The sequence below is a fragment of the Fulmarus glacialis genome, unplaced genomic scaffold, assembly GCF_000690835.1.
Source record: "Fulmarus glacialis isolate BGI_N327 unplaced genomic scaffold, ASM69083v1 scaffold2370, whole genome shotgun sequence".
Classification (NCBI taxonomy): Eukaryota; Metazoa; Chordata; class Aves; order Procellariiformes; family Procellariidae; genus Fulmarus; species Fulmarus glacialis.
In genome coordinates, this window is record NW_009185663.1 from 3189 (window position 1) to 75277 (window position 72089).

The 72089-nt window shown below is 35.6% G+C and overlaps 1 protein-coding gene across 1 annotated transcript; it reads left to right on the forward strand.

Annotated features, from left to right (window-relative positions):
- Positions 1–8227: 8227 nt before the first annotated feature.
- On the forward strand, positions 8228–51513 carry RBM26 (RNA binding motif protein 26). The gene is made up of 22 exons (XM_009572659.1): positions 8228–8274; positions 9674–9792; positions 10324–10460; positions 11343–11431; positions 12037–12248; positions 14084–14344; positions 16913–17152; positions 18592–18732; positions 19113–19253; positions 20266–20377; positions 21179–21338; positions 22758–22922; positions 26467–26598; positions 27620–27691; positions 30841–30969; positions 33193–33267; positions 33922–34092; positions 39031–39135; positions 41668–41877; positions 44003–44089; positions 46044–46157; positions 50805–51513. Exons 1-22 carry the CDS (start codon positions 8228–8230, stop codon positions 50892–50894), a joined length of 3009 nt encoding a protein of 1002 aa, XP_009570954.1. The 3' UTR covers positions 50895–51513.
- Positions 51514–72089: the final 20576 nt, after the last annotated feature.

Genomic DNA, 72089 nt, shown 5'->3' on the forward strand with positions numbered 1-72089 from the left:
AGTAACTTTCTACAGCTCTCCAAAGAGAGGCTGCTTTTGTGGTTTTGGAAATACCTCTTTGAGCAGCTCAGTTTGGTATACAGAGAATTGCTAAATATGCACACAGAACTGCTACAGATACATCTATGTGATGTAGTACCAGTGTAAACAAAGTGGCAAGAGCATTTTTTTGAGCTGTGGCTGCTCTGTATTTGACTAGAACTGTCTTGTATGTTCAACTCCAGTCAGCTCTGTAAAGAAGGCATTTGTCAATAGTCATCTTCGTTGCTTGCAGACAGCAGTATGTTTAGTTTCTAGTGTTACACGCTTTTTCTTGTGCGTGGCATGTCGTGTCCAATTGTCCTGTAAAGTGTTTGAAAATTATGTTAAACTTGGAATATAATCTTATGTCTGTCACTTCTAATTTCTGTACTAACAAGGTCTTCATTGAGCCATCTCTATTGTGATGGGTTTCTTTTCTGCAAGTCCATTCCCGATCCTGTATAAACTGTGTATATAATTCTTGTTGGAATATCAGGATCTGGCTTGGCAAAGGTCCAAGTAGTCTTTTTCTTTTTTTCCTTGAATTTGTTTGAATCTCTACCTGTGAAAAATTAGCTGCTTTTATACTAATGCTGCACTCACCGTTTTGCCTTGTAAGACATTGTAATGTTCTCCCCCTTGCCCTAATTCTTTACAGTGGAAAATTTTCTTGTTTTTAATTACTTTGTGTAAAATAAATTTAATTAAAATATTCCACTGGCCCACTGAATTTTACTTACAGCTTGAGTAAGGCTCCCATATCTGATTTTTTCCACTTTGCTGTATTTACATTTTTATGAAGGTTTGTTCATGTACTAAATCAGACTTGCAAGGAAGATGAAAAAAATATCTAAAACAATGTTTATGCGGTATTTAGGCATACCTCATTAAAATGGAAAGGTTTTTTGCAGTGGTTGATTCTGTAAGTGATCATGGTGGTGTAACTACTTATGTCAGAGGGAATAAAATCCAAATGGTTTAAAGAATATTTTGAGTGTCTTTATCGTTGGAATATTCTATGGCAAACAGTCAGTATGCTCTGGCGTTCAGTTATGCCTTTGCTGTCCTATTTTTTGTTTGTCATGCTTTTCAACCTTTCTTTGTTAAATCTCATCGTATTTTTTGGCTGTTTCTATCTTTGCTTAATTGTTAATAGGTTATTGGTTAGTTATCTTCACCCAGTTACTTAAGAAAGGTAGTGAATAAAAAAGGTTTAAATGGTGTAAGGAATATGCTAATAAGCCAAGATACTGAAAGAATAGAAATAAGTTTAAATGAAAAACTTTGGCATTCCTTTCCACACATACATGGCACACCATCCTACAAATAACACTCGTCGGCCCACCAGGAGCTTTCACTCTTGTTTCCCATGAAACTTCCTAAGAAGTTCAAAAGCAATAGATGTTTCTTTTAATTTCACTTACTCTGTTAACACTTTACATTAAGCTGTTTATAACTAAGATAAATAAAGCACAAATACACATCATTGGTATGTCGCTCTCTTAACACTAGCAAAGTTACTCTTCTACATCTATTATGAAACTTGATAGTTTGTTCACCTGACTCATGGAGAGCTGCTGTATTTGAGAAATCGAGGTTCCTAACTTAGAGTGCTGATGCTGCTATGCTTCTGTGTAAAAATACTATGATAGAATTAAAATACCAATATTATAAGGTGTAGTTGAAAGCGGAAAATAAAGAGAAGGAAATAATTCCTGTTACAGGAAACCTTTCTTGTTCTTACACTGAACATCAGCAGCAAAATGGAACCCCTTGGCTGCATGGCAAGTCATAGAGATTTTTGCTTTCTGCATTGAATGTGTGCTGGACAGCCAGCAAGCTGACAGCTGTTCTGCCTCGTGAGAGCTGTCTTGAATCTAGAAGTGGCATTTTAAGCTGCTGGTTACTGATTGCAGCTGTATGAACATGTCAGAGCTGGCTATCATGATAATTTAAAACTTAATGACATCAGTTAACTTCTGTAACAGCATTGGAGGCTGTTGCATTCCTCAATGTATTTCTATTACTTTAAGTACTGTTAAAGAGTTAATGAAAAAGTGAGCAATACAGGAGTGATCCTTTTCATCTACAGTAGTGTCTCAAGATTAAAATTGGCTTTTGCTGAATGAGTCTGTCATTCATTTTACGTATTGAACACTAGCTTTTTATAGATCTTTTTTAGTACTAACACAACAGAATGGTACAACTGCCTAAATTAGACTTGCTGCTCTGCCCAATATGCAATGTACGTTTTTCTGCACCCACTCAGCCCTGCAAATATGAAGCATGTCTCTCAGCCTTCAAACATAACCATGTCCACCTTGGTTAATGTCAAGAACTGAGCAGTATTCTGGAGAAGTATAAATATTAATCTTTAGGCAGCAAAACTAGACTCTGAAATTTAGGTTGTAATTCTCAGGATCAGAGTACGACAAATAACATGCACCTACATGTTATTTCGTTTACAGAAAGACCGTTCACTGCCTGGAGGACTGCAGACGTGCTTTTGCGGTTTCAATGCATTGTGGTAGTTTAGATTTGTCAAGGAACTAGTTTCAGGTCTTGCAGGACCTTTTTGGTCTGTACATTGATTTCAAAAAATGAAGGAAAAAATCCCCCCTCGTGTAGTTTCTTTTACCATTTTAAAGAAGTAGTGTGTGTGCTCTAGCTGTGTCCAAAATGAAGTCTAGATTGAGGGTATTGGCATTAGCCTGAAATAAAGGCAATGAAATATGTCTGAAATGAACATGTAGTGTTTTTATTACAAGGAAACTTTATGGAAGTCTCTTTTCTGTCCTCACTCCTCTCCCTTCCCCAAGCACACTTTTTCCCCTAAGTGAGTAACGGTGTTCATTTTGTGCAAACTGTCAGATTACAGTTTGACAGCTTCAGCATGGGAATTTTTCTCCCCGCCCCCCCCCCCAAGGTTATGTACCCTATAATTAAACACTACTTATGTATATCTCCCTTTGGGAATTTGCATAGATTTGCCAAACATTTTCACCAGAGGGTAGACTTCAGAATACTAGATGTTTTTTCCTCGAAAAGACGTGTAGAAAAGTGTGAATTAAGTTATATTGCCAAAAACCTTAAAAAATCAAATTCATTTTCTATGTAATGGTTGAGTTGTTGTCTAATAACTGTAAAATTTAAGCAGCAGTTTGTTTTGCCAAGCCAGTGAGATTTTTAGCAAAAGATTATCCTTTTGTTAAACAGATTTCTGTAGTGTTTACTACAGCACCATAGTACCACATCTGCACCAAATTCTGTGGATGCTACTTTTAAAAAATGACCAGAAATTATTATTTTTTTTAAGGCTCCAGTTCAAAGTGGCTACTTCGCTTATTAAGAACTGACTTAAATGATGAATTGCAGCATGAGGAACCTCATAGCACTGGAGATGTGGGTTTTTCTGAGAGGAAAACACCTGGGTTTGGATATTTCAAACCTTTCCTCAAGCTAATTAGTTAATACTTTAAAAGGCTTCAGCTTGGTGTATATGTAGTATACCAAGAATATGTATCTTTACTCATTTTGAGCTTTGTCATGTTGGAAAATGTTCAAGGAAGTCAGACTGGAGTAGAATAGGCAGAGTTAACAAGCTATTTAAATATGTGAATTTTTTGGGTATATTCTTATCAACCTCATAACTATCATTCCTGAGCCTGCTTGCCATTTTTTAATTCCTTGCATTTCTTCCTCTAAGCATTCATCAGGTGTGTGTCCCCCCCACCGCCACCCCCCTACCCCCCCCTGTTGGTGTGAGCATTGTAACAGGAGTCCTAGTGGCCTTATATTCAGTATTTACTTGGTGGAGAGTTCAGGGGCCTGTCTGGGAGACATGCCCAAAGTTGTCAGTTGGTAGTGGAATATTTAGTCCAGCAGAGGCTTTCGGATCTGCCTTCCCTTTTGATTCCTGTTACATTAAAAATACTCAAATAAACAGCATGTTTTGTCTTCCATTTTAATATGTATTTTTGTACTGATGCTTAAACACATTCATAGGCACTAATCTGGCAAAATATGTCCTCAGCGTACTGTATTCAAAGTTTGTGTTTATTCTCTCTTAAGGCCTGAGAGAGATTTACTGTATGCTTCTATTCAATATCTTTTAAAATGGTTCTTATGCCGTATTTATGTACAAAGATATTTTGCTGGTTTAGCTTATATGCCTTGTTGAATTACTTTTAGCTATTTTGGCAAAGTCTGTCTAAGTCAGTATAAGCTCTGTTGTTAATAAGGGGTTTTGTATGTACAGCTACACCAGTAACATTTTTTTGCAAACAACTTTAGTATGTATTCCACATCCACTGAATTTGTAAGTTAAGGCTGATGCCTGTAATTGCATGGTGATTATAAAAATCAAAGTGGATTCTCAGAACATATTTAGTATTTCGTATTTTAAAATATGTAAATCTGAGTATTGGAAATGGATAGATTGAGTGGTGTTTAATGAATTGCAAAGTATTCAATTAAAAAAAAAAGACTGTACAGAGAAGTGAGTCTTCTTCAGCCAAATTACTTTCCCCTTCTCAAACATTCATTATTAAAAAAAAAAAAAAAAAAAAAAATTAAGGCTTAAATTTACTCGTAACAACTTCAGCTTTTCTCTTCTGCTTTATTTTCTTTATTTGAAATGGTAATTTGCCTTTCTCTGGTGGTTAGCAGCTGGAGGTACCCAGATCATTCTCTGAAGAACACGTAGAGCTCTAGCAAGAGAATTCTTCCTCTATGCCTGTATATTAAATACTGTTTATTAAAGCAGGATTACCAGAGCAATCTTCCTTGTTTAATATAGAGCAGTAGACACTGCATATTTTCTGACTGATAGAGTACAGACTCTGCAAAAAAAGCATTACTAGAGGTAAAAAACGTTTAGCATTACTAGTTAGGATCATATATTCAGAAAGTGGGTGTAAGAAGACATGCTGTGGTGTTTAATTGTAGCAGACACTGGGATGTATTTGCTGCAGTGGAAATGAGTTCAGATTACTTGTGCCAACTGGTTTTTTATTTGTTTGTTAAATAAAACATGAAAGAAAACACTAGGAGAAATTTATGTGGTTGCTGATGCTTATTACTGCTTGTAGCACACGCCTACAAAAAGTTGAGGGGACGTAGATAAGGGACTCAAAGTTGAGAAATGTTGTTTTACATGTTTAAATGCATGTGAACATTTTTCTAGTAGCCAAATTTTAGCATAAGAATGAAGCTATGTCTAAACTTCTGTCACACTTTTAATGCACAGATTCCATTTATGCTCAGGTCTGTGATGTACTGCACCATATTCAAGTTAAGCTAAGTATTCAAACCTGTATCTAACTGAAAATGTGTATCATCCAGTGAACGCTAGAATTGAAATATAAATTTATTTTTAATTTTGAATGCAACTTAGACTATTTGAAATGTGTAGGTGGTGTTGTGATTTTTCTTATTTTTCTGAATTGTCAATTAAGGATCTTTCTCTGTTAATCTTATAATCTGCAAGAATGTAGCATGATATGTACTGTATAAGTCCTTGTGTTACACAGTATATTTTGCTGCCATCAGTATGGGTGCCTTTTTCTGTTTTCTTTGAAGTGAAAATAATAATACTCACTTAATAAAATAATGTTGACTATAAGAGCATAAAATACAAGACAGGTTTAGAAAAACTGATAAAGCTAGCTCAAAATGGGTGAAAAAAATCCATGTGGGCACAATAAAGATAGAGCAAGCATATTGCATGTTATTCACACACAAAGACTGCTATTCTATAAGAAAATACTGTCAAACTAGAGAACATAAGAACTTGTTTATCAGAAAAAGTCAAGGCCCCTATAATCCAAACGAGCAATTTTGACTAAACAAAAGGATGGAGAACTTACAGACATTTCAGAATTCAGTTTGAATGAAAAAGTAGAAAGGAATTGCTTTAAAAAAAGCAGCTCTCCCCCAAACAAAACCATTAACGATAATATCCAGAACTATAGTAGCTATAAAGACCAGAAATCTTCAGGCAGACCTCCTGTGTTCACAGTTCTGTAAAGTTTAAATTTCTTTTTTACTTCATGAGACCAGTTACTCCTCTCTTCCACCACTTCAGATTGCTAGCAATTTAATTTTAGCATCGGGGGGGGAAGACAAAGCATTTTAAAAGAGTCTGAACTGCAGTAAAAGATCAGAGTATAACCTTGTTAAATCTATCTAAAATACTAGCTACAGAAACAAGCATCGTCTTCACAATAGTGTGGAGAAAACAGATCAGTTGTTTGTGGGTTTTTTCAAGCTTTGAACAACAGATACGGAAGAGGAGACTTCTGTTTCTAGACAGTACATGAAAAAGAAAGTCAGCCTTTGGCTGAGTAAAGATCATTAGCAGTTTAATTTTAAAAAGTGAAAAGAAATCACACAAAATCATACTGTCAATTTACAAAAACATTTTCTCCATCTCACTCTACCACAAAATACATTGTATTCATTATTGCTTAATTAGGATCAATTTGAAGTAATTTGTCTGTTAGTATTTCTTAAAAAATAGTATTTGTTGAATAGCCAAAGTAAATACAGAGTTTTAGCTTGAAAGCATGTAAGTTCTTCCTGTTGTGTACAGGGGAATTTCTACACTGACATATTGAATAATAATAATAATAGAGTTCAGGAGGATTGTTTTGCATTGTTCATATGTGGTTGTATCACATACGGAGTGATAAATGCTAAGATAGTGCCACAGGAGAAAGTGATTCTGTGTTTTGGAAATTAAAAGTACCTTCATGTACATTTTTATTGAGGATATTTTCTTGAGAGTATCTTGGAGTTGGGTGGATGGATTGAAATTCTGAGGTCATTCTGGGATGGACAATATTGCTAAGATTTCAAAAATCATTATTGGGAGGGAAGGAGGGAGGAAAGCACTAATTGTTTGTTATTTTTAAACAAGGTTTTTTATTGGGGGGGCGTTGGGTTTGTTTGTTTTATTTTTTTGTTTCACCTTTTGGAGTCTAGGTGGCTTTTCAGACAAGATTTTCCATTTTCTACCCTGCTCATGAGAGAGGAGTTACTTTAAACTGAATATGAGGTTGTTATATAGTCATTACTGTAGAAGCTGGAGAATGAGAGTATGTTGCAGTAGCTAGCAGCAGTGTATTTTTACCTTATAGACTGACGTTTTTTTTCTTTTTTTCACTAAATAATTTTGAGTGCATGCGTCATCATTTCTATCAGTTGTAGCAAATTTTGAACAGTGACAGCTGACTGTATTATCAGATGAGAACCAGATTTGTGGAAATTGAAATAAAGCAATTCAGCTTGTAATGTTTTATCTGATTTTTTTGTGGAGAATAGAAAGGAGAAGAAAAGAATTGAGGATTATCATGTGAAAAATGTCCCCTCCCCCCAAAATTGTTTTCCTGTTATGACTGTAGATAGATAATATGAAAATAGCACACTAATTTTCTGAGGCATGATTCAGCTTGAAACTGGGAGAGGACTGAAAATCTTCTGTAGTGACATTGAAGTTACATTAAGGAACAGGGGGAAAAAAAATTTTTGCAAATTCAAGTGTTGAGAAGTTACAAAATGCTGGTGTTCAGGCCTCCTGGGGGCTGTACTGGACGAGAACCCCCACTGCAGCCTATGACGAATATTCTCTTCAACATCGGGCTTTCAGATAATCTGCTTGGATGATGCACTCAGGTGCTAGAAGCATAAAAGAGACCGTGCAGTCCTACCACTCTTGCTGTAGGAGGTTAGTTATGTGCCTGCTTCCAAGATGACTTGGTGTTTGGACAGCATTTTCTTCTGGATGAAGAATTGTTGAATCTGCACAAGAGCAAACCAGATGTGATAGTTGAAGGAAAACATTTCTGAAGAATTTTTAATTGCTGTGCAGTCTGTTTTTCGATTAACAGTATATATTTGCATTTTGTCAGTTTAGTGTGTGCAGGTTCTTCTAGAATGTAGATTGATTGTGAATTCCCATTGCCTGTATCTATGAATAATGCAGACTAATACAGAATATTGTGGTATGTCCCCTAGCAGCTCAAGTTGCTTTTACAGCATGAAATTCTGCTATTGCCTGCTTTCTAGAGGATGCTGAGTTATGTTTGAAGCTTTGACCTTTAACTTCAGAGCACTCTGTGCTGGGCCCAGGCTATCCAGAGGATCTCCTGAGGATGGATGCCAAGAGAATTGCTTCCTTTGCTTAGTGGATATGTTTGCACGGAGGATGTTGCTTGCAGTGCAGGAGATAGCTTCTTTGGAGAGAGGAATTAGGTAGCGTGATATGGTGAAGGATTTGGTTTCTTCTGCCCAGTGTCTAAAATACATGTCATTTAAGTGATCAACATTCAGATTTATAATTAAGCTTCAGCATTGAAATGTCACTTGTTTTAATGTGGAAGAGATTGGGAACTGCAGTTTTATTCCATCATTGTCACTAGTGGACCTCTGTGCTGGAACAGTATTTGTGTGATATTCATATTCAGTGCAACTGCCTGACAGCAGTTTAATTTTACTTCTCAGTTATTTTTGCTAGAGTTAGGATGCATCAGTGCAATTTTTTTCCTCTTGTAGTTCTTTAAAGCACCGGTATTAACTTTGATCACCACCCAAACAAGCTAGCTGTCTGTATCACATGACTAGTATGCATGTGTGAAATCCTGCCTGGTTTTGTGGGGTCTGAGGTCTTCCTTTGGTTTGTGCTAAATAATGGGATTAAATGGTTTAAGAAAATGCTACTGTTCTACCTGATAAACCAGTGTCTGACCATTTCATTAGTATCTGGTTTTGAATTACGAAGCGTGAAATGGTTTTCTGCAGTATTCTCGCTTGCTTTAGCAGGTTTTACTCTATAACACCACTACAAAGTTCATTGTAGATTACTATTAGTGAAATATTATAATAAAATTATATCAGTTAAATTAAATAATGTTCTACTTATTGTGGATTTTTCTAAGTTCTTTGTGAACGTGCACGAGACCATCAGCTTCTACACTGAAGTGCTCCATACTTAATTTTAGATTGAATTTAGATGTCTAAAACGGATAATGATTCCCTAAATTTCACTTCATTGTCTGTATAGCTCTTACAGAGATACTGTATAAACAGTTTTTCCTCAGGCTTTTGAAATTAAGATTTTTCAGATAATCTGCTTTCTATGGTGTTCTTATGTAGGTAGTAATAAGATTCTTTAAAAACATATTTAAGAGAGTGTCTCTGAGAGTCTCAATTTTTTTTATGGCATAGATCACTTCTGCTGTATCACTGTATTCATTTGTAATTAGTAGACTGACTTTTCCCCGTTAACAGTCACTTAGTATTACATTCAGAATTACTGATTCCATCATCAGGAAATTGTGGAAGTATTTGTTGTATTTGTAATTGTTTTTAAGACTATTAGGCAGTTGGAGCTGTTTCATTCTAAATAGTTCGTTCTTGTTTGCTGTGAGGTGGTCTGTGGAATATTGTTTGGAAATATTTTAGGCAATTGCTTCTCTGGAAAAGAGGTCTTACATATCTGGACTCTGTCTTTAAAAATACCTCTGAGTGTTTTTCAATTACTTTGGTAGGAAAGGTTTTGGTCCTCTATATGTATTGGTCATACCAGTTTCAGACATTAACTTTGTAATTTAATTGCTTCTGTTTTTTTTTATTTTAATTAATCTATTTGCAGATGTGATGCAGATCCATCTGCCCTAGCTAAATATGTTCTGGCTTTGGTAAAGAAGGATAAAAGCGAAAAGGAACTGAAGGCATTGTGTGTTGATCAGCTGGATGTATTTCTTCAGAAAGGTATGGTCTTTGTCATAACAATGAAGCTTGAGAGAAAAGTCTGTCTTGTTCAATTCATTCAAACAATCTTTTACCATAGAATCATGTGTTTATCTCTTTATTAGCTTTGTTACTTTGAAGTATGTAACTCAATTTTCATTAACTAATTTGTTTTAAAAAACAGGTGTATAGCACAATATGCATATATTAGGTATATGTTTTGTGTCTGTTGGTATTCCTGGAAGAAGATTAAGGATGTTAAGAGTTATTGCCAGAATAGAAGCATATATTCCAGATGTTTTATTAAGAGACATTAAATAATTCAATGATCAAAAACCTTTATGAAACATTGTCATCATTGACATGTTTCTTTACTCTGTAAATGTCCTTTTAAAATATAAAATTAGCAGCAGAGTATGGAAAAATAATACTCTTCATTGTTTTAACTTTTTGGTGAATGTTGATTTTTTTTTTTTTTTTTTCAAAATTTATTTAAAGCAAATGTTAATTGAAGTTTTGAATAATGGATGTTTGTATACTCTTTATTTTTAGAAACTCAGATATTTGTGGAAAAACTATTTGATGCTGTGAATACAAAAAGCTATCTACCTCCACCAGAACAGCCATCGTCAGGAAGCCTGAAAGTAGAATTTTTTCAGCACCAAGAAAAAGAGACAAAAAAAGAAGAGGTAGGCATTGATTTTATTTAAAATTTATGTCTTTTTTCCTCATTCCTGTAGTTTGCTTGTGTGGTTCAACTTCATCGTGTTTATTTGTTTATTAATGATAGTTCCCAAACTTATACTACAGCATTAAAATATGTCAGAAGATTTGTGCCTAGCTGAGTACTGGTGCACAATTTTTTTAAACATAAGTGGGTGCTTCAAAGGTAAACCAAAGTGGTTCTGACTAGGCAAATGTAAATAAAGTTATTGAGTAGTGTAGAGGTTGCAGTACAACCTACGTTAGTTCTTTGCTCAGGATTGCTGTTGTAGTTATGCTGCCCTTTAATTCGGCATAAATCCAGGCTGCTCTTCCAAATGGCAGTCCTCATTGCTCCAGCTGCTTGATCCAGATAACATCCTTATTCTGACATAAGTGTTTATGTTGTTCTTTGAGCCAGAAGAGTAAGTTTGTCCTTTTCAACAGCAGCCTAGGTTTGGCTGCATGAGAGCGTTTAACCATGACCTGAACCAGCTAACCTGCTGGTGAAGAAAAGACTTTACTGTGTCAATCATTGAATATTGATGTCTTCCCAGATCTGTCACTGCACCTTAGTTTGGGTTTTTGTCCACCTGTAGCAAAAGCAGATAAATTTTCAGTGCAGCACAGTAAGGATTGCTTATTCTGCTTTATTTTCTCCCAACCTGTGCTTTCAATATTCCTAGAAATAGAAATCTAATACATTTTGAAGATTCTCTAATTGCATTAGATGCAAAAATGTTGTTGCAGTTCAATGTTACTGCTGGCTTTGCTCAGCATTTTGAGTTTTTTTGGATTTATTTGATTGTGCAGAAGTCTTCATGATAGTGTACTCATGTTTTGATCTAATGTATATACTTTAAATTCAGATAGTTAAAGAGGAAGAGCGAGAGAAAAAGTTTTCTAGAAGATTAAATCACAGCCCTCCTCAGTCAAGTTCTCGCTACAGAGATACCAGGTAATAAATTTTGCTGAACCTCTTGTATATCAGTAATTAGGTGGATTTGGATTTTTATGGTGTTACTGAATTAAATATTTTCTTTCTGTATGGTCACCTAATAAGCCTAACAATAAGACTTTTATTGCTTTTATGCATATGTAGTTGAATGGCAAGTATATAAGTGACAGTGTAAACTGTCTCTGAGTTGTGCACAACTATCACATTTGAGTTTTATGATTCACTTTTATGTTGGATTTGTGGTTTATATTACAACAATTACTCTGCTCAATATTGAGATTGACTTGCGATAATTTTAATTTAGAAGCCTTCCCTTCAGTAACTGTTACCTTTTTGGTGTTTCCAGCTTGGGGAAGGTGCAGTATTGGGCAGAAACAGAATTCTACATACATGTTTAAATCTTATGGATGGTAAAAGTAAAATGCATAAACCAAATACAAGAATTTTAAAAGTCTTCTGAGAAGGAAGGAAGGGCCATAGTTAAATTCCATTTGTAGCTTTTCTCTAATTTTCTATTGCCATTTCTTGAGGTTTTTAATGGTAGTTAAGGTTTTAAATTATGGCCTCATAATTTTTGGAATTAACCTAAAAAATTACGTGTTCAGAAGCCGTGATGAAAGGAAAAAAGATGAACGTTCTCGGAAGAGGGATTATGACCGAAATCCTCCCAGAAGAGATTCCTATAGGGATCGATATAACAGAAGAAGAGGGAGGAGTCGGAGCTACAGCAGGAGTCGAAGTAGAAGTTGGAGCAAAGAGCGATTGCGGGACCGGGATCGAGACCGGAGCAGAAGCCGGAGCAGAACACGAAGCAGAGGTACCAACAGTTGGTCTCTAAAATACGGTGAATGTTGCCTACAAAATTTAGAAACTAAACTTAAACACTATGTTCAAGATGTACGAAAATTTCCTCTGTTGTTCTTGTTTCTTTTTCAAATTTAGCTTGGTTTTCTGTGGAAATAAGGCTTATATGATCATGTTTTCAGTGCTTGTGTTCCCCTTTCCCTCCGTTCTTCTCTAATACCTTTGACTGTGTTGGCCACTTTTAAGCCATGTTGTAAGCAAGGCAGAAAAATCTGAGTTAATTGCATTTCATTAAGTTTTAGGAAACTCAGAATCTGATTTGGGAAGATACAGAAATTAATACCCTTCTGTGGAGGTAGAACTGGCAGAAATCACCTGTTTGACAGCAAATGACTTGTCAAGCAGAACAGTACAGCTCTGTTCTTTTTGTCTTGTCCCCTCCTTGGTGTCATAGGGAGGGGCTGAAATTATTACAGTAAATATTTACATTTGCACACATATCTGTAGGACTTAAAGCTTCAGTACAGTAGTTTTTCAAATTAAACTTCTTTAAAAACAAAGCTGTTTATTCAGCTGAAAAGAATGCTTTTTCCCCCGATACTGTTACTGATAAATTGGAAAAGAGCATTGAGAGTCACTTTATATCTTTATTCTGTCTTAAACAATGTAGAGTTAAAAATAGTCAGGTTTTATGTGTCCTGTGTATTATTCTTCTTTCTGTAGAATGGGCCTTGGTAACTGAGCCTTAAAAGTAGGAATGCAGAGTTCCTCAAAATATGCAAGCAACTTACGAATGAGCGAGTTAAATAGCATGCAGAAGTTTAACTATAAGATTACAATGTGATTAAATCTTAATTTAAGGATTATTTTTCATAAACTGCAATGGTAATATCTTACAGACAATATCTTATAGTGAAAGCTTTGTTTCTTGTTCTAAGCACATTAAGAAAAGCCTGTTTTATCCATGCTTATCTGCCATCTTTAAGACATTTTTATTAATGTTCTTTTAATGTGGGGTTATCTGAGCCTACCATCTTACTTCATGACAGAGCTCTTCTGTCTTAATCTGGATACTAGTGTTTATTTGATAGTAATACTAGAAAATTAAGAGAATAGCTTGTATGGGTTCGGAATGAAAGGTCATGTTACTGCTGTACCTGTCCAGGAGTGTTCCACCCCTGTTAAGAACTATTATTTCTCCAGCCATGACAAAGCTTTGCATGCGATAAATATGTGCATTTGAATGCATGTAAAATAAAGATAAACAACACAAAGATACAACAATAACAGGGTCTTGAAACATTAAAGTTGTGTAACTTTTATAGTGTTTTCAAGTGGTGGTTATCTTTTTCTTGCCCATTGCTTCCCATTATTCAGAATAACTTTCCATCTGAAGTTCTTAGAATATATGCATCACTACAGAAGATGTACTCTGCTTGAAGTTAAATAGGGTTTCTGCTTTACTTTGGGTATAGCTGTTATTAAAATACCCCAGTGGCTGACTATGTACTTTTAAGATTATGATTTTTCTGATTAAACCTGTGGAATGTAGAATCATGGAATAGTTGAGGTTGGAAGAGACCTCTGAAGGTCGTGTAATCCAACACTCGTTCTCAAAGCAGATAAACTGGAGCAGGTTGCTCAGGACCCTATCCAGTTGGGCTATAAATCACGCCGAGGGTGGAGACTCTACAGGCACTCTGGGCAACCTGTAGAACATATAAATTATCATTTCTATATTTTGAGTTGAACTGATGTGGAAGAAAGATACTTAAACAGGTTAGTGGCTGCTTCTGGTGAAAATGTGCAGAAGGAATCATCCAATATAACTTTTTTTTTTTAATACAGAAAGGGATTTGGGAAAGCCAAAATACGATATGGATAGAACAGATCCATTAGAGAACAATTATACTCCGGTTTCTTCTGTGACAAATATTTCATCCGGCCACTACCCTGTCCCTACACTGAGCAGCACTATTACTGTTATTGCTCCTGCTCATCATGGAAATAACACTACTGAAAGCTGGTCAGAGTTCCATGAAGAGCAGCTGGACCACAACTCCTATGGAAGACCTCCGCTGCCGAAGAAACGTTGTAGAGATTATGATGGTAAGTCTGTATTTTTTTCGTTGCTTCCTGCAGCTGTGATTGGCCCCTTTCTGAAAAGATTGAGGTAATTTTCCTTTCTTTTCCGGATCTCCTCTAATACTGTGTTTTTTCTATTACACAATTCTTGAATGCAAATTTTATCCCACTTTTTATTAACTTAGCTTTTAGACAGCTTGCTTTATTAGTGTTTGTATAGTTTTTTTAGTTATTAGAATTATTTTATATAGATGAAAAATAGTATGTTTATATAAAAAAGTTATTAAAAAAATCCACTTTTACCCAGGTTTTCTGTCTTATGTCATGTTCAAGCCAAATACTGTATTTGATAATTTTGACCATGATTAGCATCTTACTGACCTCGTCTTTTTTTTTATTCCATTCTATCTAAGAGATTAATTTTTAACTAGAAAGGTCTAGAGCTGCAACTTCCCAGGCTCATGTTAACCCTTTTTTTCCATGTGGGTCTTTCTTAAAAATGGGTGGCTTTTTGTGCTTATCTGTGTCTTAAGCTATCATTTTGCATGTCTTGTGCCAAAATCCACACAAGAGGCTGCTGCAGTTGGCAGTGACTTAGCTAAATTCAGCCAGTCAACCTGTTAGCTCAGAAGAGTTTAAATTTCCCCCTAAAGTTTTTTCTGAGGGTTTTTTTTTTCCTGTTGTATACGAGTTTAAGATCTAAGCCAGTTTACATTCAGAACTCTGATCAGAATAGAATTTATTTTTAAGTAAAGAAAGTGGGAGGCTGAGCTCTCAAGTGTTGGCAGAGAAGTGCTCGTGAAGAATAGCTTTGCCAGTATACGTCACAGCAATACTGTGGAGCAACTACAGTTGTGAAAGTGTAGTTTTGTTTTGAAGTTTACTTCTAATGCAAGCTGAGCTGCAGAACGTTGTGTCATGGTCTCCCAGCTCTACAGTTTTTTTTAGAAAGGAACAAAACATGTAGGCCAGTAACTTTTGAAGTAACGTCTGCAGGCATGACACTGGGACTTTGTACCTTTAACAGTCTGTCTGCTGTAGCAGCTTATTATTTCCAGTTTCTGAGTATGAAGCAAATGTGATGTGTTGGAAAACCGTGATATCGTTGTCCTCAAATTTTTACTTTTTTTTTGTTTTCCCTATGTTTCTGACTGTTACTAAAATCTCTTGGTAGATGTCTCTTCCATTTGCTTTTCTTATGGCTGTTTGTGTCTTCAAAATTTATAAGCTCATCTCTCTCTTCAGTGGCTAGCTGGTTTCAACATACTGCTCTTCCTATCTGCACTTTCATATTTTCTACTTGACCCTCTGCAGAACTTCTATTTTTCCTTAACGTTTCTGTATGTTCTGTAACTCTTCCTGGTAATACAGATGAGGTAATACAGACTGCTTTTCAGCATCATGTTTTGAGGAAGTGGTCACTCAGCTTTCTTCCTATTTTATCGGAAGGTGTTGTGAACTTTTCCCCCATATTGCATTATATTGTATCGTTTTTTTTGTGGGGACTGTTGCTAAACAGATTATTATAGAATAGAATTGTTTGGATTGGAAGGGACCTTTAAAGGTCATCTAATCCAACCCTCCTGCTGTGGGCAGGAACATCTTCAACTAGATCAGGTTGCTCAGAGCCCCAACCAACCTGACCTTGAATGTTTCCAGGGATGGGGCATCTACCACCTCTCTGGGCAACCTGTGCCAGTGTTTCACCACCCTCATTGTAAAAAATTTCTTCCTTATATCTTGTCTGAATCTACCCTCCTTTAGTTTAAAACCATTTTCCCTTGTCCTGTCCCTAGAGGCCCTGCTAAAAAGTCTGTCCCCATCTTTCTTATAAGCCACCTTTAAGTACTGAAAGGCTGCAATAAGGTCTCCCCGAAGCCTTCTCTTCTCCAGGCTGAACAACCCCAACTCTCTCAGCCTTTCTTCATAAGGAGAGGCGTTCCATCTTCCTGATCGTTTTTGTGGCCCTCCTTTGGACCTGCTCCAATGTTTTACTTGCATGTAAAAGAAAAGAAATAAATGTATATTCATTTTTATTTATATGTATGTATATATGCACATATACAATACATATATATGTAAACAAAAAAAAATTTTGCTCTTACATAATCACATTAAACTATGGCAAAATATTCTAATTCTTCCTGAAATAATTGCAAAAGAGAAAAAAGAATTGGAGTCAATTTTCTCATGTTGGAATTTTAGAATATTAACTTCTAACTTTAATAGGGGGTTCTCAGTCCCAGAGTCTGCACTTTTTACTTAGAAACACTGTGGTTTTGTTAATGTGATGACACCTAGATTTCATTCTTTGCTTTCACAGTTTGTTACAATTCAGTGCAGAATTAATTCTTCAAGAAAAATCTAACTCCTGTATTTATTCTGCTAGAATGTTGCTGGAATCTTCCTGTGTGCTGACTGTTAAAATAAAGTTAAACGGCCAATTCAATTTTCTAATATAAATTTCTGCTGGTATGTGAAGCTCTTAATTTACGAACTGTTGCATTACACATAGAACATCTCATATCTATTCTTCATCAAACTACAGCTACTGAATACTAACAACAATTCTTTTTGGTTTTGATGTTTCAGAAAAGGGTTTCTGTATGAGAGGAGACATGTGCCCTTTTGATCATGGAAGCGATCCAGTAGTGGTAGAAGATGTGAATCTTCCTGGCATTCTGCCTTTTCCAGCACAACCCCCTGTTGTCGAAGGACCACCTCCTCCTGGACTTCCTCCCCCTCCACCAATTCTGAGTCCTCCTCCTGTTAACCTTAGACCTCCAGTGCCACCACCAGGCCCCTTACCACCTAGCCTTCCACCTGTAACAGGTAATTAAAGAAGATTAAAACCCATTTTTTTTTAGTAGAAAAGCCTGAATGTTACTTGGGTTGTATGCAGTGCAAAAAGCTGTTTTAAGAATGCCAACTATATTTTAGAAAGCTGTACTGTGCTCTACTATGGCATAGCTTACCCCAAAATTATTCTTTTTTATAGTATTTGTTGCATAGTTGATGTAAAATTTGCGTGTTAAATGTGAATCTTGAATATGGAATAATATTTTAATTGTGTTTAAGCAAAGGCATGGCAAAACTCAATTCCTTGAGTTTTATAGGAGAAGTCTGAAACTGACTACTGTTAGAGAAGAAGGGAAAATCCTGGAAACAACAGATACTTGGCATTTCAGTTGTAATACTAAAATTAAAGAGAATTCATGACCATATCAAATTTACACCTGAAAATGTCATTTGCGATTAATTTTGAAACTAAACTTGTAACTTAGAAAGAAAATTCTCCAGCTTGTTTATTCTTTCATTGGAAAGTTCTTTGGCTCAAGTACTAAAAATTACATGAAGACTTGTGTGCCTGGCTGTCATTTATAAAATAGCAGTTTAGTATTCAGTTCCCCTGTGTGGTTTAAAACCTGTTACATTAGTTTTATGTGATAATTGCTTTCTCTCTTTTTTATTAACTTAGATGTCCCACTTGGTAAAATTATTCAAGAAAATTGATATTTGATATTGCTTGAAAGTTTCTTAAACTGTTTTCATTTCCGATTGATAGTGTATTTAAGTAAGAACTGAATTTATTTATTTCACTTAGTATAGAGAGTAACTGTATTGCTGGGGTGATCAGTTCTGCCTCATACGCTATTTCCAGATCTGTGTGGAAAGTCCAAATATGTGACTATGTATCTTTTTCCAAAACCTGCTTTTGCCAATGATTAAATTGAAGGTCAGGCTTAACTGCTGCACTTTGAAAGTGTCATGTTACTGGTTGTAAAAAAAAAAAGTCCAAACCAAACAAAAAAAACCCTCAGTTTTAAGAAGGTTCCCTTTGACTTTCTACCAGAGTGGTAGGTATCTTGGGTGTTTGGAAAAATAATTTCAATCAAGTTAGTTATTGTCATCATAGAATATTTTTGTTATACATTATTAAAAAACAGAATTTGTTTCTCTGAGGGTTTTTTTTAATAGTTTTAAAGATCTTCTGTTGGTGAAGATAATTACTGGCTTAGCAGTTAAATTTCGCTTATAGAAAGAAGGTGTTTGGAGAATTGTTAAACTATTCAAATACTTTTCTCTGTAATCTAAGTTCTTAGTCATTAGCTGGTGAGGATGGTTTCATATGAATGGTACAGCATCGTGTCTGTGTACATGCCCTCTCACCCCTTTTTTTTTAAATTTGAGATCAATTTCCTTATGAGTTGTGTGTAATGTAAGTCTAGTGGATAATAAATGAATGCAGTGTTTTGCTTTGTTTTTGACAGGACCACCCCCTCCACTTCCCCCATTGCAGCCTGCTGGCATGGATGCTCCCCCAAACTCAGCAACTAGCTCGGTTCCTACTGTTGTTACAACGGGTATTCATCACCAGCCGCCTCCTGCTCCACCCTCTCTTTTTACAGCAGGTGTAGTACTGAGGCTTTGCCCACAAGGTTTGCTAAATAGAATAACATTGATTCATATTATACTGTATTTCTTAGACATTATAATTTCATAGTTTGGGAGAATAAGTTTGTATCGTTTAGACTGTGACAGTAACTTAACACTTTTTTTTCTAACTCAGTTCAGGACAGAAGTAAAAGTTGCGTGTAAAATGTGAATCTTGACTATGGAATAATATTTTCACTGTGTTTAAGCAGAAGACTTGGCATGGCAGTTTTTTAGGATAGTTGTTATACAACTCTTCCATTGTAACTATATCTTGTAATTAAATGAAATACTGTATTTGAAACCTTAGGGGTTTTAACTGCAATATATTTTAATTAGACAATTTCTTTGTTACCAGAAACGTACGACACAGATGGCTATAATCCAGAAGCTCCAAGTATAACAAATACTTCAAGACCTATGTATAGACATAGAGTGCATGCCCAAAGACCAAATTTGATAGGACTCACATCAGGTGATATGGATCTACCACCCAGAGGTATGCTCTCAAAGCTGTACTTATTTAGTTTAGCTGGTTTTCTTACATTAATGCAGATTGAGGCAGTTTTCAGAGAATGGAATACTGGAAAACACTGTGGTTTTTTAAATCTTCTGGAATTAAGAGAAGTCCAATTGCACAGGGAATTATGCTCATAGTTGCTTTGTGTGTGCATTTTTACAGGTAAAATGAAATCTCTTGCTAGAGTATTGCACGGATTACACTTGGCTGTAATAACTAGTCATTTTGTACATCTTTTATACAGAAAAATGTTAATATTTCTGTAGCAGACTTTTAGGATGATTTTTGCTGTGGAGAGGAGGTAATCAGTTTTATCTGGTAGCAGACAGTTACACATGAGTAATCTTGACCTCATAGTTCCTGTGGCCCTCAGAAAAAGCAGCAGCATACAAAATGAGAAAGGAAGAGGGATAAAACCAATTTTTTTAATGTGGGTTTGTTTACATTTGTATCTATTTGCGTTTAATCTTACTGTGTTTCTGTTGCTGTATTTTCAGTGAGGAGTCCCCCAATATGATTCTTCTTCTTCAGCAAGAGCTACTCCTCTCCCACCCCATCCCTAAATCTTGCTCCTAGGTGTTAGTGCTCTGGAGTACTGTATACTTCCTATCACGAGCATTTTTGTGTGTGCCATCTAATAGTAGAACAGACGTGTTAGCAGAAATGGTGTGAGCCTCAGAGTATTGTATGGGACATTGTGAATCAGCGAGTGCAGTCACCTTGTGGCAGACGCCTTCTGTCACACCTCGTTTTCCTTATGTATGATGTTACTGTGACAAAATGAAAGCTATTAGCTATTTTGACCTGTCACGGCATCTGTTTATAGTTAAGAAGAAAAGTCTGTGACCAAGGTTTGATCCAGTTTGAACAAGGAGCGTAGTCATTTCAAAATAAATAGTTGTGCTTTTCAATGCAAATTCAGAATATCTTTTTACAATCAAATACACAGAAAATAAACAAAAAATTGTAAAATCTTTTCGTCTGTTTACAGAAAAACCTCCTAATAAAAGTAGTATGAGAATAGTGGTAGATGCTGAATCCAGGAAAAGAACAATTGGTGCAGGGGATGGTGGAGTTCCTACAAAGAAGACTTGGTTTGACAAGTGAGTGCTCATTAACACAAGGTTGGCTTAATAGTTGGAATTCCGTGGAGCTCTTTTCTGTAATCTGAAACATATATAAATCTGTATAAATTGCAAGCAAGTAAAACTGTGGATAAGCTGACTGTACTGAAATAAATCACACTATAGAGTTATCTGTATTTGACCATCTCCTCTCAAAGGCAGTATAGAGATAGCTGAAGTTGCTTTGGATGATACCAAGATCTACTCCCTGAAAAAATGATCTAAGAGAAGCTGCAGTGTGATGGTTGTTAGGGATGAGTGATTTTAGTTTTGAAATGTGAATTGTATTATTGCTATTTTGGATTGAGTTGCCAGGTATGTTACTGACAGAAAATATAGGGTGCAGTGCTTAGTGTCCAGATATAGCTGGGGTGACAAAAGGTTGGAAGGGATTTTAAGAGATTAGCGCAACTGAGGAGAGCCTTGAAGTAATAGTTATTTGAAACGTTAGCGGGGAGATCCATGGAATAGCTGAGAAATAGTTTTTGGAGAGAAGCAGTGTGAAAGTCAGGACTCACTGACACAGGCAAATTATTGTGAATTATCTCACAGATTTATGCGCTGGGGTATGCTGAGAGTATCGGTGGGGAAAACTGCAGGTATATGGGCCTGTGTGCTGTACTCTTCTACACTTCTCTAAAATTACTTTTTTTTTTTTTTTTTTTTTTAAGTCTGCAGATCTTTGTCTCATACACACATGCTCCTATGCAAGCATATACAATTTAACATTGTGTTTACTAGCTTGCTATGGATTTCTGGCTTGATTTTTATTTGTTGCAGGCAAAATTTTAACAGAACAAATAGTCCAGGTTTCCAGAAGAAGGTGCAGTTTGGAAATGAAAATACAAAACTTGAATTGAGGAAAGTTCCCCCAGAACTTAACAATATCAGCAAACTTAATGAGCACTTCAGTAAGTTTGGAAACTTAGTCAACTTGCAGGTAAGGGTCAACAAAAGAAGGCAGTATGTTTTGACTTAATGATAGATGTAATTGCTAAAAGGAGAATGCCAATTTTTTGTTAACTGGTTCCCTGAAAGTGTTCTCATTATTTTCCTAACTTGTTTCTTAAACATGATCTCATTGTTTTTAATGGAATTGTCATTGAAGAAGCAGAAATTAAATGTTCTAGTCGTCTTCTAGATTTTGAACAAATGTTTTCCTCGCAGATAAGACTTTTAAGATACATTGTTTAAAATGTTGTAAATTGATTGGAAGTGTTTTTCCTTCACCCCTTTTCTCAAGTTTGTGTCTGATACCATAAACTCTGTATTTTTTGGCATAAATCGTAGATACAGAAAACCTGTATTTCTCATCCAGAAAGGAGTCCCTGTGATATAATTGTTTTCTAGTCCCATAGTAGTGGTGGTTTATCCCTTATAATTACTTCGTAGTGTATCTGAGTGACCCATGTTTATAAACAGAAATAAGCAAACAATTGGAGAAAGATACAAAAGAAATGCAAAGAACTAAGGCCTAACTTAGGCTGATGTTACATATTGGAGTCTGTATGTGTAATGTTAGTATTTCATGTGCAGTCTCTAAGCTACTCAGTCTGATCTTTCATCATGTTTCATTATCAACAAGCTTCAGATGCTAGCTAATGTTTTCATGTACGCTTTCTTGTTTGCACTGAGAGGTTGAACGAAGAAGTGTAATAGAATATTTTTGTGTGTACTGATATAGTACAGAATAAACCTCCCGTGCCTGTCTGAACACTGAGGGAATTTAAATCTCTTAATTGCTCTTAAATATTTCTTAAGCCTTTCCACAATTTACCGAAGTATATGTATTGTGTATTATCAGGCAGTATGATTCAGTAAAATTGTGTGTGAATGTGTGTAGAGAGACAGACAGATAGGAAGATAGATATTGCAAGCTATGCTCTGCTTCCAAAAGGTATAATTTTGTCCTTGAAGGTGTCTAAAATATGTTAATGCTCAAAGGAGGAAAACCAAAATGAACTTTGTTGTCTAGCTCTGATACTAGATAGGACATTTATTAATTGATCCCTGTATTTTTTGCAGCTATTTTCTTTGCTTCAGTGATGCTTCCTCTTGTCTTTCAAACAGCTACTCATATTTGCAATTAGAAATACTGTTTGACTGTTTAGGTATTTTATTTCAGTTTGTTTGTTTTGTTTTTTTTAATTATTCTTAAAGTTTATTACCTTAATCTCAAGGTTGCTTCTTCACACCAGGCTTTTCAAACAGAATCATGAACGGGAAGTATTTATCTGCTGACCCATATTGGGTTTAAATTGTAAGCTTCTGAGCCTTGAAGCTAGTGATTTTATGATAATTGAGACACAAATGAAAATCATACATGCAGTAAGTTTTACTCTTCTGTTTTAAATCTTAGGTTGCATATCAAGGTGATCCAGAAGGTGCCCTTATTCAGTTTGCCACACACGAGGAAGCAAAGAAAGCTATATCAAGTACAGAAGCAGTATTAAATAATCGTTTTATTAAAGTTTATTGGCATCGAGAAGGCAGTGCACCGCAAATCCAAACAACCACACAGAAGGTAGAGGATCTAAGACTAATCTATCTAGAATATTATGTAAAATATAAACTTTTAAACAGTTTTAAAAAAATGTTTATAGAAAGTAAACTAAGTACTTTGAAATAATTAATATTTCATGTAATTCTTTTCCAAAAGTTACTCTTTAATTCTAGATTCTTTGACTTCAGATACAAGGTTCAGGAGTTGATTAGCAAGATAAGACTGAAGGTATTTAAAGAAAGGCCTTCTGTGTCTTACGGAGAATTCCACTCTGTCGTCATCTCATGTGAAGCAAGATTTAATGCTACTGTCTGCTGAATAACATCTGTTTTGCTTTAACTAGTATAGGCTTTTTTTTTTTTCCTTCTGGTGAGCATAAGAAAGACAGCAGAGTTATATTTCTTTTCTTGGAAGATAATTTCCATTTTCTTCCAAAAGGTGTGTTTTTTCCAGTCTTTTCCTGTTGAGTGTGCAATCTGCTATAGAAAGTAACAGTAGAATTTGTTTTACACAAAGGTACCTATATGTATATACAGATATACACACATATATATGTAGAGAGAGAGGACATGCAAACAACAGTGTAAAAGGAGAGCTGCATTAGAGAGACTAATTTTGTGGAAATGGATCAGGGACATTTTCCATTTTAAGTGGAGAGGGAGGTGCTGATCTCCCTGATATCCAGTGACAGGATGCGTCGAATGATTCAAAGCTGCACCAGGGGAGGTTCAGACTTGACATTAGGAAGCACCGAGAGCGTGGTCAGACACTCTAGGCTTCCTAGAGAGGTGGTCGATGCCCCAAGCCTGTCAGTGCTTAAGAGACATTTGGACAATACCCTTAATAACGTGCTTTAACTTCTGACTAGCCCTGAAGTGATCAGGCAGTTGGACTAGATGATTACTGTAGGTCCCTTCCAACTGAACTATTCTATTCTATATTTTTGGATTGAATTGCACAATGGAACACCTATTGGTAGTTGTCACTACCATAGTGCATAGTAGCACTGGCAACTTTTTAAGAATATGAAACAGCAATTACTGTTTTGGAGCTTAGATTTGTAATCTGTGGCAAGCCAAATCAGATTTGTTAGCAGGTGTAGTGGTTCTACTCAAGCATAAGGGGAAGCTTGGATTCTCCCAGGTCATGTAGGTTATTGGATAGAGAGTCTTGTCAGTTAGCTCCCGGTGTAGCAAGTCCCTCTAAATACTTGTGTATGCCGCTTCTTGGATTTGCTGTCAGTGTGGAACAACACATTCTACACTTAGAAAATATGAGGCAGGCTCTGTAGAAGAAATGTTCATTTATTTATATATGCTGGTATAATGAACAAATGAGTTGTTAGAGGATTCTTTCAATTGCTGCTCTAAGTTTTGAATTCCTTCTTTCTCTGGATGATGTATGTCATCGTTGTTCAGAATCAATGACCCAGTTTTCCATAGCAATCCTGCTGTAGGGCATTTTAGGTAACAGTTTCCTTTCTCTCCTTCTTTTGTAACAAATGCCACGCTTTTTATCTACAAAATGCAGTTTTAACACCACCTCTCTGACTATCTCCCCAGTTATCATCCTTCAGATTTCAGTTTGGAATCAAATTTGTAAATATCCTTGATGCTTGATCTGAACTAGTGCTACTCAAAATGGTATTTATTTTCTAAGCTTGATTTAAATCTGATCAGCCAGAAGAGGGCAGTGGAGTATGTCATTTGCATTCATACAATTATTACCTCTCTTGAGAAGGATAGCTTGAATAGTTATTGGCATCAGCTTATTTGCTGATTATGCTATCCAGCTTGGAGTATTAACAGTGTATTTCCAAACAAATATCTGATCTGCGTATTTGTTATTTTGCAAAACATCAATTTTAAATAGTCTTATGGGCTTTAGTAATGTTATTAGCTTCCCAGCACACCACCTTTGGTAAGTTAACCTTGATGGTCTGAGCATGAATTCCCCTTGGTACCAGGTGACAGTATTAAGGGTTCTCGCTTCACAAAGGACAGCCTTTCATCAAGTGTCAGGAAGCTACAATTTGAAGTCAGATATGGGCAATAGAGGGCACACAGTGACAAGAAAAACTTAAACAGGAAATTAAAATTTTAAGTGCAATGCTTTCATCTTCCTCTATCCCAAAATATAACAATTATCAAATTGTTGAGTCAGTAAGCAGGTATTTTTAATTCATTAGCCTTCCAGGAGCATGAATATTTACTTAGCTTTTCATTGAAACTAATATTTGGTATCATATCTACAAGTAGTATGGAAACTCCTTTCTTATAGTACTCCACATACTGTAAGTATTTGAATTTTTGTCAAGATTTCTGGTGTATTAATTAATTACAGCTGAATTAATTTCACCTGTATATATAATGGTTTCTGGCCAGATCTTTTCTATGTAAGGCACTAAATTTAGACAGACTTTTGAATTTTTTTCGATGTAAAATCAGTTGGCTTTTAAGTTGTCCCTTCAGTAGTATCTGGTCTTGCACAATTTCTTGACCGCTGCTGTTTCCTCAGCAGGATTACTTTGGAAAATTCTTACTGGGGAATTCTGAAAGGAGTGGAAGTACTTAGTAAAGATGGTGGGAGTCAAGCATAATAAATCATCAAAGAAAAGTCTTCTGCCAGGAAGCAGAAATAATGTGCTCTCCACATCTGTGGTAAACAAACAAGTACTGGGCATAAAAGGCAGCACAGGAGATTTAGGTTAGATATTAAAAAACATTTCCTAATGCTAAAGGATACTGAAACACTTTTACCTAGAGAGGTGATAGGACCTCTTTCATTGGAAATCTGGAAGAACTAGATAGATAGATAGTCAATAATGGCTTAGGTACAGCTGACTTTGCCCTGGAGTGGAGGAATGGATTAGGTGACCTCCCGAGGGTCATAAATATGACAGAAAGCTTGCTTGGAAGCGTTTTTTTTTGGTCTTCAGTGTTTAATGTTTTTGTCAAAGAAAAAAAGGCAAGGTCTTAGCTGTCAAGGCATATCCATGGTAGGTTCAAAGATTAGCTGCTCTGTTTTCTTCTTCCTCAGTCCCATGACTGCATGTCTCCATATCCTTCTTTCTTTTTCTATTTTGTCCAAGTTAAATACATAGGAGATGAAAAATGATAGTATCACTGTAAAAAGCGAGACTCTTTATAATACAAGTTTGTATTCTGCCTTTCCGTAAGTAAATGGTTGATGATAAAAGATTTGTGAAAAGAATTAGAAGACTGCTTATTACTTTTTGTTCAGTTCTATTAGATGGAAGTTAAGATAGTCTAAGTAGACATGATTAATAGAAATAGACCAGAGTTGTCTGATCACTTCTGTGAGCTACAAGTGTAAAATAGATGTTATCGCTGTATGCACTACACAAATAGTCAGTATAACATCCTAAATCTCATGAAGTGTGTATTTTTGTTATCAGGTGAAAAAGCTGTTGAATGATAGGAAGGAAGAAGTGTAAATTTAAATGCCATTGCAGCAATTTCATTATGTATTAATTGAACTACATATGTAGCAGCCTTTTGTTAATATTATCATGTGCTTTTTTGGGGGTGGGGCGGTGTTACAGGTCATACAACCCTTAGTTCAGCAACCTAGTTTACCAGTAGTGAAACAATCAGTCAAGGAGCGATTAGGTCCAGTACCTGCAAGTAATATTGAACCTGCAGAAGCACAGAGTGCCAATACAGAAGTCACCCAGGTATGTATGATAGTCAAAAAATCAGTTGCGCGTTTTTCTTTCTGTAATAGGTTTCATAGTGTATGAATGTATCCATTACACTTACTGATATAGTGCAAGTACACATTTACTACTTACAAATGCATCTAATTTGATTGAGAGTGGTGTTTTGATATTAAAGTTTTCCTCAGTGCAATGATATTTGGCTTTCTTACCCAAGCATGGTACTGAATTTTTAGGATCATAGCTTTTTACTTAGTTTAAAAAAACCCAAAAGACTCTGAAAATATTTCAGTAATGTGTTAAATTGCCATTTTCAGATTTCAAATAAAGTTGGTTTCTATCCAAAGAACTAAAAGGTATCCTTTTTTTAATATTATATCTGTTAAACAGCTAAAACCATTAAAGACCGATGGTCAGCGTCTAAAAAGTGTTTTCAGTATTTGTATGTCACCCTTAATACAAGGAAGAATGTAACCACAGTACCAATACGAATAATGACAGAATCTGGCATGTTACTCCCATGAGAAATAGCCTTTAAATTTTTATTGTGTTAGAAGTATCTCATTATTAGCATTGTGCCACTATTTTAGTTTTCCTTCTGAATAGGAAGACCACCACACTTCAGAAAATACTTGTCGTTTAGATTCAAACAACAACTTTCTGCAATTGATGCCTGCAAATACCAGATTATAAAACAAAAAAAACTGAAGTGTATTTAAAAAGGCCTGTGTAGATAATCCTCTGCCAGCTAACATGTCATGGACGACTTGCAAAAAATATGTAGTATAATCTTTGATTCCAAATTTGGCTTTATCTTTGTCTTATCCAGTCTATTTATAAATGTATATTAACTGTAAAATCAAATTGATTTTATCAACTGCTTTAATATTATTTGTCTTGTATTGTTGGTCAAAAGTCTATGGCTTTATTAATTAAAAATGTTTTTTCTAAATTCCTAACATTTGGTATTACACAGGAAACAGTAAAATATTCATAAAATAAATTATATTTGAACTATAATTTTGTTTTGTTTTCTTAGAATGTGACTAAACTGTCTGTGAAGGATAGACTGGGTTTTGTGTCAAAGCCAGTTACTCCAACAACTGAAAAGGTAAGAGAATGTCTCATAGTCTCTTCCTCTCACATTTAGTTTCAGTAGAATTAATTTTATTATAAAACCCCTTGTGTCAATATGAAGTTTGTTTCATAAATATGAATAAAGTTATTTGTTAAAGGTTAGTGTTATGAAGTATAATATGTCAAAACTCAGCTTAGCAGATGGCTGAATGATTATAAGACGAATAAAACATGCTAGGACAGAAGCCGCTATTCTGTGGTTTTTGTTTTAATATAGTAGGTTCCATTTATTCAGTCATGAAATAACTAGATATGTTCCAGGATCCTGAGTTGTTAGAAGAATACCGAAATAAATTTAAAAAAAAATAGATTTTGACACTACGTACAAATCTATAAAAAGCCTTTCTATAAAAATGTTTTTGGGCTTTTGTGTCCCTTAAAAGGTGGTGCTGTAAACATTTACCCTCTTACTTGGTCTTACAATTTGCAGTACTTGTGAAAAGATAAAAGTGGAAGTTAATCAGTATAGAAAAGCCAAAGAGAGGTAAGGTGGGAAAGGTGCATCTGAATGGTGGTTATGAGTTATGTATTTTGCCCAGTGGTTGCAATTTTCAGAATATGGAGTTGTTGATGTGTTTACTTGAGTCGCAAAGTTCATGACACATGTTTCCAGATCTGTTTAGCATCTTAGGGGACAGGCTTCCCCAGTGTTTATAACATTCATTTGAGAAGACTTTTGTTAGAAAGGCAGCAAGTTTTACCTGGTAACAAGATTCCTCTGCCTAGGTATGTATCTTTTCTATTGGGAATTGGCTTGATCTGAAATAAATGAAGCATCCACTGCATTTCCCCCCAACCCTCTTACAGTATGGCAGTTAATGCATTTAGTGGAATCTAACAAGTCAAATTCACTCCAAAGGTACTATGCTGTACTTAGCATACAAAGGTAACAATACTTAATGTTGATTTGTAATTGTAGAGGATGTCTCTTCAACTCATTTCAAGCCGACCAGTCCACCTAAATGCACTGATCTTGGCTTCTTGCCTATATTTTGTTGGTGGTTTGATTAGTTGCATTCTTGTTGCCCTAAATAAGTTGCAGATAAATGTCTTACTGTGTATTCCTGAACTTCATTTTACATACATACTATATACTTAATTTAGAAATAGGAAGTCTGCTTCAGTTTGAGTGTAAATACTTTTTTTTTCTCGTTCCGAAAGAGTTGACTTATCCTGAAACATTTTTCTACAAAGAGTAAATTCATACTGAAATGGTTTTCTGCTGTGCTGTCTTATAGTACAGATTGATTGTGATTAGCTGCTGTACAGTTCGATGGACTGGTTGTGAAGCAGCAGTTTCCTTTGGCATTTTTAGTAGGGTTCTGAAACTTGGGTTGACCTGTTTTTACCTACTGCTTCCCTTTACAAGAAAATACCTTGCTTACTTTGCAGTGAATAACGCTTTATAACCATTAGAAATTAGATTATTGACAGCTGTCAAAAAACATAGATGTCATGTCCTAGATGTTTTTTTGCTTCTGACTGAGTGCAGGGTTTGACAAGAACTTTCCAGTAAGAAAGTAGGTAGCTATGCTTTCCAAAGAGCAGGAGGAAAAGGAGATGAAACAGTCATCGTGAGGCCTTTTAAGATCTGTATAGGGACTTGCGAATTGTGAACTTGTGAAGAGATTGACACCGTTCCTTCTCTTGAATAGCATTAGAGATTTGGAAGACATTAATGTGTTGCTTCTTGCTCTTCTGTGTTAGTTGATGCAGGTACATCTGCTGTGGCATCTCTCCTTATATTAAAAGATGAGGAAGCGTGGTTCACTCTGCCATGAAGTCAGTTCAGGGCAAAAGGAGTGTGTCAATATTTTTGTCTTTACTTGGTCCTCTGTTTATTTGTGATGTAGCCTGTCCTAAAGCTACTTTGTAATAGGAATTATATGATTGGGATGTGCATACATTAATGTGCAGGTTTAAATAAGTAAAAAAAATTCCTTCATCTCCTTTTTAATGGCCTGCTTAGAGCATTTTATATCACTGTCTATAATACCCCATAACATGCTTTGTTTTTTTTTTTTTCTTTGTTCTCCTCTCTGCACTGCCTACTCTAGAAAATACTTTACTGTGGGAAGAAATAGTGTAAATAGCACAATGAAATGAAAGGCTTTTATATGAAGCGTTCCTGTTGTAAATTCTTCTGATCTCTTGATCTTTTCTGTCTTTCTAATGTTTCTTGGCTGTCTCTTTTTTTTCTCCTGTTGGTGGGCATTGTGTCTATTTTATGGAGTGCATGGTGACCTGCATGCATCTTTTAATTTTCCACATATATGTAAAGTATTTTTAAACTCCTGGAAATGATACCAATTGCATAATTGCTGTGATTTGCTAACAAGGCGGACAAGATCATGCCTATATTATCTCCAGCACTTAGCCATGGGTTTTTCAGTGTTAACATGGCCAAAATGTCCTTTAAGGAACATGATAAGAAAACAGAATAGTCCAAATCTTCAGGTATTGTGGAGATGTAGATAGTATACTTTAGAGAGATTGTAAAGCAGACAACTGTGTTCTCAGTAGGTCATGGGAAAATTTTCATACCTCATTACAAATGTAGGAAAGAGAACAGAGAGATACAGGAGTCTCTTCCTTTGATGTATGATGTTGAAGACTTCCCTGTACTTGAGTTACTTCTTGTTGATTGTGCAAGCTCTATTTTGCACAAACTGCATATGAAAAAGAACTATTGTATCTACTTTGGATCTTGGTCTCTAAAATTATGTTGAATTTTTGCTTGTAAAATTCATGGAGCCATGAAAACTTCGAAACAAAAAAAGAAAAACTTCAGTTATTCTTGGGAAAATCTCAGTCTTCTGTTTCCTTAATTATGCTCAAATACGTAAAATTTTATGTATTTGAAACTTGGAAGTACCTATGAAATCTCAATGGAAAGGATTTATAATCTGATGTTTACAATTCTTAGATATCTGATGTGATGCTGCCTCTTTAAAAATTGTTTAGCTTCAGCAACTCCAAATATAATTGTAACACCAAATTTTTATTTTCCATATCATCAAAGCAGAAAAAAGAAAAGACGCTTATATATTTTTAAGCACTCATGTTTTTTTTAAAAAAACCTGAAATTCACTGGCAAAAAAATAAAATGATTTCCTCCTATAGGTTTTATCCACTTCTACTGGCTTGACAAAAACTGTGTACAACCCTGCTGCTTTGAAGGCAGCACAGAAATCTTTGCCTGTTGTTTCCACTTCCGTGCTAGACTCTAATGAAGCACAGAAGAAAAAACAGGTAAATTAAATATGCTTCTTTATAAAATGGACCTAGATTGGGAACTTGTGACCACTAGTGATAGTACACTATGTATATTCATCTCAGGAGCATAGATTAAACTAGTTATAAGATTAAATTCACTATAATGGTTTCTTTTCAAAGAACAAGAAAATTCAGCATTGTTTTGTTATTTTTTCAGTGCATGTTCAGGCAGTGTAAGCAGGTTTAAAATTCTGTAGAAGTTCAAAATGTGGAACACTTTTTCCTGGAAGCAGAATCTCCATGTTGAGGCGTGAATTGTCCATTGCGAGTGAGAAGGGAGTATAGTATAGTCACTATTCTTCTCTTTTAAGCCTTTCTGGAACTGGCCTTTATTCTCATTAAACTGGTCTTTATTCTCAGTGTGTTTTGTACTTGTGACCAAAATTGTTTCTTCACTTGAGAGAACTGAGAACTGTATGACTCTGCATTTTATTGTTTCCAAACTATAGTTCTGCATCCATTTTTATTTTTTGCATAGTACTAGGTTTTCTCTTTTTTTTTTTTTTTTTTTAGAGAGGAAATGCAACAAAAATGCGTTTGGCATTGAATAGGTCGCTTAGTTGTAGTTTAGCTTGCTTAGAATTTTCAAAAGAGCCCAGTAAAGGTCCTTTTTCATGTTTATTCTTATCATTTAGAAAAACTAAATATAGGACAGTTGTTTATCTTACTGGTTTCAAACCACAGATTAAGAGTTCCATACTAAGTTAGATTCAAACGTAAGTACTGAAAGCAGTGTAACCATTAAACAAAGATTTTAGCCTATTGGTAAACTTCTGTAACTAATGTCTAATACGATTTGAAATAGCAGTTTGTAGCTGCATGTCATTCGTGGCATTGGTCCAGACTTTAAAGAAATCACTTCTAATTTTGGGATTTCATTTCGTATTTGTCCCCTAAAACATGTTTTTCAGAATTAGAGCCTTTACCTTTCAAGTTAAGACACTAAGTGCCTGTGAAATGGCAAAAAGCTCATAATAAAATTATTGACTTAGTATAACAGCTGTAGAGGTTTTTTTGAGAAGACACTGAAGACGTGCTAAGTGATTGGCTCTTTTTTCATGTGATCTTGTGCTCTTTCCTTTCGTCAGAGATTTTTATTACAATATACTAGTACTTGTGGAAAAACATGATTTTGTGGGACTCACTCCCTTCTTTTCTGCTGTCTCCCTAGTTTTTCTTAGCATTCATCCCCTTGTCTTATCTTCCCTTTCCCTTTCCCTTCAGAAAAATGATTGCACACTGTATTGCAAAACTAACATTTCATGCAGCAGATTTTATCAGTATTTGGGAAGCCATACAGAAACCTTATTACTATCTCTTTTATGGCTGTTGTGCATTTACACTCTTTGTGTGAGGTTATCCATTTGCAGTCTGATTCCCAGTTGATTGGTGATCTGGAGGTGCAAAATCATCTTCTGCCTCTCCTTTTATCCCATTAAATATGTTGGTATCAAAGCTCTTAATTGTCTTCTGCAAGTATCCTGCTATCTAAGACTTCTACATTCTGAGAGCAAGAAGCAGTTGCTTTCTCTCAAGCAGCATTAGTAGGAGCTGAGCACAGCAGCTGTGGCATCTCCTCCTGCTTCTCCTTTTGTGTGCAATATGTCACAAATTTATCAGTTTCAATTAATTTTGAGTTGCCCATTGCAATGTCAGGATTCTGGTTTTAGCAGATTGAGTGGCAGTACTTGTCACCTCCAAGTTACAGTAGTCAGATGCAAGAGAGATGGTTTTCTCTGGGTAACATTTTAATTTTAGAAAATAGAATGTATTTTCTTTTTGCTTGTAACTGTATTGGAGAATGTGTTTTAATTGATGGACTTGATTTACAGTTGCTTTCAAGATACTGTCCTTGCACATGTAAACTCCTGTATGTTGTACCTCTTGTGGTGGTGTATTATATTGCCTTTCATCTTGCAATGGAGTTGTGTAAGGGGTTGCTTTGTACCTAAGTAGTAATGAAGACTTTCCAGCACAGATCTAACTAAGAAAGATTATTAGATCCTTCACTAATTTGGTGACGCATTGTTTTCCGAAACATAATTTGAAAGATTGCCTATTAGTACCTTGAGTTTCTGTTACTAATTTTCTCCCTGTTATTTTAAGTTACTACTGTATAGTTGTCAGGTATAGTATATTATTCTTCTGGCATTATTTTTCAAAATCTAGAAACTTTTTGTAATTTTTTTATGCTTCTAGGAAGCATTACGACTTCAACAAGATGTGAGAAAAAAGAAGCAAGAAATCTTAGAGAAGCATATTGAAACACAAAAGGTAAAATGTTAGCATTAAAGTCAGCAATTCAGTTGTAAAATCTCAGTTCACTTCTCTAAAATATTTCAGAATTTGTAAGCATGAGCTACAAAACTGACCTCTAAAATAAGCATTCTCTTAGAATGGTATTATCCCATTATTTTGAGTTTGGAGTGTTAATGTAACTGGTCTTGTTAGTTCACTTAAAAAACTATAAGCTTATACAATTTAGGTGCAATTTTAGTTAAAATTGCCTAATTTTGGTGCAACATGCATATATGTTTTGGGAGAAGTGAAAGCCTGAGAGTTCTACTTGACAAGAGCAGGAAAGATTGATGTAGAAAAGTATGCATGTCTGCACTCACGCTTAGGAGGAGAAAAAGGCCAAAATGTCATTTAAGTTGAATAAAAATTTTGAAATAATTTAAGTATTTTGAGCAAAACTGTCCAAATGAAATGGAGATATCAGACGTTCATTAGCAAATTAATTAATCAGAGATTCAGACAAAGATTTAAATTTAATATAAGCTGTTAATAGCTCTATATGTTGAGTTTGAAGATCACAGCAAAAGAAATGCAATATTCTGTTTTTCCATTAGTTGTAATGAGTACTGGAAAACAGATCTGTAATAGTAGTTGCTAAGTAAAAAGTTGTGGTTGTTTTTAATTGGACAGATGCTGATTTCAAAGCTGGAGAAGAATAAAGCCATGAAGTCAGAAGACAAAGCAGAAATCATGAAAACACTGGAAATTTTGACTAATAGCATTACCAAGTTAAAGGATGAATTAAAAGGTGTATCACCAGGAGGAGGGGCTCCTTTAAAAAGCATGAAAACTAAGACTCAGGTACTCAAGTTTTGGTCAGCTTTTTAATAACATGAATTCACATGCTTATGTCAGCAGAATAAAAATATGCAGCCACATCAGCAGTATTTAGAACCATACTGGTTTAATTTTGAAGTCGTCTTTGAAGTGAGATTGGTTTTGCCCTCTTTTTAAAGGATCTTAGTTAATTTTAAAACCATGCTGTTGTCTAAAGGGTTTATCTACTCTTACATAGATATTACATCATCTGGAAAATCAAAAAAAAAAAAAAAATCTTATGATTTTCTTTTGCCTTATCCGATCCTTTGTGTATAGTCTATTGTTTTCTTAAGTTTTTAATAGAAATCGTGAATATAGTATTTCTTATGCAAAAGGATTATCATTATGCAAAACATATCTTCTCGTCAGGTTTAATACGCAAAACAAACTGCTTCATGAAACTAGTTGACTACTGTACTGGTACATAATTTACTGGTGTTTTTTATGTCACTGAAATTTTTCAATATATTAAGCTTTTTAGATTGAAGATTATGCTGGTCAGTTTTCCTTTGATCTAGCTATCCATGTTTGGGTTATACCTGTGAGAGGAGTTTCCCTTCTCTGGTATCATTCTTGTTAGTATATGGCTATAACCAGTTTCCCAACTGCTTAAAGGTGCAATTATATTACCTTTTTAAAATGCAGTATTTTGCTTTTTATAGAAGTATTCGCTCTTAAACAGGTCACAAGGTGATTAAGAATTAAGCGAGACCTTGAGAAATAACATTTTAAGTAATTAATGTTTTCTTTTAAATACATTATAAGCTTTTTTTGCTTTATCAAGTGAGGAATTGCATACTAATAAAAGAGCAGATTTTTATACAGTGTATTTTCCAGTAGAAGACAAAAAGCTTTGATCTTTTCTTGCTATTTTCATTCAGTTCTTAAATCTGCAGAATGCTTAGTCTTCTCTTCTAACGTTTGGGATTCTGTTTTAAAAAGCTGGTGTAACATTACAAGCCACATTTAATTTAAATGGATCATTAGTTTTTGGTTTGAAACAGCATTTCTACTGCTTTATTTTACATAGAAATATAGGCATTAAAAGTAACTGCAGTGTAAATTACAGTTTTGTACAGCTTTGAAAAGAAATATCAAAAAGAAATACTGAAATGACCTGTATGAACTCACTGTAGCTTCTTGCATCGTTCATCAGTCAGGAAAAAGTTGGAGCAGTGTATTTTTATCCTGAAAATGGACATAGATTATAATTTCTGGAAGTCAGTTTATACCTCTTAAAACAACTTCAGTTCCAGTGGAATACTCTACTGTGTTTTAGAGGGGGAACTAACTGTAATAATCCCAGAATTCAGACACTGCTATAGTAAGATTAAATTCCTCTTTTTTTGGAGATGAGACACGAGATTTTTTTTTTAATGTTTTTGAAAGAGAGTGGACGTTGTTTGGTGAGAAAATGTTTCTGAGAGGTCTGAAGGAAGTTACCTACCTGTAGAGTGAATTTGAACTGTAAAAGTCCTAGAAATTGGCAATATTTTCAAAGCTACATTTGATTGTTAAAGCTTCATGTTTTTGAGAAACACTCTTCTGCTGGTGGTGTACTACTGGTGTACAACCGATGATGCTTATCTAACCATGGTGGTGGACATGGTTTAGTGGGCATGGTAGCGTTGGGTTGACGGTTGGACTCGATGATCTTAGAGGTCTTTTCCAACCTTATTGATTCTATGATTCTATGTGTACAGTTCTTCATAAACTTGAACAGGAAGAGTAGTTTATAACAGTTTCGATCCAAGAATAATGGTTGGTTGTGGGATTCATCACATGCAAGGGAAAGAATCCAGACCCATAGAAATGAAGAAGCAAGTTGCATCATGGAAACTTGGTAAATTCTTGAGTAGAAAATCATGAATGCAGCATTTTAACCCATGGCAGTTATTTTACCCTGAGAGTGGCCCAGTAAATTCTTAGAGCGGACAAGAAAACAGTCCAGTAACACAAAACTGCTCAAAATGGTTGAGATTGGAAGAGATCTCTGGGGATCATCTTGTTCCATCGCAAGGCGCCACTAAGAAGAGTCTAGATGTCGTCTTTACTCATCCACACTGGGTATTTATACACATGGATAAGGTCCGTGCTCCCACCACCTTCTCATCCTGAAGTCAAACAATCCCAGCTCTGTCAGCCTCTGCACATAATGGTAGATGCACGCTCTAGAACTTGGAGGATGTGATTCTTGAAAATCATCCTGCCTTTCAAGCAGATATCCAGCCCAGGGTCTTCAAACAGGAGGCTTCTTCCAGTTGTCTGAAGAAGGCCTTATCTACTTCTTTTACCTGATCAGGCAGTGTGTAGTGCACATCTACTGCAACGTCACCCACATTGGTCTGCTGTCTTAATCCTGGCTCATAAACTTTTGACTGGCTCATCATCTGTACCCAGGCAGAGCTCCATGCATTCATACTGCACTGTCACCTAAAGGGCAACTCCGGCTCCTCGCCATCCTGGCTTGTCCTTCTGTAACAGACTGTATCCATCCACTGCAGCACTCCAGTCGTGTGAGTTTTCCTACGATGTTTCTGTAGTCTCAGTAAGATTGTAGCCCTGTAACTGCACACAGACATCTAATTCCTCCTCTTTGTTTCACACGTTGTCTGTATTAGCGTACAGGCTCTTCAGAGAGGCACTGATTTCCCAGAAAAGATATGAGATCTTCCCCTGTGATACTGTTCTGTAGGCCCTCCCTCATTTATGTGGATTGGTATGTGTATGCTTGAGGTGGTCTCTCCCTTCAACCCAGTTTTGTTGATCTTGAGATCTCTTCTGCCCGCATCACCCTTTGCTTGGCAACCTGGTCCACCACTTCCTTGTATGATTGTTGTTTTTACTTAGTAAAGTGAGGTGATAGGCTAATTTGAATTACAGTTTTCATGAAGTTTTTGAGCTGGTTTTCCATTTCCTTTGTAATATGGAAAGTGAAGAAACATTTTAAGCAAACCCATTTCATAATGGACAAAACATCCAAACTGTAGAAAAGTTGATTTTATTGATAGCTTTCCTCTGAGGGAGATTGTGCATTATCTTGTGAGCATTGTTTTGTTAACATTTGAAAGAGAGAAAACAATCACTTCCGTGTGACCTTGTGAAAGTGAGGAATTAACAGTTAAACTTTACAACTTTGACAATTTTCTGACTTTGCTCTAGGTTCTCTTGCATTTTCTTAGGGTTTAAAACCTGGGCAGCTCAGAAGACCCTGCAAACTTGAAGCATTAGGTGGATGAGGCCTGTGTGGCTTTGCCATTATCTTTACCTATTTTTGTCTGGTTCCAGTTCATGCAGATTACAAAATATTCTTCCCCCTGAGTGCAAAAACCTTTGCTGCTTTTTGGTATGTCTTGAAGGAGGTATTTTCTTCTTGAGACCTGGCATAGCTCTATAAAAGGGAAGTCTTCATTAAGAGCACTAGAAATAAACCTCAAAAGTCTAGAGATTTTCTTTACGACACCCATGTCACTGGCTGCTTTGTGAGTTCTAACTGCTGGTCATTATTAAACTTCAGAAGTGGTGGTTTTGCCATGTCATTGATGTGTTGCAACACAGCGGGATTTGAGAAAAACACAGTTTCCAATTTTGAAAATTTTGAAAACCATTATACAGGAGATAATGGATTTTTTCCTGTGGTTGCTTTAGATAATCAGAAAATGGGGCTGAAAGGGGTTCAGGTTGAAGTTGCCAGTTGAATAATCCAGCTTTTTTTCCTTTAAAGCTTCCAGGAAAAAAACAAAGACACAAAAAACCACTTCTTTATCATTCAGTGGTGATACTTGGTTTCCAACTGTCACAACTGCGAAACCTTCATCTCTTGACAACCAGCCTTTGAATACATTGCGTGCCGTGTTTTTGAATCAACGGATGTAAATGTAAAACTATTTCACAATCATCTATAATTTTATCCTTCATTTGTGATGTCACTGGAACATTTGGCTGCTGCTTTTTCCATTAAAAAAAAAGAAAAAAAAAAAGAAAAAAGAAAGCTTCCCATTTGGAACAGAACTTAAAATAAAATTTTCATGGTCACATAAAGCCCTTTCCTGTACCTGTACCCACACGTGCACCTCAGTGGTTGCAATGAGCATGTCTAAATTTGGGTTCAGAGGCATCTTTCAGTTTCATATATATTTTTGAACTTTCTAATAACTTTTTTAAGGTACTGTGTGCTGGAATGCAACTCTGGGTGCATCAGAGACCAACCTTTTGTTAGCAGAGGTCTTGTTACTGTGTTTTTTCTGCTGTGGTCTGAACAGAACTATCACTTGTGCTTTTTGCATTATGGAATTCTGATAAACTTAGATGCTTTTTCTCATTACTGATTATAGATTTTGTATTCATTCATAATTGTACTGTATTTTTTTTTGTATAATCCCTTTTTATCTCATCATCACTACCATATAATTTTGCATTTTCTATTTTGTGTATCTCTAGTTTAGAAAAAATGTTATTGGCTTTGGCTTTGTGTGGTAGTCTAAAAGCTTTGACATCACCAAGCTTAGAAACATACTACTACACATTGAAGTTTTATCTCTCCAAGAACGCTCCTAAACTTGTGCCTGGTTTGTTTTTGAAGGTGGAAACCTAGCGTAGTAAGCAATATACCTGCAAAGTTACAGCTGTGATCTGAATTAATAAGCCACAATTTGGTTAAGTTTAAAATTTCACTACAGCTTCTAGTTTTCAAATTCCCTTTTCTTAGAGTTTCTAGGAACTTGTTTTCCAGATAGAGGTGCTGCGGCAAACTTCTACCTTACCTGGAGGCTAATGCTGGCCAATCCTTAAGTCACTATATTTTTGAAATAGCCTGCTGATAGGAGCATAGCAATAGATTCTTGGGTTTTATCGGAAAATTGTTTCCTCAGTAGAGAATGTGAATTGTGGAACTAATAATTTACCGTAACGATTTCTTAGATGCAGAAAGAGTTACTAGATACTGAACTGGATTTATACAAGAAGATGCAAGCGGGGGAGGAAGTTACTGAATTAAGACGAAAATATACAGAGCTACAGCTGGAAGTATGTTTGTCTCTTCTTTTGTAGCAATTAACTTTTAATCAAATATTTTCATATATGTTTATTGCCTTGTGTATTGTATCATAAACTATTTTTTTCCAGAATGCAATATTAAGTTGCATGTAGATGGAGGCATTTAGCAATAATATTTTAAAAAATCAGTTTCTGAATTCCATTGAGGTGGAGAAACAGTATTGCCTTTAATTTTGATTGCTAATCTATTTAAATTCTGTAACTATTTAGATGATGTGATATTTTATAGATTTGTGGTAGTAATACTTCCTTGAGAGCGTGGAGTGTTTTTAAATTGTTGTCTGTAGGTGATGTTGTGTTTGGTACAGAAGAGTTAAAAAACACTGCTTATCTTTTATTCTTAAGTGTTAGCATCCTCTTAATGGGATTAACCAAAAAGGCTGAAGTGCCAAAAGTAGTATTATTACACAGTTGGTTTCAAGAGAAAGGGGACTTGCCAAAAGCAAATATAATGTTTCAAGAAGTACTCAATGTACAGAAACACGCTTTTTCTTAAAGTACTTTTAAAAAAATTCAGAAGGCTGTGCAAGATTCTTCATATCTGTGTCTTACTTTAGAAATTCTGAATGCTGTGGGTGTTATTCTGTGTTATATTGCACTGTCTTGCCTATATGATTGTATAATACCTACTTAATTGCATGATAATCTTATCTCTTTTTACTGTTAAGCAGGCTGCTGTGTCGCTTAAATCCCTCTTGTCTTAATGAAGTTTGGTCATGTCTTATGTATAACTACATAAGAACACAGTGCACATACGTATGGCTAAGTTGCATTAAAATCTTTCTGTAAAACTAAGGTGTTACGCAGCTTTGGTAATTGTGAAAATAGGTTTGTTAATAAGCCAAGCCAATTGAGTAGAGATGAAATAAAAGCTTATCTTAACAATATATATTCTGATGGTGAAAATATTTCATAGGTATACTGAAAGCTTATTTATAGATCGTACATTTTAGAAAATACGTGAATTGAATGATCTGTAAAATAGCGGTAGAAAAGTAGGTGCTCGTTCAAGATAAAGTTACACTGTAGTTGGGTGTGCTAATCCTACTCCATCTACCATTGAGTCTGTTTGTATTTTGAGTTTGGAAAAAAGAACGTAGCTCTTTGCGGAAAATAATTTTTGCTAGTAAAATTAATATTCTGAGGCCTTTAGCAAATACTGATCGAAGTAGATGGAGAAAAACAGGGTTATTAGTAAAGCATACCAGTATGTTTCAAGGAACAGCATGACATGTATCCCTTGTATGATTTACAAGAGGGATATGGGGTTTTTTCCCTTGATGTTTGTTTGATTCTTCAGTATTCTTACAAATTCTTTAGAAAACTTTTGTTCACACATTGTCGTTGTGGCTTTAACTCCCAAAACATTCATGTGTTGCTTCTGTACCTCATAACCTGCTGTTCTCTTCCAGGTGGTCCTGATTTTACTGTGAGAGAACGTGATTGTTGAGTCAGAATAATCTTTATCTTTCTGGATTATTCATTTAACCATTTAAAAAAGTTTAAAAGAAAAAAAAACCCCAACAACAACAAAAAAACCCCAAACAAACAAACAAAAAACCCTCAAGAAAACCAAAAATCCCCACAGGATTCCCTTTACAAAAAATAAAAAGTGAACTATATACTATTGTAAAATTATCTGAATAATTTAATGAACAAAGCCAAAACAGATTGATCTCCTCATGGGTGATATCACTGGTATGCATTAAAGTAGTGCTTTCAGTGCTTGAGTTGCAAACACTGTAGGATCTATTTCGGTTTGAAAAGATTTTTTTTTTTTCCTTGTTATAAATGTTGAAATTAAATCCTTGAAAGTGCTTTTTTGAAACTTAAAATAACTTTTGCGAATTATTTTTTAAATGGCTGTCAGACATCCTGTCATTGGCCTTTTGACTTTTCTTGTAGAGGGCATACCAGTTCTTCAGAAGGGAAACACGGGTATTGTGGGAATGGAAATTAGTGAGTATGTAGAGCCAAATTTTTAGCGAATACTTTGTCCTTGGAGGTGCTCGTTAGAGCCTCTGTTTCATACCTTACAATTCTGTGGCCAAAAGCTATTATGCTGGATCAGTTCTGGCCAGAATAAAAGTCCTGGCTGGACTTTCAGAGGCAAATGAAGAGACAAAGATAAAGAGACAAATTAAGTAGTTAGTCAACACATCAAGAAAACTTGTTAATGAAATTTCAAATGTTGTACTGCAGTTCCTTTCTCCTATGAGGAATTATCCTCACAGAGAAGGGCTCTTTTGATACCTGTTTTTAATACCTGGTTCTTTTTTCCTATTTCCATCCTATTTTTGATCCGTTAATAATTAACAGTATTAGCTTTCTAATGTTATTAACATGTCACCTTTTGTTAGTTTAAGACCTGTAAGCTGCTCTTTCTGAGGCTTGTTCGGGGATGGGTTTTTAGGAAACATCAGAATATGTGTTTGCTAGTTTTGTCTAAATATTTAGATTATGAATGTTAATACATCAGTATGTTATGTATAAACCTCTTAGGCTGCCAAACGAGGGATTCTTTCTTCAGTTCGTGGTAGAGGGGTTCATGCAAGAGGTCGGGGTGCATCACGTAGCAGAGGTAGAGGAATACGAGGCCGAGGAAGAGGCAGAGGAGTTCCTGTGCATGCAGTTGTGGATCATCGACCTAGGGCATTAGAAATCTCTGCATTCACAGAAAGTGATAGAGAAGATCTTCTTCCTCATTTTGCGGTATGTGGCAGTTTTACTTTTTCTGTTCTTCGGATGACATGCTTCTATTGAATGACTTGTTTTCTTTTGATTCAATTAATCTGGAAATACTATTTAGGAATGAATCTTTAACATGATATACCTGTTCATGGAAAAAGAGGATGCATCAGAAAAAGTTGTGAAACAAAGAAATTAGACCATTGATTCAACTAATTATACCTGTAACCGCATAGCATTTACAAGGCTTGGTTTTTTTCTTAAAAAGAAAGGAAATTTGGAATATGAAGTAATGACTTATAATATTTATTTGTTCAGGATATATGTAAAATTGTTCCAAATTTTTAGCTATAGAAAGATAAAATAACTGAAGGGATGGTGAGAACAAAAACTGATTCAGTGCCAGACTTTCAATATCTGAAGTTTGTTTATCTTTATTGAAGTATCTTAACAAGTGCTTAATGAACATTTTCACTGAAAATTTTCAGTGCTTTTGCCTAACTTTCTGAATTTAAGAATCAAGATGAGAATTGTGCAACTATATGCAGATCTTGGCAGGGCAGCGAAAGGTTTCTGTCTATTCATCTCTGTAAGATAAAGAAGTCAGAGTTTTTCTACATAATATTTTTATTCTGTTTTTAGTCTAAAAAATTATAAATTGACGTACATAATTTTTAGCATATTTTTATGTGCAAATATAATAAAGTGAGAAATCCACACAAATATACAAAAACCCACAACAAAAAAAATGCCACTATTATACTGGGGTTTTTAAGGTGTCGTGTTTCCAGGAGCTCTATATATACACATACATAAATGTATATATATATTTTGTTCCCCTTAATACACTACATCATGCCTATATAGGGGAACAAAAAGGGGACCGTCATACCCAGAAGGAGAACAAAATTACTTTCTATAGAGATGGATGACAGACTGAACATTTATATATACCTCTATATATGTGTGTGTGTGTGTATTTAAGGGGAACAAAAGTACTTTCTATAGAGATGTATGATGGACCGAACTTTTGAGCAATGACTTTACAAATTTTTGGTGTAAAACTAAGAACATAAAACTTTAAAATGAGGCAATACAATCCACTTGGTCAGCCATAGAACGTTTCTGAGTCTAGTTTCAATGATGAGTATAAGAAAAAACTTATTTTTAATCTACAGCATGATATTGTGATTTAGTCTGCCTTATGAATATCACTAAAATAAATTTTGCTGGTCAGCTTTCATATTTTGCATTTCATTATGTGCTTCTTTTACTGACTGCAAAGAATATAAAAATGAAGACAGCGAACCTGCCACTGTTAAAAGCTTGCTCTTGTGCTGTCAGTTTATGGACATAAATTTGCTTAGAACTTAACGTTTTCTTATACTTTGGTTTTATTGCAGGGAGTATTAAACTTACTATCTTTAACAAAGAAAAATATTAAAAAAAACTTAGTAGCATCAACAAACACAATTCTGTTCACAGTGTTAGTAGTATAACACTGAGAAAAAATGTTAATTATTTCACTTTGCAGGTTGTGCATTTTCTGTTTTTAAACTTGCTCCAAATTCCATGGAAATGCACTGAGCTGTATTTCTGTTTCTGTGATGTGATATCACAACTCTCTGCACATCAGCAGTGCACTCCACCCGTACAGATATGTTGGGCATTGCAGCTTACAGTGATGGCAGCATTAAAGGTAGCAATACCATAGAGACCATTACAGGAATAGATGGGTCAGGTTCTTAAGATGCTGAAATCAAGTTAAGTTCTGAAACTTTTTCTACAGTCCCTGTGTCTAATAAATCTTTGTGGAAGAGTTTCATAACAGACTAATGGAATCATCTCAAGATCCTTTCTTTCTGATCAAGAGAGAAGTATTAAAGCAGAAGAACCCCTTTTCCTGTCATAATTTTACTTCATACCTGTATGTTTACAGTCAGGAAATCCAGAAACTACAGCACTTTGTGTTTTAGAAATGCAAGTAAAAGTAACTATTTCTTGCAAAGACAAGTACCCTGATTGGCATTAAAGCTGTGAAAGATACACTATTCTAATTTTATATGATTTGTGAGGGCATTTGATTTAGGACAGCATTTTTAGAGGTGGAGAACTATTTCAATAAGCTTTTTTATTTATTTATTAAAAGCAATATGGTGAAATTGAAGATTGCCAGATAGATGACTCTTCTCTCCATGCAGTGATTACCTTTAAGACAAGAGCAGAAGCTGAAGCTGTGAGTATAGTCTTTGTTGAAAATACTTTGCAACATTCAACTACTTTCTAGTTACATTATACTTCTGTATTTGATTAAATTTAATTCTGTTAATTATTTAAAAACATTTTAAAAGAACTTTGACACAAAAATTTAATTCTAGATTAAATAAGTCTGTCAGAACAGCATATGACTGAAATCCTTAGGAAATGAGGATGTTTATAGTAAACTCAGCTACAGGATATGAGGGAGAAGTTAAGAGAAACACTTGGGAATTGATAGTTGGATGTCTTCATTTGTCTTTATTTAATTGCCAGTTGTTTTCACCTGAAGATTTGGTACCCTCTCAGTCTGCTTGAAATTTCACTGACATCCTGCAGAGTGAGCCTATATATTTTGTTTGGCATCATTTGGATTTACCTTTGCCTGAAAAAAAAACTGTGATCGTGTAAATGTGATTTGATATGATGGGATTTTCTTCTTTCCCCCCCCTCCCCCTTTTTAGCTTACTTCTTAGAAATCACTCTCAAATAGAATAGGTGGAGTTTTCAAGCTATCTTCAAGGTGAAGTTCAGAATAGGCTCTGAAAAGTGAGGATATTTTATCTGGGTCAGAATTCATGATCATGTGTGAGATGTCCACATTCTAGTTAGCACTGAAACTTTTAATTGTCGAATGACTTTGTGTCTAATTGCACCTTCGTTTTTAAATTAAAATTTTGTAAAAACTGTGGTCAAATATAGTAAAATCTGTATTTTTCTTAAGATACTCTTATATATTAAATGTATTTCCACTGGAAATACACTGTTTATTACTAAAGCAGACTTTAAGCCTGGCAATGGGAAGAGTTGTAGAAGGTAATCATTAAAAACCTCTGTTGAGGCCCATTGTGATGTAAATGTAGCTAATATTTTACCTTCTCAAATGAAAATAGGCCTAAGCTTTATGACCATATATGTTCTAGCCTTGAAGGAAGAGGAGGATTCCCTACTGTAAAATGTTGCATTTTTATGTAGTAGTAATTTCTTCCAAAGATTACAAGTTGTTTCTGGACCTAAATGTCACGTATAAGTACTTTTAAAAATTCTAGTTGTGTGACATTGTGATGAGACCATGGACAAAAAGCTCCTGAGCTGCATTTTAATAAGCATAGAATCTTTTAAATTTATCATAAATTTATATGTACAGATTTAAAATTTATACCTGGGGACTTTAATATCACACAATTCATGTTCAGATGTCATTGGACATGTAATTGTTTCTACATTTCACATTATGCTGTGCTTTCAGATTGTACTATAAATCTTTTGTGACCATGACGGTTATTTCGGAATGTTGCTAACGCTGATTTATACTCATTCATGTTACTTTAATTTGAACATACTATTTCCAAAGCAGCCACTTAATGCAGCTGGTACTTAGAAAGGCATGAATATCCCATAAGTTAAAAATTTTTACATTTCAATTACAACGGCTTTATAGGAAGTGGAACGTTTTCCAGTAGATTAAGTTGTAATCACAAAGGAGCTTTTTTGGTTGTTTGGGTTTGTTTGGTTTTTTTAATATATTAAATCATTTGTATTTGTGGGATGTCTTACTTCTTCCCGTAAGTTATGCATTAACAGTTTTGTGTCCGTCTTTGAAAGGTGAAGAACCCATCAAGATAATATTGAAAACCAGGAAGGTGTTGGTTCAGTATGTTACTCACATGACCAAATGCTTTATGGTTTTCAAAGCTTATTTTCTTCTGAATATATTTTGATCATTTTCCTGAAAGGATGTGTGAATTCCATGTGCAATGAATGAAGTTGTTTTGTTTTAACCTGTTAACAGTAATTCAGTATGAGCATATTACAACTTGGATTTTCTTTTGAAAAAGCAGGCTGTTGGTTTATTTCTGGCATTTAAGTATTACTGAAGTTAATTTTTCCCCTGACAAAGAAATACATAACTAAAATGTTTAAACTTGTTTTAGGCTGCAATTCATGGATCTCGTTTCAAAGGACAAGAGTTAAAGTTGGCATGGAACAAGCCTGTTGCTAGTATGTCAGCTGTTGAAACAGAAGAAGCTGAACCTGATGAAGAAGAAGTAAGCTTGCTTTTTTTTTCTTTCATTTTGTTTTTTAAGATAAAATAATGTAGCTTTTTCAAAAGAAAATGATCTGTTGATTCATACTTCCATTTTTGAATCTAACTCATGTTTTGATATCAGAAAGTGATTTATCTATAAATACATTTCTTATTCTCTAGGCTGTTGAAAGTCCAGATACTTTACTTTTCCTTCCAGAAATGTTTCATTTCTTACACAACAAAAAACTCTAGAGGATATATCTAGAAAAATGGAAGGGGTGGGTTTGAACTTGCATGAGAGATTAAGGATTTTGTCCAAAACATGGGCTTTGTACCATCTACTTTAGGCACTAATTTCTTAGAGGATCAAATTTCAGAATCTAATTTTCCTTTATAGAGAGAGATGGCTTGGAGGATACAGGTGAAGGAATAATTTAGAGCATTTACTGACTTCATTCAGACATCTAAAGTACCTCTGCTGAGTGTTAGTCTTCATCACGGTGCATGAAAGATATTAAAGCCTTGTCCAAATAACCTTAACTGGTTAATGTAGGAATAGTGGGGCAACATTTCTTGATGCATTTAACTCATTACACTCAAAATACTGATGTTTGTGAATTCTGAAAAATAAATGCCACTTGGGGAAGAAGTCAAGCAATTTTTTTTTCTAATTCATTTACTGTCAGTAAACTGTATAAACATAATTGCCATAAAATAGCTGAAGTAGAATTACACCTTGACTTACTCAGTGATAGTATTTTGTCTGTATCTTTTTCTTACGATATTTTGTGAGACCTACCATAGAAGCAGCTACACAAGATTGTTTTGATATAACCAAATTCTGTTCTTTTTTTTACATTTTGTAGTATTCACTTTCTGTTTGGTTTTTTTCGAAGAAAGCCAGTTTGTCTATTTGCTTTCTGTCTCCAAAAATCCTAATTTCTTTTTAGCACGTCAGCTGAAGACAGGTAGAGTAGAATACCTCCACCACTGTGTATTCATATTAGGCATTTGTGCATTCTGACTTACTAAATATTACTTTCCTTGTATATGCAAACCTTAAGCATTGTCAGATAGTAATGAGCTGTGAATGAGCAAGAGGCTACATTGGGGAATCTTCAGAGCATCTTAGATGTTTTGTCACTTCTTCTTCAGGAATGTATTAAGACCAAGGGCAATGTTTGCTGCTGCCAGGAGTCTACCTTATTGAGAGGTCTCATTGAGTAACTACTTCACTGAGACTTCTCCATTTTGCATAATGAAGGAAGGGCATGGAGGGATATGCAAACACTTCAGCAGAGTAAAGGAAGGAAAGCACAGATTCATTGGTAGGTGAACTACAGTGAGATTCATCTTTTAACCCCATCTGAAGATACTGAGTGTAGGAGGGAACCTCTGGGGTATAGGTAGTGGGGGAAAGGGAATGAAGATAGTAACAAGCTACATGCGCTGGCTGCCCTGGCAAAGCGAAAGGACAGATTTACAAAGACCTCAGGCCTAGATGGTTGATGACATCTTGTCAGCTGAGAAGTGTTTGTGATAGTGGGATACATCTATTTTAGGTGATGGTTGTTCTCCTTGACAGGAATCATCAGGTATGGAAAGAAAACTCAGAGAAAAGACTGCATGAGACCATTTTCTGTAATTCATAAATTGATGGACTCATCTAAAACTGTCCAGATTTTCAAAATTTAAGTAAAAAGAGGAAGTAACGGGGTTTTTTGTTGTTAAGAAATAATTTCATTATTTGAACGTTTATCTTTATTGTAGATTGGGTTTTTTTTCTCACTATTTATTTCTCTAACACTTTTCTTGAGATCTGATTCTGTTCTTTAATTTAACTTTTTATTTATCTCTGGACTGTTTCTGCAGTCATTCCTTGGCTAATTTTTCTTGTGGAAAATGTATAGGAGTTGATCTTAGATCAAAAACCCTAGCTGTTCATTGCTTTTGTATGCTTGCTGAAATCTTTGCAATAACAAATGTGTAATATAAAAATATTAGTCTACCTATATTTTTGTTATGAGTGTTGCTGGATTCTTACTTGGCCCAGTGTTTACAGATTTTTTTTATTTAAATTGATGTACTTACCTCTGACCCTTTCCCATTTTCAAAACAAGCCAAATACATGTAGCTCTCATGTCTTCTTTGTGTAATGAGATTGGATTTTATTTGAATTTTCTACAACTGAATTAGTTCCCCTAACCTTCACCAAATTTCTTTACACGAGGGATTTCTATTCAATAATCCTTGGGAAATTTTGCATTTAAATGCCGTTCTTTCCTTCTGTGAGCTTTGTATTGCTTCTAGCATTTGGTTAAGTTAGGATTTGAAGTATGATGTTATGATCCCCTGATCCCAGATGGATGAGTTCAAGAACTTCATGTTCACGTGCTGGAGTTCAACCAATTGCATAAAAGAAATTTTACATAGTTTTATTGTTTAAAATTTGATACTTATGCAGGATTAGATTGGGGGTGGGGTAGGTTCTTGTAGCCAGTGGCCTGAATTTCAGTCATACATTCTTTATAAATTTAAAATGTCTTGAGTTTCTGCATGCCTACAATTCATCATGCTACTTATTTAATTTCATTGTATAGCTATTGTAAACACATGAAAAAGGTTTCCTTCATTTTTCCATGTCTACACTGCCATTTTAGTTCAGCTAAGGAATACTATGCTAAAGAGGGATAGCAGGCTTAAGACTTGAGTGAAACTAAGTACCTTGATGTTTAAAAAAAAAAAAAAAAAAAAAAAGGGAGCTAGATCATTCAGCAGAGTGGCATTCTTAATAATGAAACAGTGCTCCTCGTCCGTTTATGAAAATATGAGGTAGGTCTTTTGGACTTGTGTGCTGTAGAAAATCTGGTGAGTAGCCACTTAATTATGAAAGCACCTAATCTTCCTAGATGCCTTACGTTCTGCACCTGGGTGCCTAACAAAAGAGTTGGCTCTACTGAGTCAACAACAGATGCCTAGGAAGACTATGAGACAAGTAGAGATAAGCTTTTAATCGTCAGTGGTTTGCAGTTCAGGGACCTGTTGAGTCAGATGTGTGGTGTCTTTGTAGTTGAAATTCCTTGATAGGTGTTTGGTTTATGAATTTGTCTGGTTTCTTTGGAATCTGAATAGCATCTGTAATGTCTGGCAACAGGGAGTGCTACTGTTCAACTATGTCTGCCAAGAATAAGTATCTTTATATGGGATCTGCCACCTGAATGATTAATTTTTATGTTCTCCTGCTCTTGCATCAAAAAGAAAACTTCATTCTCTCTTCACTTTCTCCGAGACACTTAAAATATATGGACTCCTGTCACACTTCCCCTCAGTTACTTTCTCTCCAGGCCAGAGAGTCCTTATAGTTGTTCCCCTATATGGAAGTTGTTCCAGGCTTTTTAATCATCCCTACTGCCACTCAGCCTTGTGTACCTTAAGAGTTCTGCACTGTGCGCTGCCCAGGACTCTTCCTTTTTGACAGCAACTGTCGTATTTTAGTCTACTGGACATCTAGACACCAGGGGAAGAGGCTAAGTCCTCAGAAAGCTTCTATGGTTTAGTCTGGCTCAGAGTACCCAAGCATACACTGACAGACAGATCAAGTGTCGACAGAGCTGCTTTTTAAAATGCACTTTCCGTAGGCAAAAGTAACGAAGGTGGTAGTTTCTCCCTTTTGTAAAACAGTCTACTGGAAAGAGAGAAGGCTTAGTTCTAGGCTTTCTTCAGCCTAAAGCCTCACATGTCTCCAGAAGACTCCCTAACTTCACAAAATCAACCTTCACGCCTCCTGTTGAATTTGGAAATTCTGTAGCAAAAAACTACAATTACTGGGACAAGAAGAATAAGCAAGGAAGACCATAACTGTTATCTAACAGCTGGGAGACTTTGCTAGGGAGTCCTTTCTTTAGTTAGTGCAGAAATTGCTGTGATAGGTGCAATCATCAAAAAAGTTCTGAGACAGGTTGGTTTATATACACACCCCTGTGTCTGTATGTAGACAAAAATTAAAACAACTCACTGTATTTCTTTCTTTTTTTTAACTTTGCCTCTTTGAAGCCTGTAACTGACGACCTGAAATGTTCAGGGTTTTGTGAAGTCTGTCAAGTTACTATGTTGTTACTGAAAGCAATCGAAAATACATTAATATATTTTGTCTAAATTTCTGTAAATACCTGTCTCCCACTCCGATCTTTTAAATCTTTTTATTGGTTTTAGGCTTGATTGAATCTGAGACATTTTGATTTTGACAGCTTAATCTTTTAATACTGTGGCACAGGTGGATTAAGCTCTTGGATGAAAACAGGCATAGTTATTGTGAATGTGAAAAAACTAACATTAGTTTTCAGTATAGCATCTTAACTTTCATGGGAACATTGCAGCTTGGGCATGAATGATATGCTGAAGAATCAGAAGAGCTATTTAAGTCTGAGGTGCATATGTCCTGGTCATTTTGAAGTCCACTGAAAAGGAAAAAAACATGTTTCATTTGCCATTTATTAATATATGTATATAATACATATACATACAGTATACTTTTTGAAAGCATTACTGTTTACAATTAAAAATAAATTTGTTTTTTGTTAAATTGCAAGTATCAGGGATTTGTATTTTGCCTTTTACGTCAGAAAATGTTAAAAGATAAACAGAGTATCATGTTTTTTTCTTGAAGTTTCAGGAAGAATCTTTGGTGGATGACTCACTGCTTCAAGATGATGATGAAGAAGAGGAGGATAATGAATCTCGTTCATGGAGAAGATGATTCAACTGATCAATAACAATGCTAGAACTGCACCTGTGTTGCATTAGTATTACCTAATGTACTTCTGCATCTTTGTATTAAAAGGGGTTTTGTGATGAAGTTGGATTCGGATATAGACTAAAAAGCAGCTGGTCAGTTATACGTTTTGAGAGATTGATGTTTGAGTTACATTTCAGTAAATGATTGCTAAAGACATCATACTAGGAACATATGCAATGTTTTTATTACATAGTTCTACAGAAAGTTACAGAATTCTTTGGGTTCTTTGTAATTTACCGAATTGGTCAAACACAAATGACCAGAAGTTGTTATAACATAGGTAATTTTTGTTCTATTCCAGATACGGAATGAAAATTTGCATTTAAAATCTTTGTGAATGTTTTCAGAAATGAATAGATAACAGTACTAAACCGAAGTCTCTAAAGTTATGTATTCATAATATTGCATAGTAGTATGCTTAGGCTTTACTATGTACTAGCCTTTTGTTGGATTTGTGTACGTATTTTACCTATGGGTTTTAATGATAAAGTGTATGACTGCTTTGCATATAAGTCCTTATGACTTTAAGATGTTAAAAAATAAAGAAATGGAATGGTCTTCAAAAAAAAAAAAAAGAAAAAAGAAAAAAAAAGCAATAACCAAAAAAGCTAAGGCAATGGTCCTTCATAATGAAAAAAAAAAAGAAAAAAAAAAAAAAAAGAAAAGAAAAAAGACCGTTCCAGATGGCAACCCCCACCCCCATATTCACAAAAGGAGCTCTAATCACTATCACTTATACTAAAATAGTATTGAATATTAAAAAATCTCAACATTATGATGTTTCATTTACATTAACACACAGGTGTACTCTGTTGCATAAAAGCTTTTGGATGTCTTCTGAATTTTAAACTGATTTAAGACAAATGGTAAATAGAATAATACTCCAACAATGAGGAATTCATTTTGTATCCCTGCACTGTGCAACTATAGAAGAAAATTTGATCCCACAAAAATATACGCAGTACTGAAATTAATTTCGAAAAATACATTAGGTGAAGTGGAATATTTGGAAGGTGTTATTCTAAAAACTTTGGCTACGCACACTAATGCATCTTTTTTATTCCTGTGTTTCTATGATTACATTTTTCCATTTCAAAAGTAATAATCAGCAGATGCTAAGTTCACACTATGGTGTATATTCATCATTTTAAAATGTGCATACATGAAATGTTAGTCAAGTTCCTACTCCACAGAAATACTTAACTGGCTCTTTCTAATGGGGCATTCTGTTACATGAGGTCTGAAGTTTCTCCTCTTCTTAGGAAGGGGAAATGCCTAGTCCTTTGCAGTAAAGGACCTCTTTCACCAGAAAGACTTGGTTTTATTTCCATTTAGTGGCATTCTGCTGGTCTGTTTTCAAAAGAAAATCCATTTATTAAGTATTAGAGTTGTGGGGTTTTGGGGTTCCCCCCCCCCCCCCATCAGCTCATTAATGAGTGCACCATAAAACCACTATCGCATTTATCAAATAGATGCAGGGAATAGTACTCAGTTAACAGTATATTTTCTTTAGTTCATGTTTTTGTCTTTTTGGGGGGGAGGTGGGGAAGAACTGCTATAACTCATGTCTCTGCCCTTTTTTATTTAATTCCAAAATAGGAATGGAGGGAAGTAGAAGTAGTAGTATCCCAGAGAGAAGAGCTCCAGCTGTAGAATTTTTGTTCTGTCCTTTTCAGTTATTTGGGGGCTTTTTGAGACCTGGATTGTGTTTTGGGTTTTGTTTGTTTGTTTGTCTTCCCTATGTCCCTGTGTGTATGCATATCTTCTTGCAAAAATATGCACTTAAAATTTTTGTATAGTCTTAGTTTCACATTGAAATTTCACAATTGACTGCCATGCTTGTTACAGTAAGTTCTAAATCGTGCCATAACGAATTGTATTTGGGAAATTGATTTCCTTTTACACTGAATTTCAGGCAAAATAAAATATTTTAAGAACCTTTTTATCCAGTGCTCTGAATGAGCTGTTCTAGTTCACTGAATTAAATACAAGCTTTACTACTTTTCTTTTTTAATAATTTAGTACATCTGAAGGGTGCTAGATTGACAGTCCAGGAGGTGGAAGTTTTTTGTGTGTTGCCTTACGGAACAGGTACAGCACAGGAAAGGACTGTGCATGCTGCCTTAAGGTGGTGTGTGGCATGCTTTGGTGCTCAAACCTGCCCTTTTCACTGCAGTCAATCAACACAAGCTAATGACAACTATTAGTGTGTTCTTTCCATGGATGCTTCTTATGAATCATCTGAAATTGCTGTACCACGTAATTTTAAAATTAGTATTGCAAGTTTGCCTGCTTGTTTTGAATTCAGCCTGGTAATGCATCTATGCAAGATTCATTTCTTAATAACTGCACCCTGGTCTGCCTGTAAGGGGATGAAACCTTTTAAAGTTCTTTTTACCACCTTCCTCCCCCAAACTTCCATTAACGAAAGATGTTGGGGAATTCTTACTGGTGTGTATTTTGTCCCCTGCTGTTACCTTGTGACACTGAATGACTGAAAAACCCCTGGATTAGAATGGCTTGGTTTACTCTCGCTTTAAGAAACAAACAGAAATGTTTGTTTCAGTCGAAACTAATCTGTGATTGTCTAATCTGTGATTGTATGCCATTCAGCGTAAGAGAACGGTGTCCTGGTTGCAATCTAAATGGATTCTGTACTGTGTTTCTGCCATTATCAAATGACTTTCTTGATCTGATTTCTTTTTGGCTTGCTCTATCTTCGTGTTGCTTTTCTAGCTCTGCTCTCCCCTCCCTTTTTTGCTACTACCTTAGCCAACTGTTGTCTTTTCAGTTCAGTCAGATCCTTATTGGCGTAGCCTTCAGTGCAATCTGTTGTCACCTGGAGTAGCGTCCTTCCTTGTTTGAATCAACAAACCAAGCATCCTGCTGACTTTCATTCCCTTCTTTACTTAATTGATCCTTCTGAATGCATTCCCAAGTATGCCTCCACTGTGATTAGCTAAATCATTGTATTTTTTTAACAGTTCTGCAAATGGATTTTCCTAGTCTGAAACACCGAGAGTGGGGTTACCTTGGTTTTCCCCAGGCAGCTTTTCAAAATTTCTATGGAAAAAAAGGTAAACATTTAAGGAGGGGTTTTCTTTTCCAGCTAGATGCTGAAGGGCTTGAATAAGATGTGATCTGACACGTAGTTCAATGACAATATTGTAGTAAACTACATTTGGTTGAACTACAAAAAAATTTAAGTAATGGGAGTCAGTAATTCAGACTATATTGCAGTCTGTCTACAAAACAATAAAGTAACAAGAGTACCTCTTTGAAGCATTACTTGTGGCCAGTACTATTTGTATTTTTTCTTCTCTTAAAACTCACTTCAAATCAGAAAACCCACAGAGGAGATACAAGTTAGTGAAACACAAAGGTAAAGGACTTCCTTTACAACCAAGTCTAAGCAGGTCTGTTTCTTAAATTAAAAAAAGCACCTGTTGAAAAGTATTTGTATAACTTCAGGCACTTAAAATGGGTTTCTGTTCTAAACCTCACTCTGAAAACAGTCTCTATTACTTAACTACAAAAGGCATCAAAAAAATATTTTCCAGGTAACTTGGGGATCTGAGAACAGCATAGCATGATTGTACCTAATTTAAAACATCCGATTGTGTTGTTGACTGTCTGAAAAGGTCCCCAAACTGGCTAAGCTTACTATTCTTGTCAGCCTTTTGATAACTTTTAATAACTGTACATTTATTTGAGGTTTTTTTAGATGGAATGGACAATCTGTAATTATCAGTTGTCTCATGAGCATAAAAGAGCATATAAAGATGCACAAGAATTCAATTTTGACTCAAGGAGGTGATTTTGGATGTTCCCTGTATTTTTTTTAACTAATCCCTAAACTAGGAGGTCTCATCAAAAATAGATGGGGAGGGGTAGGGGATTTTTTTTTTTTTTCCTTTCACCAGTCATACACTACTGTTGTACCAATACACAAAGTAACATAAAGGGGCATAGACCTTCAATGAAGCACCTCATTTACTGTAATTCAACATTGTTTCAATGTTGCAAATAAAGATATAGTCAGATTTAATCCTACACCACTTACCTTTTATTACAATCAGCAAATTAAGTTACAATTAACAATTTAAGATTAGAACAACTGGAACAAATAGCAGAAATTTGAGGGGTTTGTGGAAAAAAGAAGTAATTGAGTTAAGTGTGAAAATTTGAACAACTTTGATTGTTCTTCATCATCCTGTTCTGGGTGGAGCTGTTTCTTACTGTACTGATGTTACAGCACTTGATTACTTTCAAATGAACCTCTTCCATCAGACAAACTAGAAGTTCTTGATCAAGATTTAAAAAAACAAAATTACCAATTATCTTTTTCAGTTGAGCCAATATAGCTGTAAACTGATCCTTGGTGAAAATGAACTCTTAGTTTTTGTGGACTCATGTAGACCTTTACAAACACACTAGTGTGCTTCTCACACAGTTGCCTAAATACTGTAGTTTTATAAAATAATTATTTTCATTTTTTACTTTAATATGTCTCTGCATGTTTTATTCTGAACCATGTTTTAAATCTGTAGACATCAAAAATATTTGCAACAAAAATAGACTTTGGTGATTTCAGTCTTTTATTTAAATTCTCTTTAGATCTAATTGGAACGCTATTGAGAGGGATTTCAAGAACATACTGCACAAGAAATTTCTTTTTTTCATAATGGATCATTATTTGTAAAATCCTTCTATATGTGTTAATGCTAAAGTTTATCTGAATGTTGGTACTTTGTTCCTTGTCCATGTGAGTTAAGATTAATTTTTTTTTTTCTTCTTGCAGTAAGCTTGTAATCCTGAGACCAGTTGATGTCTTTGAAAATCATCTCATCTGACCCTGTGGTATTTTATAATAATTTTGATGTTACAGTTTGAATTCTTGAATCCCAAGATCCTTCCTGCTTTGTTAACACAACAGACTAATTCAGTTTTTCACTTTTCTCTGGCAAAGACTGGAATACCACGTTTTCAGCAAATCTGTCTGTGCTAGTTGATGATGGATTTTAGTATTTCCCTGTTAGCAATTGGGAGAAAAAAAAATTTGAGGCAGGTACTCTTCAAAATTCATTTTTCTGAGAAACATCTGCAGTAGACATATTTTTATTTTGACCTTTGGGAGGCAGAGAGGGTAAAATTGTCTTTTTACCCTTTTACGCTATTTTACTCTTCTATGTGGCAGTTTCACATAAGATTTTTCGATAGTAATTTGATGGGTAAGTCAGATCTTTTTATATCATCTAGCATATGCTTTTCTTTAAAAAAGAAGGGGGGAAAAAAAAAAAGCAAACTGGTATTTACAGTTCTTCCTGACAAGCTATGGAGATTATTTGAAATCAGAAATGTTATTTACAGGCCTCAAAACTCAAACAGTGCAGATGACCATTTCCCAGTGACTAAAGAACGCCTTCTGCTTCCTAGGTTTAATGTTCTTTTAAATGCAAAGGGAAAAAGAAACACTGACTTCTCCAAAATGTTTTCCTAACGGTCTGCAGCTAGACAGAAAATTTCTCAGCTCTAAGGCTTCTCTCTATACAATAATTTGCTCTTTAGGGAAATGAGAAAAGTTTCTTAGGTTTTAAAGGTCATAATTTATTCTTCATCTTGCATGGAATTTTGTGCAATGGAGATGTTTGAGCCAAAATGTTTCCTCCTTGTAGAGAAAACAAAGACTTCACAAAAAAGTATGTTGATCTATGCATGTAAAAATCTACATCCTTTTGCCAAAATCGTGTGCATGTTGCTAATGCATATACGGTGTAGGTGAGATCTGCAGAAGCACAGAAATGCCGTTAGGATACAAGAACTCTTTTTACAGAGCTTCTCAGCTCTGGAGGACTGCTGCATAAAAGCTGAGAGAAGCGTCCTTTCCATTAAAATACCTTGTTTTTAACACGAAGAAATGTTCTTCCTCACATTTGCAAACTGTCCTTTCTCTGCTTAAAAAAAAGGCAGTTCTGATTTTGTGGCATTTTTTTCTCCTTCAGATAAAGCCCTGTATTTTCTTTTTCGACTGCTAGAGGGCACTATGGCTATGCAAGTGAAACACAATAACTGAAAGTAATTTCCTCCCATTTCAACACTTCTGTGATATTTTTCCTGTTTCAGTTCTCATACTAATATTTGCATTTCTTGCAGAAACCTGTATACATCTCTACCATGTCAGCAGAAATCCTATTTGTGTGAACTGAAACAAAGTATCTCTCTTTGTATTTAGGTACCAATGATAAAACATGACTCCAGGTGTTTAAATCTGAATAAAATGCAGAAAAGAACATTTCTGTGTTGCAAGAGGCATACATCCATCTCCTTTTCTGCTCTGGGAGTTGAAATTAGGTTTTGATAGATTACAGTTGAAGTTATAGAAAACTTTGCGTAGCTACATCCTGTTTGTCAAAGCTTTTCATAAAAACTAATCTTTTAAGCATGTGTTTATGCTCTAGAATAGGGGATATGCAGTGAATGGAAAGCTAAAACTTACTGCTGGAAAGTGCATCTGCCAGAAATGGCAGATGATACAACATTTTTATATAAACTACAAAAGAAATTGCCAGCCCAACATGGTGTGAAGAAATTTTACCACTGTAGCCAGTTATCTTTGCTTTATGGTAGACTCATGTTAAATACATCAAAGAATTACTGCTGTAGCTCCACCAACTGGTGCTTTGTAACTACACAAAACAATTTTTCAACTATGATATGGGGTAACTGTCTGTTACTGTCTTGCCCAAGTGCATTGGAAAGCTACTGGTAGCCCATGCAGCGTCCATGCACACAAATCACGTTTAGGCCAACAACATGACTCATTCTCAACCCTTTCAGTCGTTAGTGTGATATCCGAAAGTGCTGAGGTATCATAAATTTTGTTACGCTCCTCCTAACTCACAAATTCAGCTATATGGAGATTATTATATGCTCTCTTTTTTCTTGCAAGATGGAAGCTGTATCGTCAGCTGTGGATAGACATCGTATAATGCTGGAAAACTTCCAAAAAGTCAGTATCTTTGAGTTCACTTAAAGATGGAAACCTTGCTTGCCAGAAGTGATTGTGAGAAGAGAAACTCTTGTTGAAAAAATTCTTTGTTTTTTTTATCGCAATTATCTGTTTGCATTCAGATCTGATAGATGATAACATTTGCCCACTGCTGCTCTCAGAGAGGTATTAGATAATGTTTGAAACTATATATCCCCCATGTGCTATTTCTACCAGTTTGGTAGCAAATAAAAGAGATATACTATCTTCATATGTATTTTGATACAATTTTTAATTATATTTTTCCATCTACATTCTCTGTGGTAATATTTTACCTTAGGAAACAGAGAAGAGTGGTAGGATACTATTTATTTATTTGCGAAGTTCTACAATCTTAACCTTTCTCATTGCTGCTGTTTTCAGCATAGGCTGTACCATTCTTCATGTATAAGACAAAAAAAGTTGTGTAAGGTTAAGTACAATTGCAAGATTTGTCAAGAACAGAAAAATAGAAATACCCAGTAAGCAGCAAGTGAACAGGTTTAGAAAACTTTGCTGCAGTATAGAATTGTGCGGTACAGATGTTCACAAAGGTGGATTTTTTGTACCTGAGTAAATGAAATCTTGACTGTCTTTCAAACAAATTCTTACAGTGAAGGGAAATGGTACGTGCTCATGCCTGAAAACTTTGCTTCCATGCGTTATTCCAGTGATTGAATGGGCCTGAGTATGGAACCATAACTGCTTATCTACTGGAACACCTTTTAAATGGGTTAATCTTTCTGCAGAGAGAATAGAAAACTTCTTTTGGAGCTGTATCCAGGAGTACTTATTCAGTATCTTTCGGGGGGAAAAAAAAAAATCTGTCTACTTCTAAAATACTAAGTCAATAATTGGTGAATATTTGTTTCCAGTGTTCACGGATCTGAACATTGAGGGTCCTACAAGCTACTTTTGTTGGGGTTTTTTTGCTGTGGTAAAATTTCATCAGTTAGTTTGCAAAACTACCTTTTGGAATCTGAAAAAGACATTTTCTGATTTTAAAGTTTGGAATTCTTTGTTCCCAGAAGCAACATCCTGTACATAGCATATTTATATGTATTATTGTGATGTAGCCAATTTATGTGCAGGAGTGTTCTGTTACTGAAAAATATGAGATTAAAGAGCAATAGTAGTAGCCTTTATGGTGGGAGAAGCTGAGAGATGGTTAACACGCAAAGTGCTGGTCAGCAGACTTACTGCCTGACCTGAATTACAAAATAATTTTTCTACTAGAAATTATGTAAGAATATTGGCAGTATAGCAGAATGAAACTGAGCGCTTTTTTCTGTCAATATATAGTGAAAAATTAAGGAACGTAAGTCACCATTAGACCTTGTTAACTTTTAAGGGGTTAACACTGTCTGTATTTGCAGTTTTGTATTGGTGAACTTCCCACAATATTATTTGTATGTCTTCACTAAATTTATGTTTTGATAACTTTAATATTAAAATAATTTTAAATGTATTAGTTTGTTCTGTTTCTGTGTTGAACTGTCTCTAAACATCCTTTCAAGTGAGTTTAAGGTACGTGCTATTTCTTTTCCATCCTCATTTACTGTAATGCTTCCTGTACTGAAAATACTGATGTGTTTGCTCGTGTACTGGCCCTTCTCTGAAAATTTACTATATATTGAATTTTTTGGAGACAGCTTGCCAGGAAAACACTAAAGAAATAGCTTTGGATTAGGGGAATAAGTTATAGAAACGGGAATCTGAAATAATAAGAAGATTAACCAGTAACATTCACTACACTGCCATTTTTAAGATGGCAGTATATCATGCTACAGTACTATCTGTAGATAAGCTTTTGTTAAACTTTTAAAGTAATTTGAGTAGGTAATTACTAGTGTTTTAGTAGTCTAAAGCAGGATTGATGGCAGCTTGATTGGCTGTAGCAGTTACTAAAGTTCACATTTTATGACCTCCTTAAAAATCTTAATTTAGAAGCTTATGAATTACTCTCTGGAGTCACCCTGAATTAACAAATACTGAGCTATCTTTTAGCTTTTGAATTTTTTTTGTTATTAATTTCTGCCCTCTACTGAACTTTATAGTGTTTTTCGAGAACTCATTTTCTAGATAGAGCAGGAGTAACTCTTTCATGGCCAGGACTAAGTTGCGCAAAATATTCTCATAAATAGTCTTGTTCCATGCCGGCATTAAAGAAGACCCTGGCTGGTCACTCCTGCCCATCCTTTGTGCTTGACGGAGCAGTTATTTGTGTGATAATGTAGTAATTGAGGAGCTGGGCTATGCTTTTAAAAATGGGATAATCCAACTGAATTACCTTCCTAATCTACTTCACCAGGTGGCTGAAAAGACATTAGTGTCGGGGGATGCTGGGGCAGGAGTGAGGAGCTGGGATCAGTAGAGCTCTTCATCCCACAGGCCTGGTTCAACCTGAGCTACTTCCATTGGAAACACCGGCACCACTGTGCTGTTCTCAGTTACACGTGTTTGGCTTCAACTCTTGGTTTTTCTCTTCTCTTCCCCCAGTTTACAGGAGCCAGGACAAAACATTTAACAAAGCATTTAGTTGGCAAAATGTGGAAGCTGAAAAGTGCTTCCACAGAAGATCAGAAGAGCCACTGAGAACAGAAGCATCGCACTTGCACAGGCTCCTCGGAAACACAAGGCATACTGTGGTTCAACAGTGACCTGCTACATTGAAAGCTTCATGGCCCTGCATTTGAGCTGACCCTCTGTACCCATTTGGAAGTCAGCATAAAAGGTAGTCTTAATAGCCTCATAAACAGGGACTTTGCTGTGGGAGCTCTGGCTCCTTTTGGCATGTGCCTCGGTGGTTCTGATGGGGTGGGGGGGGAAAGGCATTCTCAGATGAGCTAAGGATAGCCGCCAAAGGAGGTGCGAGAAGCCTTGGAAGAATTTTGTCAGACCTTTTGGATCTTCACTTAGCTTATTGTGAGTATGGTAGTTTCTGTGTCAAAGGCTGTGTGATTCCTGCATCAGTGCTGCAATGCTAATGCAGTAGCAGCAAGCTGCGTAGGAGTTGCTTCCTCCTCCACATCACCATTGTGCAGCGAGGCCACAGTGCCTGTGCTTTCGCTTCCTAGGAGATCTCAGGTTCGCCAGCTGGGTAAAACAGCTCTGAGGCTAGGCTGCAGCAGGAAGAGATCATTGCCTCTAATTGACCTGTGTAGACAAGCTAAACCACTGGAAGGGAACAGACAATTCTGATGGCATTTAGGGACCTTAGCCAGTCAGGGAACCAAGCAGATGGGAAGAAAGTGGAATAAGTATAGGGATGTACTATGTGCAGTTAGGTTAGACAGCATCAAGGCTGGTTTTGTTGAAGTTTGTTGAGTGTTGGTAAAATAAACTACCAATATTAAACTGTTAAAAGGAGTTGCTGAGGCAGATGAAAGCTGAGGTTTCAAATTTTTGGCCAAATAATTGGTTATATGCATGTTTCCTTTCCTGCAATCCACCCACTGTCTGCCACACCTATGGGCAGCCCAGTTTATTGCAGAAGAGAAAAGTCTTGCTATAAAAGATTTGGGAAATACTGCTAAATCCGCACAACTGGGCGAGGAAATACTGATTCTCTGCCTTGTGCTTTCACAGAGGCTTCCATCTGGAATTTTAAAATAACATCTAAGATACCTAACAGTTTAGAGAAACCTTACTTTAGTGGTTCCTTCTGGATGGCTTAGGGATCGCAGGATTTAGTGTTCCTTGTTATGAATCCCTATGGAGTATGTTGCTGTTTTGAAAGACTACTGTCCTTTTCCAGTCAAACAGTGTTTATGTGTTCAAACCTGTTTGTCCAAGTGAGGTTAGCTTAAACAGGTCAAGTAATGGATCTTTTCTGTTATTTAGACTGTTTGACCCTGTTTCCTGAGTGAGCAAGTTAGGAAGAAGTTACCTGAGCAACTTAGCGTGCAGATCATAATTTCAGATGGGAAAATGAATTATGATGAGCTATTGTAGTATAGGAATATAAGATCCTCTTTTGTCATCATGGCTGCTGCAGAATAAGCTGGAAGGTACGGGTCTAAACTCTTACAGTTACATTAACAGGATATTGTGTCAATTGAACCTTTAGAAGTGGACACTTTTGCAGTGCAAAGCATTTCAGTGCCTAACTCCTTTCAGATATCTCTCCAGCTGTTCAAAGACTCAATGGTCCTGTCTTGCCCTTCTTTCTCTCAACAGATTGGGAACTCATCTGAACATTTGAAGTGTTAGGAGCCATACTAAGTATTCTCTTATCTGAGAGGGATTGCATATGCTTTGATGACTGCTTTCTAAAATCAAGTAATCAAAAGCATTCAAAATGAAAATATTAATATGAAAGGAAGGGTAGACTGTAATCTTACATCTTTGTTGGAGTTCAAAAAATCACAATGAAAAGTAATTTTCTACTTTTATCTCCATGGATCCACTGGTCAATTTAAAGAATTCACAAAGCTGACAGTAGAACATATGCAAATCTCTAAAATGTACCCAAATACCATATATACTTGCAAAAATACGCATTGCCTTTTGTAGAACTCAACAGTTTGTTTCCTTCCAAATGTCCAAATAAAAAATGAGTAGTCTTCTCTAGTCACTTTGTTTAGTATTATTTAGTGGTTATGGAAATAATGTGTTAGGAGCCTTCAGCATGAATTCTGTAATTTTGGTTAGAAAGATACTGACTGAAATTTTAAATGATGTGGGTATTTCAGGTCCTTCTGAATTTCACACCAAATGTTTATGGGACAAAGGACAAACAGTTGCATACAACTTGCACTTCTACCCCAACAATCAAATGGTGAGAAAAGCCCATTGATATTCTTGCAACACCAACTGCTCCTGCCTATAGCACCTTGCCTGAAGATTTTGCAAGGTGGTAGACTGTGGTGGCTTCCGAATGCCTTGATGTCATGCAGTCATGCTGTGGTTTAGTCTGCTGCCTATCCAGCACTATCACATTTCAGCATGTCTTTGTAGCTTTTGCTTTTAGCAGAACTCACTGGAGACATAGGTTATTTCAGTGTCTTGTTCCCTGTCTGAATGTTGGTACTCAGCCTCTTAGTCTACATCAATATTAGTAAATTAAACATGGCTGGGACTGTTCTCTGATGCTGAGGCCAGCTAGCATGGAACAACTCTCATACATGCTATTAGGCTTCAAAACAGGACAACCACATCCCCATTCTCTGCTGGGGATGGTCTCTGGCTTGGGATGGCTGATGCAGGTCTCTAAGGTGCTACGACCTAACAATTTAATAGTACCGACAATAAAGTTCCAGTGTCTATGATATAAGCTGGACCTGCTTATTTTACTAATTCAGATGCGGTCCGAGTTCTGCAGTATCTTTAAATGCCAAGCTTTGTCCAACAGCAGCAGGTGATGGGGTCTAGTTCACTGGTAGGCAGAGGGTCCTGGAGGAAGATCTGTTCTTTGGAAAGGCAGTGACAATTGACAACACTGTTCTGCAAGGAATCCATCCTCTCTAGCCATAAATGTCACTAGCTAAAAGAGAGAAAGGGTACTTTTAAAAAAGAATCCTAGTACTTTTGCTAACATACAAATAAATGGCAATTAGCAATCAAAAATTTATAGACTATATAACGACTATATTTATAGACTATAGTAACTACTGGATTTAATGAGAAGTGTAAAATAGATGGTCTTGTGAGATACAGAGTTAGAAGAAACCTTATTAAAGAAAATGAATAAAAATCTTAAAGTTGAAATACACATAGGCCATTATATTCAAACTTTCCTATCGTTAGTAAGGTTTGGAGGTCTCTTGAACTATCCTCTAAGTATTATCAACCATCTTAAAAATTACCCTAGGAATGCAATGCTGTAATCAAAGGAGCAAGCTGTGATACTCTTCTGGCAAGCCTACCTATAGAATTGCAGTTTCCTATAAACTGACAGAGGGGGAGCTATACACAGGTAATTCGTCCTTTAGCCCTTCATGTGTAAGTATGCTTTCTAGCACAATACATCACCTTTATTGTATCTTCTGCAGCAGACCAGATATCTCCGACCAGATATTTTTTGTTGCCAAATTACTTGCACATACATTGTGAAAATATTTTCTGTGTTTGTATGTGTATTTCATCAGCTCCGCTCCCATCTGTCCAAGTAGGGTGAATGCTTTAATTGCTTAATCAGCTTTCTGGGTCTCCCATGCAGGCACAAAAACACCATAGTGAGTTGTATAGTTACATGGTGGTGCATAAGCGATTATTAGAGGTCGTTTTCCCAACTTTTGTATTCTAGTAGGCGACAAGCATGCTGGATTTAGTGAGATTATAAGCACAGTTATTTACTAGCAGAAGATGATGTTTTTCTCCCCTCTATTTTTACATTTGAGGATAAAGTACAGTTTATGTTCTGAGCATCATCTTGTGGAAGTTCTAAATCACTTCATGAGGCTTTCAGCCTGGCTTATGTCATTTATCCCTCAGCACTCAGTCCATTTAATCCAGGCCTCTCAGCTGTACAGACCTAGCTCCTGTTGTGAGTGATCGGCCTGCTTGAGTGCTCCCAGCTTCTCCTGTCACATCACATTTGCATAAAAGAGGACGGATAACCAAATTTGAGCACACAAATGAAAATGCTAAGCGCTGAACCTGTCACAGTTGTTGTTCAACTAATTGTGAAAAATTTGATTTGCTGGCTTTTCACTGTTTATCATGTGGACCCCCTTCTCAAATTTGCCTTGGCTTCTGCTTCTGTACATGTAGCTTTTAAACTCTCTACACAAGCAGCCCACCCTGGGGATTACTTACCTCTCCTACCAGCTTTTAATGTTGGCTCATCTACTTGACTAAATTAGGCCACCATGGCAAACAAACACATAATTAAAAACCTGGGAAAGACAACTGCAGTTGCACTTCTTAAATTGATTTTGCAGTCTATTACTAGTATATGCTTTGCATTTTGCCATTTTATCTTGTCCTCCTATAAAGTCTGAAAATGTCTTTGCTTCCGATTATATATAGGAGGAACATATATTATTTCAAAATGAAGACTAAGATTTTCTTCTTAAAAGGGAATAGTAAATAAAAACACATCCTTATTTCTGGGTACTTTGTGGCAACCTGTTATGAAGGTGCTGTATTAATTTGAAATTAAGACCCATTTTTGAACTGGCATTGAAAGCTCATGGATTGTGTTGTTCAAATTATTGTGATTTTTCAAAATTCTGGGTTTTGACTTAGCTTTCCAAATGTACTTACAACTGCTGTCATATTTGTATTTCAGATCACCCTCTCTTATCTCTATAATTTACACAACACTTCTTATAATGTATACCAAAACGTCACCAGTTAAAACAGTTGAATGTCATGTTGCTTTTTTGTGAGGGGAGAGGTGGTTCAGCCTAACAATTATCTATACAAATATGCAAAAAACCATCTACATATGCAAATCATCCATCCCTTTGGTACCAATGTTGGTTATACTCTGAATGCCCATAACTATCATCATTTAAGAAGGTGGATGATAACATGGACATAGTGGATACAAATCTATAAAGGCCATTGAAAGCTTCTAAAAACAACCTGATAAGAAAAGCTGGTATTTAGACTTATACAAATGATTGATATTTTTCTGGCACTACTAAAATATCAAAATAATTGTTTTCAAATGAAGAAAATAATTTGTCAGCAGATATGACTGAAATACTGTTTAAAAATAAAATTGAAAACTTTTTGCTTAAAATGCTTTTTAATTTCCTTTCATTCTGTTGGCGAACGGGACAAAGTCCCTGAAGTGACCTTCATGTGAAGTGTGGTTCACTGATAACAGTGGTAGTAATGTGGCATAATCCCTTTCATAAACTGATCAAGACCTGTCTTAAAACTGTAGGATGTTTTCATCTGTTTCTCTGGTAAGCTTGTAAAAAAGAACGTATATTTTTTCTGATTATTAAGAACTATATAATTTGTAGCCTAAACTGATTTACATCCAGGTTAACAATGGTTAGCTATCCTTTGTTTTAAATAGCTTTTCTCCCTTCATGGTGTTTACTTCCTTGATACGTTCATGAACAGCTGTCATGTTGTCGCCGCCTTCATTTTACTAGGCTGAACTGTTAAAGGGCTTTGACAGACAAAGTCTGATGTATTTAACTGCAGCAATTTAAGATACCAACATTCACAGCTCAGTGTATTGGAGATCACTGTCCTTTGTTTTTCCATTAAATTTTGCTCTTTTCCTCATTTTTACTACTGAATTCTAATGTCATTAAAAATGCAGCTGGAGAAATAACTTATGCTGTACTCTATACTCACTACATTTTTTTGGTTTGTGATCACTAGAATACTATTAGTTTCCTTTTTCACATCCTTCCTTCACATCATACTACTTTATCTCCTTCCTCATTAATAGCTTTCCAAAGTTGTCCTCCTTTCCTGTCCTCTTTCTTGAGTTTGGCAATGAATTACGTTAAATACACAAATCATATTTGCAAAATAAAGTATTTGGAAAAAGAGGGATACAGACATCTTTGGAAGAGACCATTCAATAGCATGTCAGGTCCACAGCATCAAATGGAGGAGCAATGGAAATTCAAGAAATAGTTAGCTAAAAAAAACCCCAAACAATTCTGTACTTGACAAACTGCAACTACATTGCCAACAGGTTTGATTCTGAAAATCTGAAGTAGCAGCTCTTGGTCCGCACCAAAAAGGTGTCTTGTGGATTTCCAGAATGTTGTTACATCTTTTAGATTACTCTGAGTAACCTTCAACAAGATGTTCCATAGTGAATCTAATATTCCCTCCCAGTTTCTCCCACTTGCACATCCCAATAGCTGAAATGTCCTGAGATATCCTTGTGATCAAAGAGGCAGAAGATTTATCTACTCATGAAAATAGGTACTATTTTCAAAACCCATTTTCTTCATATAAAGAGAGCAATAAAAATTTCCTTAGTTACCCTGTTCTTCAACAGCGGGGTTAATATCTATTAATGAACCGTTATCTCTTCTTACCATGCAATGATTTGATCTGGAAATCTCAGATATGTTAAAGCTGGTAAAACAGAATTAAATATTTAGGCTTGTGCACCATATTGGTCTTAGGAAGATCTATGTTTGTGGATAAGATTCTGTCCTCTGCTTTTTCTCAGATTTTAACAAGAAAACAAGAAATGAATTTCTTGCTTTGTTTCTAATTTAACCATATTGGAATGTGGAAATTTTATTGTTCAATCATGGAATTTTTTCATTCATTAAAAAAAATCCTGATCCCTTATTTTATTTCCTTTGCCTCTCTCTGAACTTAGTTGTGTATTTTGTTACATTTATTCTGAAGTAGTGCAAGAAAAGGAGAATGGAAGGGAAAAAATACAACAGTCACAAAACAAAATATCAGTCTCAGGCTAAGTTTTGCAGTCAAAATATTTGTGACAGTAGAACTTAAATGGCAGTTTCTGAAAAGGGAAACTAGATTTTAAACTTTCTTCAGTAAGTTTATCTGTCTCCTAAGTAAATGTGAACGCCTGATTTATAATTTCAGAAACTACATTGCAAAATTTCTTCAAGTTCTGTATTCTTCAGTATCCTTATCCATAAAATGTTTTGCTAGGCAAGTCAGAGAAACACAACAGAGTGAGGACAAGAAATGTGTTTAAAATTTTGAACAAGTATTAATGGAAAATGTTTTTCCGTATTCCCTCAGCTCTAATAAAATGTACACTTTCCATTTATCCTTCAACTAGATATCTATTGATGTTTGACTAAAAACAATCTCCCCTGCTTCTGTAAGTACCTTCGTGTAATTCATGGGGATTTTCTCATTTTCCCAGGTCTGCTTGGGTAAATAAAGGTTTCTCCTTAGCTCAGTCTCTTAGGTTGGATGTTAGAATAAACAAACTTCCATTAACTTGCTTTTTGTTTTGCTTTAGATTGCAAGTAACTTCATCAGCATGTAAGAGAGACAACTGCTCCATCTCTCCCTATATATTCTATTATACAAAGCTGACCCCCTTCCCATGAGCTTAGCTCTTGACTACAGCTAAATGCAAAAGAACAAGCACACACAGAAAGATTAGCAGGTTACACATACGCATCTCCATGGTCTGTGGGTATATGCAAAGAAAGAGATATGTTAAATTGCCTGCTCTTTTTATATAAAAAAGAAAACTTATTTACCCTACGGGTAAAATGTGTGCTGACCTACTGTATTACAGTATAAACATGAACAAGGTTACCTTTTCCCCCTTTCTGCTAAATAATAAGGCAACTCATGCTGAGGGTGCACTTAAACTATACCTATAACTCTCAGAAATTCATAGATTGTAAGGCCAAATGGGACCATTATGATCATCTTGCCTGACCTCCTCTATAGCACAAGCCATAGGGTTTCGACAACATAACAGTATTTGTAATTTCGTATGCATTAGAGTGCTATTTATAGGATATATATTGTATTGAAATGGCGGAATATTCATTGCTCTGAAATTCTGCTAGATAATTTTACTACTGTAGTGGCACCTACAGCATTCTCAGTTGGTACATATTAATAAAAAAAATTCAAACAATTTCAAGTAATTTGCTAAAAATATTACTACTTCTAATAAATCTGCTTGGGGCAACAGCTGCAAAACCGTATGTTTAATATAAAAATACAGCTCATACAAAATAGTCCAAGTAATTTATTAATTACCAAGTACTATAGAATCTGAAGTTTAATTAAGAAAAGAAAAATTATGACTAGCTGGAGTATTTGAGCAAGAACAGAAAGAAGTAAAACAAAATTTGTGTGCCTTTCACAAGGCTTACTCTTGTCCTGTGCTAAAGCTCTTTTTCCTTTGGGCTGGTCTCAAGAACTATGGTGCTTGATTTTCATTTTCATGGAATCATTGCTATAAATGACTGCTACAAATGGGAACTGATTTTAAATGGTGACTAGTGCAGAAGCAGATATTGCACTGTTACACACGTATAAGCAAACTGAACTGCATCCCCTGTCTTGCTTTGTGAAACTATCACCCTTTCTTTATATGAGGAAGTATATTTAAAATTAATATTTCCCCTTTTTAAAAAAATAAAATCGTTAGTCGTAAAGTTTCATTTCCTACCTATCTGAAAAACAGAAAATGTTCTCTGCATTTTCTGTAGGTGTCACTAATGAAATGTACTGCTTTGAACAGTCCTAAAGGTCCCAATCAAACCAAACCAGCTTCACTGCTCAAATCTTGGAAACAGATAATATGCCTGATTTTTAAAGATAAGAATCCAGATGTCGCCCCTGTTTGTATTTGCTGCTGGGAAGGGAGCAATAAAAGAGCAATTAGCATTTCTACTGATCATTGGTTAAAATGATTTAACCCGCCTTTTAGCAAAGTAATAAAGATCCTTGAAGTAATTACATCATTTTGTTAAACACTAAGAATGATGAGATAAAACAGCGTGGATATCATTGGTCAAAGATGTTTATCTGTGCATATTAAAAGCTTTTAAACATGATCTTGTAGAAAAGCCTATGCCATTCAGATCAGTCCCTTCTTCTCCCAGTCTTGTCTAAAATTATAGAAATTTAAAGGCATGTACTTATACGAACAACTATTCCTCAAAAAAAGCAGACAGAAAACTAAATATATCACTTAAAAGAAACTTTCAGGAATTAGTTATCAGTAAAATAACCTGCTCTTGTAAAATCTGAAATGCTTTGTTCAGAGAGTCTCCCTGCTATGCAGAAGCTTTGACAAACTCTTGTGACAAGTGCAGGACGAGGGCTGTGTCTCGAGGTTTGCATTTTGATCCATTCACTAGTAAATTCTCTGAGAGCCTAGATAATTACAATATTTAGCTAAAAAAGGCTAGTTTAAAAGCAATTTTTAAAGATATTTCAACAAAAAAAAGAGACCAATTAACCAATTTTTCTTGGCCTTTCTCTCACGCGCAGACACATTCTGTACAAACCCCTGTTTTGATGTATTATTTTAATTAATCCTGGTCTTTTGATTTCTGCAAAAAGAAGGTTAGCAAATGTAACAATGCTCGAGAGTTTCTTTATCGTAAAAGACACATAATTTCAAGCATTTAATAAGGTAGATTTATTCTGGGTAGTTTAGTTTGCACATTCACTCAAACAGCCCTCCCCAAAGACAACATTAAAAATGTGATTAGTTAGCTGCCATCAATAACACAAAATAGGAAAACACTCTCTGAAGGGACAGCTTTGTGGAGGGCACTGCACAGTGTGTAGTAAAAATATATGGCCTAATAAGTTTACATTTGCAGGCTCATTTGTTAAAACTCTTGAATTTCTAATTTGTGTCGGAAAGATAAATGGATGGGGCCTCAGTAAAGTGTGAGATTAATACTGATGGATGGGGATTCAGATTTTTGCTAGCCTCTTACTTCTGTACAACCCAATAGGCAGTTTATGGGGAAAACCAAATGTAAATAAAAAAGAGGGCATTATTTACCTTGGTCAAGGCCAATTACCAGTTATATTGTTCTTTTCAACTTTATTGTTTGAATGTAAATTATCCTTATCTAATTATTGTTTAATGCATTTTGGTAATCAAGCCCTTACAAAGTGTAATTAGATGCTAAAAAGGACAGGCACCCGATGGTTACTTTGAAACACTGCAAATAGTCAAATGGTAGAAATGGAGGCCGCTGGGACCTTTAGGGGTGTAAGGTGAAAGAGTAATAATAAAACATATTATATAATAAAAACTGCCTTATACCTGAATCAAAATACTCACATAAAATGAAAATGAGCTGAGGTTAATAGAAACAATAAAGTAAGTGGAATCTGCATATGCTATACACAGTTGATTTCAACAGCCTTCCACGTGCAGTGCCAGAGCAATGCTATTGGTGTGCTGTAAAGAGAGAGACAATAGAGGTAACAGAGGTATTTCTCACCTGTCAGGCAGAAGGTACCTCTGAACTTAGATGAACTTTACCAACTGAGAGAAAAAAGTTCTTATGTTCTAAGAAAGTAAGTTGCCAGATATCTTTTCAAACTAAAATACAAACATAAACAAGTGTCCTGGTTTCAGCTGGGATAGAGTTAATATTCTTTCTAGTAGCTGGTATAGTGCTGTGTTTTGGATTTAGGATGAGAATAATGTTAATAACACACTGATGTTTTCGTTACTGCTGAGCAGTGCTTACACAGAGTCAAGGCCTTTTCTGCTTCTTACACCACCCCACCAATGAGTAGGCTGGGGGTGCACAAGAAGTTGGGAGGGGACACAGCTGGGACAGCTGACCCCAACTGACCAAAGGGATATTTCCATACCATATGACATCATGCTCAGTATATAAACTAGAGGAAAAACTGGCCAGGGGTCTGCTGCTCAGGAACTGGCTGGGCATCGGTCAGCAGGTGATGAGCAATTACATTGTGCATCACTTGTTTTGTATATTCTTATATCATTATGATTATTTCCCCTTTCTTTTCTGTCCCATTAAATTGTCTTTATCTCAACCCATGAGTTTTACCTTTTTTTTTTATTCTCTCCCCCATCCCACTGTGGGGGAGTGAGCAAACAGCTGTGTGGTGGTTAGCTGCCTGCTGGGTTAAATCACAACAACGTGGCCGTCATGGATCCTCATTTAGAATCCTGCCAACTATGCCAATTTTTCACGGATCTGAGATTTAGATAATTTAAAGAATCACCATCAAAAGTATTAGCAAAAGTGGTTTTAATATGATGTTGTAAAAGTGCGACTTAACAAAGTTCAATGGCAAGGTTCACTCTCAATTACTGCATGGAAGAAACTTACACAGGAAAATTGAGTTACACTCGCGTTAAAATGGTTCGCAGAGAGACTGGGGATGCAAAAGGGTAAGGAGGTCCCTCCCATTGAGTCACAAGGTTCAGAGTGGACCCCCTTGCTTTCTAAACTCCTTCTCAGAGAGGAGTCTAGGTGCGGTTAGGTCCAAACCTAGTCTCAGACTTGGTCAATGGTTTATGTCTAAGGGATTATATATGCAAATTAGCATCAATTCAGCATGCAATCAAAGTTACCAAGACAAAATCAGAGTTACCATACTACAAGGTTATGTGCGGTATTGGTCGCTTACCAAAAATCTGCCGTTGGTAAAAGCCCTCTCTGCCTCAAGGAGCAACCTCGAGAGGTGTTCCAGCTCAAGGGGAGATCACCACCATGCAGCCACTTAGGCTGTCA

What these genes read in the sequence shown, in the direction of transcription:
- RBM26 (XM_009572659.1), top strand. Translation starts at nt 8,228, where the DNA reads ATGTTGCTTGCAGTGCAGGAGATAGCTTCTTTGGAGAGAGGAATTAG. An exon ending in AAGAGACAAAAAAAGAAGAG is followed by an intron (nt 10,461 to 11,342) that starts GTAGGCATTGAT and finishes CTTTAAATTCAG; the next exon opens with ATAGTTAAAGAGGAAGAGCG. An exon ending in TATGGATCTACCACCCAGAG is followed by an intron (nt 19,254 to 20,265) that starts GTATGCTCTCAA and finishes GTCTGTTTACAG; the next exon opens with AAAAACCTCCTAATAAAAGT.